The following is a 72,089-nucleotide window of genomic DNA, read 5'->3' as shown; positions in this document are numbered from 1 at the left end:
TAATGCAACTGCTGTAGTGCCTATCCCTGAGGTTGTGGCGATGCTGGTAAAGCCGGATATGTCTATCCCTGAATTTGTGGAACCTGTGGAGCAGGTAAAGGTACCAGTGCCCTCTATCCCTACTGCACATGCTATCCATGTCCCTATCCTACTTTAGGACACTGCCTGGAAGTATGACCATACTCTCCACAAGTGTAGCAACTACCCTGGAAAGTGCCCAATGGCCTCCTCTATTGGTTAGCCAGTGACTAACCCTGTCATGCCTGTAGTCCCCTATTCTGCTGCCACTGAATATGTGCCCCATCCCTGTGAGCATCTGAACCACCCTTGTACTTCTTCCAAGACTGTTGTCCCTGGAATTTGCCCTTGTCATTCTATCGGTGTCCATTGCCATTTCCTTTCTCAGCTGACTAATTAGCAGAGTCTCTGTCACCTCACTTCTCACCCTTAGCCTGTCTGAAGTCCACGGTCAACTGATACTGTTGTAAAGCAGCATCTACCACCTGAGCATAAGTAGTGTAGGCTGGACTACCTATAATAGCTCGCTTAATAGACCACATCAGTCCCTTAACGAAACTATTACATTTCTTTTTCTCTGTATCCACCTCCTCTAGTGCAAAAAGAGACAAATGCGTGAACTGCTACTCATACTCTGCCACTATAATGTTCCCCTGCTGTAGATTAAGGAACTTAATCTTCATAGCTGTCCTAACTGCATAAGGAAAGTAATTCTCATTGAAGCGAGCACTAAACTGATTATAAGTCAATAAATTCCTCTCCTCTGTGGTGGTAATTGACTCCTACCACTATAGTGCATGTCCGACCAGCTTGAATGTAGCAAGCATTTGCTTCTGAACCTCTATGCACTGAACCATTCGAAAAAGTCGCTCGATATCCTTCTTCCACTGATGAGCTGCTTTCGCATCGATAGAGCCTGTGAACTCAAGTGGGCTCCCCTTTGTGAAAGAACTCCTAACCTTTTCCCAAAGATCAGTTGAAGCAACCGGTTCTAGTATAGGTACCTGCTAAACCTATGGCTGATTTCGAAGTGCAGTTGTTACTCCTGCCTCTATAGCCTGAGCAATAAGGTCATTGAGATAAGGAGGATACTCTGGATCTCTTCCCTGATCCTGAGTCTACTGAACCTCCTCCTACTCTGCATGAAACTGACCCTCATCATCCTGAAACCCAGGCATTTGCTGCTCTCCTTCCATTAGCTGACGCTGTAGGCGATCTTGCTGCCTACATGCTACTCTCCTTTACCGACTGTTTCCTTGCATGTTCTGTCCTCTTCTAGCGTTAACCATTCTATTAACACAGAAAGACAGACATCAATACGATTTAAACGAACCGTAAAGGAATACAACGAATCCTAAACTTAAGCTCTAAACAAGAGAATACACTATGCGAAAGTCTTAATACGAAATACCCTAGAGACACTAAACCTGGAGTGCTCTGATACCAACTGTGATACCCCTCGATTCTAAAGCCATAGGTGATCAAGTCCGAGCACAGATCCGATGGATACTAGACAATTAATATGTAAATGAACACAGATTACAAAAACAAATTAAGAAATAAATAATAAAGGTTGAAAAGAATTTTAATGATTAAAACCTCAAAAGTTATAGATTAATATAATCCAAACTTCCCAAAACCTTCAATACGTATAACTCGGGAATCCATCTAATGGACCCCTAATAAAATCCCAATATAAAGTAAAGTACGGAAATAAAATCCAAAACTAAAACATGAAAGGAAATTCTACGTCGTCGGAAGAGTAAATGGCCGTCTCTGCTCAGCCCGAACAAGTTCTAAGACTGGAACCGTTCGATACCTAAAAAATAATAGTAGGTCAAACTTACGAACAAGTTCTATTCTAACTACAATCCAAACAGAGACCTGATACGCAGATATATCCTAGATAACTCAACAATATCTATCTAGTCCATACATATATATATCCATACTAAGGGACTCTCACTGGACTACAAAGGGGTCTCAACTTGAATAGAAGGCAACATGCAAAAACGCACCAGAGGTGGACATGAGTACCTAGACCTAACAGGGTACACCTCAACCATCATAGCCAGTTATGCATCTCAATGCATATACGCTTCCTAACCATCGATTCTGAGACTCAAGCTTAAATTGTGGTACCATAATCATATATTTAAAATCCATCCAAAAATCAGAGTATGTCATTTAATTGTTCATTGATCTGACATAAAATACAAGTAACAACTAATCTAGTTAGTCACTCAACTTATTCAGTTGATCTGACTTAAATACAAATAACAAATAATCCAGTTAGTCACTCAACTTACTCAGTTGATCTGACTTAAATATCAGTAGGACTTAATTTTATAATCCATTCCCTTATTCTAGAGCAGGTAAGACTTAGCATTTTGAGCTAAACCATCCCTAATATGCCAACGTCCCATACCGGTGCATACAATCCATAACATCCATGTAATTGATAGAACATAATTTAATGGTTCATCAATTAACATCCAGAATAACATCCATGTAATTGACAATTTAAATAGTTTAATTTAAACTTCAATTAATCCATAAGACAGTCCAATAACTGACAAAGTAGCAATCAATAGAGCGTCAATTAAAATCCAGGGAATGATATAATATAAATCATATAACCAACTGAGCATATTATATTCAATTATACTTAGGCATAATCATACAAATCCAATTAACTTGCTAGAACAATAACAAGTAAGTAAATATTTCACATCCACTGACAGCATGCAAATAAATAATTGAATTTCATGATGTCTAGTAATATTAGCATATTAGCATATACTAACTATTTTATGATTTTAACAAGTTGATTTAAATCATTTAAAACCCCCCTTTAAAACCCAGAATTCCATCTCAACCCCTAAAGTTCCAAAAACCACCAAAAATACACTTACTGGTGTATTTAAACAAGAGAGCAGGCTCTCCTAAAGAGGGAGCCGGCTCTCCCCCTCATGGAGCAGGCTCTCCTTCATGGAGAGCCAGCTCCTCACTTAGGGAGCCGGCTCCCTCATTTAGGGAGCCGGCTCTCTCTCCCATAGAGAGCCATAAACTGATCCGGTTGTCTCATTCGCTTCCGACGACGTTGCAGAACCCTCTATAATGCCTAATACAGTTCCTAGGGTTCAATTTATGTCCCAAAATTACTCAAAAAACATCTAAACTCTAGTATGCATCATTAACAGAAATTTAGAACACATATGAGAAAATAATTGATACTAAGAAACAGATTAAATTTACAACACATATACAGATTAATTCTGATTTATTGAGCATATAAGATTAATTTAATGTCCGATTAAAATCCTAGAGATCATCTAGGCATACATAGAACACAGGTCAAGGGGAGAGAGTTAAAATAAAACTTGCCTTGGAGATTTCAGTTTTGAAACCTTAACGTCATCTTCCTAAGTTTTCCGATGACTTCCGTTCACTGTCAACCTCCAACTGCTCTGGTTCAAATCCACAAGCGATACCTTCCCTCCTCCTTGGTCCGTCCTTTAATCTATGGCTGAAACCCCAACTTAATCTCTCTGTTTTTTTTTCACAACTCTCTGTTACTTCTCTTTGCCTCCACTGTGCCGTGAATAAGGTTCTAAAACCCTAGGCAGACATACTACATATATTTATAGGCAAATCTAATTTTTAACCTAAATCTATTTACCTAAGGAAAAACAAAGACGTTATAATATACCCCAACTATATGTATGCAAGTCGGCACCCTAATCCCACATGATACTATAAGTATAAATAAAACCCTAGAATTATATTATACATTAAATAATGACTAAAATTAAAAATTCAATTATTAATAATTAATAATAATTAAACTAATCCACATATACATATATATCCATATATACATGTATACACATCCATGGGTATTGACCATACCCATTTAATCCAACCCTTCCAATCACATCATTAGTAAAATTAAACACTTTAATTTAAACAATTAATTTTAAACATTTAATTCAAGTCACCTATCATAAAATTTCAATTACACAAATAATGCCAGTTAAAGAAATAAATTAGTTTAAACCATTAATGAACATCCACCTAAGCATATAATGTAACTAACACAAAGAAATCAATTTAAACAATTAACAATTAAACAAATAGACAAATAATCAAGTAAAGAATTTAAAAATGCATAAAAACCATAAAAGAAAATACCGAGACTATCCTTTTAAAATTAGGGGTATTACAGAAATTCACGGTCAACTGATACTGCTGGAGGGCGACGTCTACCACCTGAGCATAAGTAGTGTATGCTGAACTACCTGTAATAGATCATTTAATAGACCATATAAGTCCCTTAACGAAGCTATTATGTTTTTTCTCCTCTGTATCCACCTCCTCTGGAGCAAATAGAGATAAACACGTGAACTGTTGCTCATACTCTACCACTGTCATGTTCCCCTGCTCTTGATTAAGGAACTCTGTCTTTATAGCTGTATTGACTATATATGGAAAGTACTTCTCATCAAAGCGAGCACTGAATTGATCATAAATCAATGAAGTCCTCTCCTCCACGGTGGTAACTAACTCCCACCACTATAATACATCTCTGACAAGCTTGAAGGTAGTAAGCATTTGCTTCTGAACCTTTGTGCACGTAACCATGCGAAGATGTCACTCGATGTCCTTCTTTTACTGGTGAGCTACTTTTGTATCAGTGGAGCCTGAGAACTCAGGTGGGCTCCCCTTTGTGAAAGAACTCCTAGCATTTTCCTAAGGATTAGTCTGAACCATTGGTGCTCGTATAAGTGCATGCTGAACCTGTAGCTGATTCTGAAGTGTAGCTGCTACACTTGCTTCTATAACCCGAGCAATGAGGTCATTGATATGAGGAGGATACTCTGGATCCCTACCCTGATTGTAACCCTGATCCTGAGACTCCTGAGTCTACTGTTCCTCCTCCTCAAACAAGGGTGCCTGTAACTCTTCCCTAGTTTGTTGGCGTTGTAAACGACTCTAACGCTTACATTTCGCCTTCCTTTGTTGCCTTCCCCTACGAAGTTGCTCCCTTTCCCATCTTCTTTCAGCGTTAACCATATTGTTAACATGGAATGATAGATGTTAGTACAATGCAAGCGGACCGTAAAGGAATACAATGAATCCTAAACTCATGCTCTAAACCAAAAGAATATGTTACGCGGAAGTCTTATACGAAAGAATCCTAGAGACACTTGAACCTGGAGTACTTTGATACCAACTGTGATACCCCTCGATTCTAGAGCCACGGATGATCAAGTTCGAGCACAGATCCGAGGGATACCAAACAATTAAGTATATAAACAAGCATTGAGTACAAAAGAAATAAAGAATAAATAATAATTAAGCTGGAAGAAACTAAATGATAAATCCTCAACTAATATTGAAATAATCATCTAAATAGAAAAACTAATAAAATAATCCAAAACCATCAGATATCATTACAACTCGGGAATCCATCCATTGGACCCCTAATAATATCCAAACAGAAATAACTAAAATGAAACAAATTCAATAACTAAAACATGAGGAAGAGTCATATGCAAATACGGAAGAGTGAATGACTATATCTGCTTAGCACGAACAGACTCTATCCCTAGAGCTGACGAACACCTGAAAAATAATGGTGGGTCAGGTCCACAAACAAATTCTACTCTACTATAATCCAAGCAGAGACTCGATACCCGTATACATCCTAGTTAACTCAACAATAATTAGTAATCCATAAATATATATATAGATCCACACTAACGGGTTACCGTTGGAGTATAGGACGGACTCCACCTAAATAGAAGGTAACATGCAAAATGCACAAGTAATAGGCATAAGTAACTCAACCTACCAGGGTTCTCAACACTCCTATGACTAACGAAACTTCCCAGGGCAGTATACACTCCCTAATCATAGATTCTGAGTCTTAAGCTCATATCATGGCAACATAATCATATATATAAAGTCCGTAAGCACAAAAATAAAAATGTCATCCATCTGATAAGTGGCCTGACATAAATAAGGAGGACTTAACTCTATGGTTAATCCATTCCCTTATATCCAAGTAGGTAGGACTTAACTTTTATTAGTTAATCCATCCCCTAAGATGCCACCATCCCATACTGGTGCATCACATCCATACAGGCCAATAATTAATGAAATAATTAAAATAAAACATCAATTAATTCCAGAGATAAACATAATTACAGTCAGACAACTAACTGAATTTATTACTACTAATACATGATAAACATTATATAAAATCCATAAAATTTCTTAGAACAATTTCAATAATGAATTAATCATTTATCAACATGTAAATTTAACTAAAATTTCATATTGATCACTTTCGTAACATATAGACATACAATAGGCATTCTGGGATTTTAATTAGTTCATTGAAGCCATTTGAAACCTCCATAACAGTCTAAGCAACTTCCAAAAACTCCAAACCTTCAATACAGTGGCCTAAAACCCTTCCCGTAGGGTTCCAGCAAGGGAGCCACCTCCATTCTGAATGGAGCCATCTCCACTCCTGTTATTCTCCATCTTTTTCGTCTTCGGCGAGTTCTAATCCCTCTGTACTCCATTGCTAATGGTCCCAAGGGTCTAAACTTGTCCTACATCATCCCAGTAATATATATAAAGTTGATATGCATCATAAACAAAAATTACAACAAGATTTTAGGCGAGAATTATCAAGATCAAGAAAAATATAGAACATACATATAACATTGATTTAAATCTGTTTAAGCATGCATACAAGATCAATTAATTGTCTATTTAAACCCTGGAATTATCCTAGGTATGTATAAAACACAAGTCTAAGGGAAGGAGTAAGAGAAAAACTTGCCTTCAAGGTTTCAAAATGAAAACCTTAAACTCCCTTCTTCTCTGATTGTTCCCGCGACCCTTGGTGGCCTTCAAACCTCTCTGCTACACACCCTAGTCCGCGCATAACCCTCTCTTTCTCCCCTTGGGTTCGACCTTGAATTCTCTTGGTCGAATCTCCTTCTTCCTCACCAAACTCTCGGCTCTTACTTTCTATGCCTCTCTGTTTCTCACATCCTTTCTCTATGTCTGCTTAATGGATTTATAACAACCCTATGCAGACTCATAATATGTATATATATAGGCATAAAATAAAACCTTAATCTCATTCCTTCCCTAACTCTAATATAACGGAAAATAAATTTAAAAGAAAATAAAATACATATCTATATAACTTCGAAGTTTGTAACGTGAATACACACACAAACACACACATATATATATAATTTACTTATATCTATTTATATAAACTAACTATATTCATTAATATTAATTATTTAGAATACTAATAAATATAATATCCTAGGATACATATATACCCATATATATATGTACCACTATTCATGGGTAATTATCTGTACCCACTGATAACACTGTCCAAGTAGTCCATGTGACCCATGTGTTTGGTCCATTACTTCTATCCATATCCATTTAAAATAAAAGAGAATAAAATAAAACAAACATTTAAGTCCTAACAAATAATTACAAGTAAACACCTAACATAAGCCAACAAATACTAATCATTTACCATACAATATAAAAAAAACAACTTATTTCAAATAACCACATAAACAATTAATTCAAATAAGTAATTAAACAAATAGCTAAGAAATCAAATAAATAATATAAAAATGTAAATAAAATAATTAAATAAATACCGAGACTATCCTTTTAAAATTAGGGGTATTACATGGTAGGTTTGTCTTGGGTTCGGCTTGGTGGTGTGTGTGTGTGTGTGCGCGCGGCGGTGGTGGTTATGGTGGTGTGTGTGCGCGGCGATGGTTGTGGTGGTGGTGGTTCGATTGTTGGTGGTGATGGCGGTGGTAATGGTGGGTTTATCTGGTTCGCGATGGTGGGTGGTGTATAGTGACAGAAAAGGTATGGGATGAAGGGGGTGGCGATGGGGGATTGTGTAGTGTGATACCTCTCGACTTCGAGACATGGGTTGATCAGACTCAAGCCCAACCCGAGAAAATATCAAATTGTTAAAGTATTTAATAAGCATGGAATACAAAACAAATTAAGAATAAAGAATAAAGTTGAAAGATAACTAAATAATAAATTCTTAAATAATTAATCCAATAATAATCTTCCAATGAACTCAATCCTCTGATACCAGTAATTGATTAAAATTACAACTTGGGAATCCATCATGTGGACTCCTAATTCAAAGTCCAACTGAAATAATTAAAATCCAAAACTAAAACATAAATAAGGAAAATCCATGTAGAGTCGGAAGAGTGAATAGACCGTCTCTGCTCAGCACGAACAATCCCTAAGCCTGGAACTGACGAACATCTAATAAATAATGGTGGGTCAGGCCCACAAACAAGTTCTAATCTACTACATCCCAAACAGAGAGTTAGAACTCATATACATCATAATTAATTCAACAATAACTAATAGTCCATAAATATATATATACACACTAAAGGAGCTTCACTGGACTATAGGGTTACCTCAACCTGAATAATAGGCAACATACAAAACACACATATAGTGAGCATGAGTACGTAGACCTACCAGGGCACATAACTACATTATATCTAATTATACATCCCTGGCAATATACGCACCCTAACCACTGATCCTGAGACTCACGCTCATATCATGACATTTATTATAGATATATATAATGTCCATCCTATTCAAATAAAAAAAAAACTATTCAAGAATTATTTTAATAATATGTCATCCAACTATTCCATTAACTGGCACAAATAAGTATGACTTAACTATATAGTTAATCCATTCACTTATAAATATAAATAGGTTGGACTTAACTATTCCATGAATTCATCCTTAATATGCCCCTATCATATAATGGTGCACTAACCCAAATAATAACCAAACAAGGTTTCCATATCCATATACAGATGCAAATAATATTTTTACATCTACTCATCCAAACAAATATTATACAAATCATATATACATCATTTACATTTTAATAGCGAAAATAACAATTCTACGTAGCATGCATTTAATTTATATCATAAGAAATTAACATGCATCTCAATTAAATTGTATACCTCCATACTCTGATTAAATTCATTTAAATCTAAACAATTTATCATCCAGCCATATTCAACCATTAATTTAATCTTTTAAATTAATTAAATTCCATACCTAGCATATAAACTTTAAATCATGCATTTAAATCCTCCATGAATCTAATTAAATAATTTAAAACATGTAATAACAGATTCAAAGCTTCCATTCTACATCCCAGAATGTCCCAACAATGACAATACAGTATATAAACACGATCTTAACATTGTCAAAGACAATTCATGCATCAATTCATTAAATCATGCAAAAATTATACAAACCCATTAACATATAATCATACTTTATAAATATGATTTTTACGTGTAATTAGATTTATTAATTAAATTTTAAAAATCCTGAAATTAATCTAGACATGTATAGAACACGAATCAAAGAAGAATAGTTAGAAAAGAACTTGCCTTATGATTTTCAGATTGAAAATCTAAGTCTCATTCTTCCTTGTTTTAGCCATCTTCTTTGCCAAAACTTTCTTCTTTCTCTCTCTAAAACTCTCTTTAATATTTTATATGTGAATAGAGTTTTCTAACCTTTTTATGAGCCCCCAATACTCATATATATAGATAACTATAAAATCCTCTTCCCATTTCAACTTATAAAATATAAAATCTTATTTCCAATCCAACTTTCCTTAATTAAAATAAAGGAAAAAGGAAAATATAAAATATAAAATCATATTCCCAATCCAACTTACCTTAATTAAAATAAAGGAAAAGAAAAATAGAAAATATAAATATAAATATAAATATACAAAATCTGTTACATATATGTATATAATATATTTAATTATAATACATATAATTCTAACTTTTCATAAAAATAATAATAACAATACATATAATTTTAACTTTCCATAAAAATAATAATAACAATAGTAATTATTAAAACTATCCCTATATATATATTATCATAAATATATAAATACAACTATTCATGGGTAAATATCCATACACATTAAATCTCCTATCCAAGTAGTCCATAGGACCCAAATGATTGATCCATTACTACTATCCATATCCAACTCCTTTTAAAATAAAATAAAATAAAACAAACAATTTAAATACAAATAAACACATAACATGTAAATAAATAAATACACATTATCACTTAGCATTTAAATAAATCAATTCATACCAATAATTAATTAAAATAACATTTAAGCACATAAATTAATTTAAACAAATAATTTAATTAAAAACATATACACAAATAGCCACGTAATCAAATAAATCATTAAATCAATTAAAAATGCAATAAAAAAAAGTTAAATACCAAGACTATCCTTTTAAAATTAGGAGTATTACATGTAGTGACAGGGAGTACATGCTTAGAGAAAGATTGAAAATTGAAGGTTATTTTGGTCCTTCGAAACTTAGTTTTTAGGGTTGTATTAGTAATTTACTATTTGTTGACCAAGTTAAAGGTTTAAATGGTCATTTTCTTAGATAAAGGGGTGTGTATGTAAACTTTTGAAACCTCAGGGGGTGTCATTATAAACGAGTGCGTTGACCGTCCATTGAGTAGCGTGACCCAAACTTAAGGGGGTGTGAGTGCAATTTACCCTAAATTTTATATTGATAAACCCACTACATTTTTCAATTAGTATAAAGAAGAAAAATTCTTTAATTTGGTCAAATTGAACAATGAAATGAATAAACAACCATTACGATTATATATATATATATATATATATATATATATATATATAAAACATAAAATATATAGGAGGAAATGCCACATCATTAAAACTTGTGGGCATTAATTTCAAAACTATATCTTTCCCATCTTCTTCTGCGTCATGTTTCGGTATGTTTAATCCGGTCGTCGCCCTCTCAATCCTTGCCCCTTGCATTTCGCATTATCTCGTATTGTCTGCTTCAGCAATAACGGGTTGGCTAGCATCCATGTATTATTTTAAAGTCGAAACTATCATCACCGCCAACAACATGCGTATTATTTTTTCTTTTATATTTTTTATAATATATTTAATTATATATATTTTTGGGTTAATTCCACCTACACCCCCTGACCTTTGCTAATATTTCACTTATCTACGTTTCATAATTTCACTTACACCCCTCGTCAGTGACGGCCGTCCACTCTACTAACGGAAATATATGATTTTACTATATTGCCCATGAATTATATATTAATATTTATAATAAAATGTATTTAAAACTAAAAAGTCTGAACTACCCTTTAATTACCGTCATCCTGGTGGTGTCTTTATGTTCATCTTCTTCTTTCGAATCAAGCACTGGACTAGTGACACATATGGCCTTCTTCTCCATCTACATCCGCAACTTCTCCGTCAATGGTGTCGGCATGCTCGTCGGCATTGGCGCCTCCATGCGCCGTCCATATATATGTTGGGAAACGTGCTAGTTTTAAAAACTTTTCGAGGGATTTTAATTCATAGATCTTGATTCATTACATAGAGACAAGTTTTATGCAAAAATAAAACATGATGTATCATTTAATTAAAAGATTGAATACTTACATCAAGATTTGAGTAAACTTTAGATCTCTCCTCTAAAGTGAATGTTCTCACCTATTGTAGATCCCTTTTGTTAGACACCTTTTCCATGGATCTCCATCTTCTTGGTAATGGTCTTGCCTTTAGGAATCACTCATAAGCCTCCATGAATGACCTTGAAAAACTAGGCTTGTGGGAGCCTCCATTAGATGAAAACACTAACCCTAATTTTCTAGAGAGAGAAAATTTATTCCTTTTTTTCCTTCTCATAAAAAATCACCCCTAAAATATACATAGACCATGTATATTTATAGGCAACAAAAAAAATAAAGAAAAGGAAACAACAAATCCTTCTCAATCTCTAATTCACATGTCTCAAATCTAATATGATTCCAATATCAAGTTGGGCTATGAGTGAGAATCCATTGGGCCTATTATTTTATTGGCTACAATGAATTAATTGAATTGGGTCCATGGACCGGGCCAATTATTAATTCATTGTAGCCAATAAAATAATAGGCCCAATGGATTCTCACTCATAGCCCAACTTGATATTGGAATCATATTAGATTTGAGACATGTGAATTAGAAATTGAGAAGGATTTGTTGTTTCCTTTTCTTTATTTTTTTTGTTGCCTATAAATATACATGGTCTATGTATATTTTGGGGGTGATTTTTTATGAGAAGGAAAAAAAGGAATAAATTTTCTCTCTCTAGAAAATTAGGGTTAGTGTTCTCATCTAATGGAGGCTCCCACAAGTCTAATTTTTCAAGGTCATTCATGGAGGCTTATGAGTGATTCCTAAAGGCAAGACCATTACCAAGAAGATGGAGATCCATGAAAAAGGTGTTTAGCAAAAGGGATCTACAATAAGTGAGAACATTCACTTTAGAGGAGAGATCTAAGGTTTACTCAAATCTTGATGTAAGTTTCAATCTTTTAATTGAATGATACATCATGTTTTATTTTTGCATAAAACTTGTCTCTATGTAATGAATCAAAATCTATGAATTAAAATCCCTCGAAAAGTTTTTAAAACTAGCACGTTTCCCAACAGTGGTATCAGAGCATGGTTTGATTCATTACTAGAGATCATATTTTTATCAAAATTCATCATTCATGGATCCAGAATTATATTCATATATATTTTGAATGATGTATGTTGATGTATGATTTAATATGTTGATATATATTGATACATGATGATGTATGTATAATTGTGAATGAATGATGATGTATGTTTGGGCCATGGATGAAGCTTATAGGTTATTTGAATGTAATTTTATCATTGGATGAATGTAATTAAGGCTTTGATTTAGCCGTTTGAAAGTTCAATGATGTAATTTAATTTTTTCCATTGTATTTCAAATTGTAAATATTTTTAAAGCCATGCAATCTTCGTCAAAGGATGCTATGAAGCTTCAAGAATGTCCAAGAGGGTTAAATTAGGCTTAAGGAATTTTCTGGAATTTTTTCGGAATTTTTCAGAATTTTTCTGAAATTTTTTGGGCTTAAATTTAATTTCTGAAATTTTTTTATAAATTTTTATTATTTTTCGGGGATTTTCTGGCGACCGGAGAGTCGTCGGCGGCAAGGGAAGCGTCGGAGTAAGTGGCAGCTGCTCCAGCGCAACAAGGTCTTCATGCACCCGCAACAGGAGCCGTAGGATCAAAGTCAACAAGGGTAGGATGATCTAATGCTTCGCAGGAGAGTGAGCATACATGGAGCACAAGTGTCGGCGCTCGGGGACCACGCGCCAGCAAAGACTAGCGCCACATGGCGCGTTGCAGCCCGTGCAACGCCTTGCAAGCTTTCCCAATCGCATCCAGGCGCGTGAGTAACACGCGCTGGTCATTCCAGCACCCTTCAGGCGCGTGGCAACGCGTGAAGGCACGTGCCACGCGCTGCTAGACTTCCCCAGCGCGTGCCAGCGCGTGGGTACATGCTGAGCACTCTCCGGGCACGTTCTATGCACTGTTCTACCTCTTCAGGCGCATACCAACCTCCTTCAGGTGTTTGCAAGCCGACGAAGGACCCTCGCGCAATACTTAGAGCAATAGAATATTAAAAGCTGATTCCATTGGCCATTTTTATTTGCTTTATCTGTTATTTATTGATGTATGTAATGCATGGAATAGATAATTGTGTATTAATTATTATTCATGCATTGGATCCATGATATTTAATTAAATGACTTGATTTATATTAATTAAATTATGAAAATTAAGTGGATCTGTTTACTAATTAATTTGAGGGCACTTATTGGGAAACGAAAAATTATTTTTGTAAATTATTTTTAAAGTGTGCTTCAAATTAAATATTAGTTAATCATTTAAAGTCCAAATATTTTCTAAATTTAATTGGATTAAAATCAAGACGTTTTGCATGCATCATATCATGTATTTGAATAAAATGAAAACCCTAATTATGAATGATTAAAAATTGAGTGGAAGCGGGAATTTTTATACATTACCCCATTGCCTTCGTTATTAATACCATTGTAATTAGATTTTCAAAAATAAGGCCCCACGCATGATTTGAAGAGTCTTAATATTACAAGAATGGTTGTCTCATGAAAACAATAATATTAAATGTTCATTGTAATTAGATCTTTAAAAATAAGGCCCTACGCATGATTTAAAGAGTATAGATTATAATGACAAGATATTTAATATTTTTATTTTTCATTAGAGTTTTAATAATGTTATACACTCAATCTAAAATCAATAGTGTTAGCTCCCCAACGGAGTGGTCTACACTAGGTAATTTTAGAAAGGCTAAACATAATTGGGAATCATTTCATATAGATAGACAAGGCATTGTCTTAAAAGATATGGAGATGATGGAATTTGCCCGCCAATAGCAATAATGAACTTCGCTAACCGAATAAGTTATTGGCGTATTGGTTATCCGATTTTCATGCAGTTATTAAGGGACCCACATATTATTATTTTAATGGAAGTGCTCACCTAATAGCAAATGAATCCCAACAATAGTAATAATGAACTCCTCCATCAGGATAAGTTATTGACGTATTGATTGGATGATTTATTATGGTACGAAGTTGAGGTACCCACATTAATTAAAATGGATTGTTTACCAATAATGATAATGATCTCTTATTCTATTTGAGATTTGTTATATTATGTGGCTAACAAACTCATTTTAATTTTAAATATGCATGATAGTATTAATAATTCACCTTACATATTGTATGAATGCATTTATATTCAGATTAATTATGTATAATCCAGTTTATCTACTTGCTTACATATTCAATGTATGTGGACCTCTTTTATAATGACTGGAAAAGGAACTTAGATATTTTATTCACAATGTAAGAGTACAAAATGTATTTAATACTCCTATACCTAATTCCTTTATTTTAAGATACTTAATGAAATGTTTTAGTGAGATTAGATAGGGCATATGCCTAAGTACTGTGTCAAATTTAAATACCATCAAGATAGCCTGAGGATCTCCAGTTTGATATCGGATTTTGAAAAATGATTGTTTATTATTTAAAAATTGAACTGGAGGTCAATAGGGCTGACTTGAATGGTAAGTTTCAAATTGACATGATTATTGCCTTGTTACCAAATTCGTTCGGCTCTTTCAGAGTAGACTAAATAAGGAATCAGTTTGAGTTCACACTCGTTGATATTCTTATAGAATTGGTAACAGATAAAGGGATAATCAAAAGTATAGGTGTTCCTATTAATCTAACCTAGTCTATACCATCTTCTTCTAGGCCCAAGTGGAAGGGCAAAGTAAAGAAGAGGGATGATAATAGGACTAGGCTAGCACAAAACATGGGTATTCAAAAAAGGTTAAAAGGAATAAGGCAGTGCATGTTGAGGGCGAAGGAAATTGTTTCTTTTGCCGTTAACTAAAACACTCAAAGACGAACTGTCTAAGCAATGACGTGGCATAGGAAAATATATATTTAATCATTGAGCCATGTTATGTGGTTGCATCTATTAATTCCTGATGGATAGATTCTGGAGCCACTAAACATATTTGCAATTCGTTGCAAGGATTTCAAGAATCCAGAAGTCTCGATGATGTGGATATATATTTGTCTTTTAACCTGATGCTAAGGTTGTAGCAAAGTCAGTGGGAGTATTACATCTGAAATAAGATAGTATGATGATATTAGTATTAGAGAACTATCTTTATGCACAGAAGTTAGACGCTATCTAATTCTTGTTTCACTTATGGTTTATAAAAACTGGATTGTTATTTTGTAAAACTGGTTTTATAAGATTGAATAGATATGCGATTGCTTCTGGTGCATTGAAAGATGGTTAATATACTATAATCACAAGCTCTTATGATTTGCAGGATGTAGAAACTAATGTTGCATCTTCTAGATTAAATGTTAAGAGAAAATTTGTTATTCCTGACTCATTGTATTTTTTGGTGTCTATTTTTGGGTTGTAATCAATCAAAATGAGATTCAAAGATTGGTCAAAGAATGTTTATTACCTAGTGAGGCAGAGGAGCCTAAACCAAACTTGTGAATCATGTTTTGAAGGATAAATAACTCTAAGGGCTTAATCAGCCAAATGAAATAGACATAAAGAACAATTGGAGTCAGTACACACGGACACGTGTGGTCTTATGAACATCCAATCAAGATTACTCACGTTTTGGATAAATTTACTTGTTGCGACGCAAGTCTTATACTTTTGGTATATTCCGAGAGGGTCAAGACTGATGTGGAACACAGATTAGGTAAACTTATCAAGACACTTCGATCTGATCGAGGATATGAGTATTTCTTGGGATAGTACAAAGACTATATGGTCAATGAAGGTGTTGTGTACCAGTTTTTCGCAATTGATGCTAAATTAATTTAGGTGTCAAATAGGAATAACAGAATTCCACTTAACATGGTTAGATCTATGATTAATTATGTCACATTATCTCTTTCATTTAAGAGTTTAGCGTTAATGACATCGATGCGCATTATGAACTGCATTCCATATTAGTCTGTCTCAAGGATACCGTTGAGCTATGTTTTTGACTAAATCTTAGTTTGAATCACATGCACATATGGGGTAGTTTTGCACATGTGCGCTTGATATGGACAAGTAAGTTGGAAACAAATCATACGCATGATAGATTTGATAGCTACTCTAAAATGTCACTAGGATGGATTATTTTATGATCTCAATGATAAAATTTGATTGTTTACACTCACTGTTTATCTATAGGAGAATCATATTATGAATCACATACCTACTAGCATAGTGTTAGAGAATATGGTAAGAGTACCAGATGTACCACATATGAACATACTAAGTATAGAGATTTAGAATTATAGATGAATTCCCGTTTGATGCGTCAGCATCATCTAGTACACAGATTCCTTCATCGGTACATTGATGTAGTGGGAGGATAATTATCCAATTCGACAGAATCATATTTTTAGGTGAGACCGTTATGGACATTCCTGTTAAACATGAGTTGGACCCAGTAAGCTACACGGAAGCGTGAACCGATATGGATACAGATCGTTTTGGCGAGTTACTATGAAATCAGAGTTGGAATCTATGTATTCTAATAAATTTTGGGATCTTGTAGAACTTTCTAGTAGGGTGATACCTATGGAAGGCAAGTTAATCTACAAAAAGATACCAGAAGATTTCTTAGTGCATAAATCATGAGTGTACAAGGGAATGTCATTATTTTTCTAATTCTATATATATTGATGACATCCTACTCATTTATAATGACGTGGAACTTTTGTCATCAATAAAAAGGTAGTTGTTCAGTTACTTTTAAATGAAGGATTCTCAAAATGTAAGCTATATTCCTAAGATCAAGCTTTTGCAAGATTAGGTTAAAAGGAAAATAGGCTTATCTTAATAATCCTACATGATAAAGTTTTGACTAGGTTTGGTATGCATAACTTAAAGAATGAGTTCTTACTTAATTGATATGGATTGCTCTCTCTATTAAGTAGTTTTCCAAGACTAGCAGAGGAGATTGAGCAAATGAGACTGAAACTATATGCTTTGGCATATGAGAGTCTCATATATGCCATGGTCTATACTAAATAGGACATCCACTACATTGTAGGGATAGTCAGATGATATCAGTCCAATCCTGGACTTGATAACTGGTCTGTTGTGAAAAATATCATTAAGTATCTAAGGAGGACTAAGGATATCATACTCAGTTATGGATGTGATGATATGGTCCTAGTTAGGTATGCTAGTTCTGATTTTCAATCAGAAGTAGATACTATGAGGTTCATGACTCAGTGTATGTTCATTTAATGGAAGGGAAATCAGTTGGTAAATTGTTAAGCAGATTTTAACTGCTGACTCAAACCTGCAGGTGGAATACATTGCAGCCTTAAAGGTGGCAAAAGAAGCCTATTGGTTTGATCTCACTGATTTAGAGGTTGTGGAGTATACTAGCCTGCCTATTAAGCTATGTTGCGATAATAGTGCAGAATTAGTCCAAACCAATGACCTTAGGTTCTATAGAGGAACAAGATACACTGAGAGGAAGTATCATGTTCTACATGATATTGTCCGGCAAGAAAATGTACTTGTAGCCAGAACATTGCATTGGAACACAACTTTGTTGATCCATTATCAAAGGTGTCATTGATCAATAATTTTGATCATCATCTGGATAACATTGGTGTAAGGTGCAATTTGAATTGGCTATGAGGGTAAGTGGGAGCTGTTGGGATTTATATGCCCTGGCATAGCAAATTCCTATTTGGATTAAAGTGACATAAGTTCATGACGTTTCTGAAATATTTATGTTTTTATACAATTGGTGAATTTAATGTATTATGTTTCGATTCATTATAGAATTGATAGTGTCCACTTGATTACAAGAGATATTTATATATGTATGTGATGGCGATCAATACATGAATATAAATAGTAATCATAAATGGTTCATAGTCGGTAATTATGGATGGACTCATAATTAATTAAGACTTGAACTGGATCCATGTTAGGTTGAGATATATTGCGAGAGCTGTCGTATGCAATTGCTCCCTATCACCGTCATGGCATTTGACTCTTAAGCATGAGAAAATTATAGACTCTTTTTCCATGGACCCAATTCAATTAATTCATAAATTAATTTCTACTCCACTAAAAGAAATTAATTGAACTCCAATTAAATAATAAATAACCACTAAGTCAATATTGCACTTTGACCCCTCTATGCATAATTAGTTATCGGATAAATAAAGCCATCAATCCGACTACTTAATTAATATATTTATTTTCATACCATTGATTATTTCTGACTCGATCACAATAAAAACATTTGTTTGACAAAAATAATAATCTAAATAAATAAATATATAATAAATCATTTTGTCTAAAAACATACGAAGGCCTTCGAATTTACTTTGTGATCAACCATAATCAATACAAAATAAATACAAGTAGCAATGATGCAAATATTGAAAATATAACCCTCTAACTATTAATTACATAACTACCCAAAGTGTCGGTCTAAGGATCCCGAAGAATCCGCCGAATAAATCAAAGTAATTATTAATTAATAAAAGAGTCTATAATTTTCTCATACTTAAGAGTCAAATGCCATGACGGTGATAGGGAGTAATTGCATACGACGGCTCTCGCAATATATCTCAACCTAACGCGGATCCAGTTTAAGTCTTAATTAATTATGAGTCCATCCATAATTACCGACTATGAACCATTTATGATTACTATTTATATTCATGTATTGATCGCCATCACATACATATATAAATATCTCTTGTAATCAAGCGGACACTGTCAATTCTATAATGAATCGAAACATAATACATTGAATTCACCAATTGTATAAAAACATAAATATTTCAGAAACGTCATGAACTTATGTCACTTTAATCCAAATAGGAATTTGCTATGCCAGGATATATAAATCCCAACAATACACAGTCCGACTACCCTCCACGTCGTCGATCAACACTTCGGCTCGCCTTTGTAGTACCCATCACCAGCGAAGCAGAGACAATTAAGGCTTGAAGACGCTGTTGGAGACTCCTGATTGAAGTGCGAAACGGATGGTCGATTGGTGATTGATTTATGATTTTAGAAAGATCAGGAGTGTTGGTGAGCGTTAAAATAGAGGAAGATTAAGGAGGAGGAGGCTAAAACTACGTATGATTGATGGTAGTGATATGGTGTTGCCGCCACTCCGCTGCCGTCTGTGATGGTGGTGATGCGGCGACCTTTGCCGTTGCTTCTCCTCCTTTGCATCCTTATGTATTGTGTTTGAGAGATACCCATTAGAATTTTCTTCAGATTGGGATGGATTGGACGGTGGTGGTGACCGTCATCAGTGAGATTTGCCGAGGTTTGTGGATACAAGGGTTAGAGATATCTCGTGTGATGTTAGCGAGAACATGTAATTTTTGTGGTGATGTAAGGCTAGTTTTGTTATTCTGCATTAGTTAATGGGGCTAAAGATGTCATTTTAGTCATTGGAAGGGCAAAACTGACTCTGTACTTATTTTTTCCTGTTGACATAATGACAAACCGTCAATGGCTTAACGATAAGGAGTAACTTGATACGTAAATCAAAAGTTCAGGGGAGGTAGGTAGAATATTGAAACGTAGATAGCGTGTAAATGAAATATTGGCAAAAGTCAAGGGGTGTAGGTAGAATTAACGCTATATTTTTTCTTACTTACATCAGCAAGGGCATTTTGAGATTTTTATAAAAAACAAAATTGGTCAAAATTAACAATTAGGAGCCAATTTGTTCCAATTTAAAAATAGGATTTATATACAAATACTTCTTCTGTTTTAAAAAGAATATCTCTTTTAATTGTGAGTCACAGTTCTCAAAAGAAACATTTACTTTGAGACAAAGATATCATTAAATAATAAGGGTGCTTTCTTGCACATTTTGTATATGATTAATGAATTTTTCGCATCTAATCCATATTTATATATTATCTAATACTATTGATAAAATCATAAAGAAAAATATTTTTTCTCTACTTTACAAACAAATATAAACTGTAGAAGAAAAAGAATATATGGTTAGATAAGGATCATAGCCTCCAACTCAATCATACTAACGGATTGCAAAATCATAAAGAACAATATTTTTTCTCTACTTTACAAACAAATATAAACTGTAGAAGAAAAAGAATATATGGTTAGATAGGGATCATAGCCTCCAACTCAATCATACTAACGGATTGCAAATGACTTTCGCATAAAAAAAAAAAAAAACAACCAGCTAACTAACTATTGATTTTAAGTTTTTAAACATTTAAATTAATTAGGTTGGCAGTTGAATATTTAATAGTTTTTAATCAATTTGCGATGTGAAACGTCTATAATTACAAATTTTATGTATGACCCTGAAGATTATAATTCATTATACATATATAATTTATAAAACTCAAACGTCAAAGGGTATTTGGTCTAGTGGTATGATTCTCGCTTAGGGAGGTCCCGAGTTCAATTATCGGAATGCCTCTTTATCCTGTTTTCCACTCTCTAATACCTAGAGAGGTATGCTAAAGTAACGGTGCACTCTATACTATTTCAGTCAAATATTAAAAAAAAAAAGGTGAAAAACCTCGAGAGGTATATGCTAAAGTGACGGTACTATTTCAGTCAAATTTTTTAAAAAAGGTTGAAAAGAAATAGAAAGAAAAGGGGCATTCCGAGAATCGAACTCGGGACCTCTCGCACCCAAAGCGAGAATCATACCACTAGACCAAATGCCCACCTTGGAAATAAGTTAACATAATTATTATATATAATCATTTCATGCGGTTTCATACATACAAAATCATTCTAACCACAATTTAAAACCCATTCTTGTTTCAAACTCCACTGAGATTTAAAACCCATTCTTGTTTCTTACAGCTAATTTCTTTGAGTTCTTTCTCTACTTTGACAAGTTCTAAAGTTATCAATAAAGGGAAATTTAACCCTAAAGGGATACAAGTTTCATAATGGGATAATGACCATCCTAACCCTAAAGGGAAATTTAAGAGTACACTTGGATTAAATTTTAAAACAAATATTTACCTTATATAAAGATACTCAACTTTCAAATATTAATTCTCTCTAGTAAAATTCGAACCCTTTTAAAGTGAAATTTTTCTTTTTCAAAATTCTTCCATCCCCACAAAAATAGAGCATGGGTTTCTCATTTCATATTCGAGGCACTGAAGTACTGGACATAACTCTTCCAGGTCTTGATGTGAATGCCTCCCAGACACAAAAGCCATCACCTTGTTTCTCACTTCAATCCAACTACAACCAGGCAGCTTCTTCACCCCTTCATCTGCCATTGCCTTCCTAACTACCTCTGCTTCCTTCCACTGCCCACTGGCGCAATACAAGTTCGACAACAGCACGAAATTCATCTCATTCCGAGGCTCCAAAACCTTCAAATCCACCCCTAACCTCGCCCCCATTTTCACTTCTCCGTGTGCTGTACATGCTCCGAAAAGAGCTTCAAGTGAGCTGATCTTCGCTGTACCTGTTCCCAAGTAGTTATTAGCGAATTCTCTTGCTTCTTCCAAGTACCCTCCTCGGCCAAGCATATCAACCATACATGTGACATGATCCATGTTGGGGGAAAGCCCATGCACTGAACTCATTGATTCAAAAAGAGCTCGACCTTTCTCTATAAGACCTGAATGGCTACAAGTAATCAGCAAACCAATGAAGGTCATTTCATCTGGTTTGATACCGGATAAAACCATTTCTTCGTAAAGCTGTAGAGCTTGGCCAGCCCATCCATGCAACCCATATGCAAACAACATTGTATTCCAGGAGATGATATCCTTGTAAAGAATATCATTGAAGGCTCGGCTCGAACCTTCTATGTCCCCACACTTAGCATACACATTAACTAAGCCATTGCCAACATAAACATAAGAATGGAAACCATGGTGAATTACACAACCATGGACCATTTTACCGTGTCCTAATGTTGCCAAATCAGAACATGCAAGCAGAACAGCCCCAAATGTAAAACTGTCCGGTTGGAAACCATTTCTCATCATATTAACGAAGAAGCTTATGGCTTCCTCTCCATGCCCATTTCTTGCATACCCAGCTATCATAGATGTCCATGAAACAGCATTCTTCTCGGGCGCCTGCTGAAAAACAAGGCATGCTTCATGCGTGTCTCCTGTTTTCATATGGGCATCGATAATTGCATTCCACGACACCTGAGTTAGAGTTTCAATGGACTCAAACACCTTCACAGCATCATCCTGGCAACTTAATTTGGCATAAAAACTAAGAATTGAATTGTTTGCCTCTGCTGCAGAGCCCCAACCACTCTTGAAAACAAATGCATGCACCATGCGACCGTAACAACATTCTCCTGATTCAGCACACGCATTCATGAGGGCACTGAATGTCCACTGATCCGGCTCACAGGAAACATATAGCATTCTTTTGAATAAATCCAAACACACTTCAATTTTCCCAAATCTAGCATAAGCGGCAATCATAGTGTTCCAAGCAATACACACCCTTTTTGGCATAGCATCTAAAACTTCACGAGCAACATCAAATAGACTAGCATTCGTATACGCAAACAAGAGCGAACACCACGACACTTCATTCCAAAAGCCCATCTCCTCAAAGACTATATTGGCACTATGAGGACTCAAACACTTCCCATACATATCAATAAGCGAATTGTTCACGGGCAATGAAGAGTAATACCCAAAAACAATAACCAAGGCATGAACTTTTTGTCCATAATGGAGCTCACAAGCACCAGAGCACGCACTCAGAGTGGCGGTGAAAGAGAAGTGGTCGGGCTTCGCGTTGGTGATTCTCATGTGGTGGAACAGAGAGAGTGCTTCGGGGTACAGACCCAGTTGAGAATATCCACTGAGCATTGCATTCCAAGCAACTGAGTCTCGGTGCGGCATTTCATCGAACAGTTTACGTGCCAATGCAATGCGACCTGATCTTGCTAGAGCTGTGATCTTAGATGTAATGTGGACCAAATGGGAATGCATGTAACTGTGGCAATAGATTCAAACAAACCCATCAACGTATTGCACAGGGAAAATGAACACCACAAAGGGGACTCTAAAGAAGAGAAGGAGAAGAGGAAAGAGGAGGAATGAATAGTTTGGGCTTTAAACAAGAGAGGAAAAGGAAAGAAAAAAAAAAGGAAATTATGAACTATTTTGTTTTCTTTTTTCTGAGATGGAGGGTGTTCGGCTTGTATCTCTTCTCATACTTACGCAATCGCACCAGATTATGAAAGAGGTTCAAGACTCTTTGGTTCTGTTTTATGACAATAGTTTTCTATTTTATTTTATAATTAAAAATTATATAAAAATATGTTTGGTTAATGGTGAGAATAACGGCCTTTTCTGTTTTAACTTTTAATTAAACAGTTATTATTTCTCGAGCTCTAAGGCATTACCCTATTTGATATGGGTGCGAATCCTCTTAGGTTACTTTGCCCTGCTGTCCCATGGTGCATATTATTTGGTTTATATTTGATCACGCCCTTATTTATTTAAGTGTCATTGAAATCGCGTTTGGATGCGATAATTACACAATATAGCTTACTCCCTCACCACCTTCATCTTCAGAATAAAGTATTCACATAATGTTGAATAATTGATGTCACACATAAATCTAATCCAAAAAATTAGAGATACCGGTCGACGCCTAAGGACCAGATATTGACCGAAAGCCACCAATTGGTCAATGTGTTGCCATTTTACGTCGACCGAGTCATGTAAAAAAAATAAAAATAAAAACCACACTCACCACTTTCGCCATCAAAAGAAAGTATTTACGTGTTCAATAACTAATGTCACACATTAATCTAATACAAAAAATTGGATATACCACTCAACGCCTAAGGACCAGATGTCGACCGAAAGCCCCCAACTGGTCAACATATATATAGCCACTTCACGTCAATCGAGTCTTGTATACATGGAAAAAAATAAGAAGCTATGACTCTTTTCATTATTTTGCTAAACATCAAGTATTTTTTATTGATTTGTGACATTAGTTATTGAACATTATGTAAATTCCCTATTTTTAGGGTGAATGTAGTACCAAATAAGTCAACATTCTTCACTTTTGTAATTGTGGCATCCAACCAAACGCGGTCTCAAGTTGAAGCAAAGACCCGTGTGATCAAATGTTAGTCAAGTAAAACAAACACGAGGGAACTTCATTGCAATGGCACATCAGATAATTTGCTCCCATTTGATAGAACAACATCCAACTTTTGGAGCTCGCGCCTTATTCAAGCTCCCTAATTTGTCAAGTAAGGAAAAAAAAAAAAAAAAAAATTCTTAGTTATTAGTTATTGAAAATTATTTTAATAAAAATAAACCAAACAGGTTTTAAAGGAGTTACAATAAAATGTTTCAAAGTTTTAAAGGCTAATAAAAAATTATTTATTTACATATTTATTATTTGCACACATACAAAGGGTAACTGGCTTTATAATCCAAACCATGACAGTGATTCAATCCCTTCTCTTATTGATTCCTCCGCCTCCACCTCCACCTCCACCTCTACCTCCACCTCCACCTGCCATGTTTGATACACGCGCGTATATATAAAGGAGATGTATTGTCTATGATTTCACACTGCAAATGTTTCCTCTACTCCATTCCTCCATATTCTTGTAAATTGGTGAATCCTGCATATTGCAGCTTCCAAACGAACCACACTTGCCAAAAATGTTACATTCATTTTTTTGAGCCAATCGTACGTCTTTCCAATTCTTCTCTCCAACATCGAAGTACTTTGCCACAAAAATTCCATCAGAAATTCAAGAAAGAGTAAAAAAGTTACATTTGTAGTCGTGTAAGTTACATACACAGTTCCTTCTTTATCATCTACCTACAACATTAACAGTGTAATAGTATACTGTTGGGATTATATGCCCTACAAGCCAATTATTTATTATTAATTCGATATTTTATTAATAAATATGATATTCATGTATTGGGCTTTACATATATTTGCATGAGATGCATTATTATCCTCAGGTTGCATTATAGGTGACTTAAGTGTGTAAATGAGATTTACAGGCAGGAGATTTTGGCTCACCGGTTTCTTGCACCTTGGCATTGTTCGCAGTCAGTGATAAAAGTTGGGTACTTTTATCTATAAGACTGTAACACATTTGACCTCTATAAGATAGAATGGTTTGTCTTGATCATTGGGGTAGTTGACTCTAAGGCAGTGTGTTGGTGTACTTGGGGTACACTGAACTGGATCACCGTAAGATCATACCATACAAATTACTGTTATTATTTTGGTGTGATTCTTAACTATTAGACATATTAAGCTTTAAATCCTCAGAGGTTTAGTGGACTCAAGTTTCAGTATTGGTCACTTTGACTTACCAACATGTGAGATCCTTTAAGATAAATACCATAGTATCTTGGGTGGCTAATGTTGGAGCTCTGGGAACACAAATGCTCAACATGGAATCCACACTCTTTATAAGAGTTAGAATATCCCCTTGGTACAATTTAATAAGTTTGATCACTAGAACCTGGAAAGGACATTTTAGTAAAATGTTTACTAAATTATTTTTCTATTATTTATTTAGAAAAATATTTATTTTGAAATTTTTTTTTATAAAAGAAATTCAGTGATTATAAGGATTAAATTGGTTACTCAAGGAATATAAGAAGGAAGCATGCCTTAGGTGGGACAGTATTTATTTTCCTTGGGGTTACTTATGGATATTCGGTAGTGAAGGGACTTATATGTAGTTATTTAGTATAACAGGGTCTTGTTGTAATTTCTAAATCCGAGAGTGCAATTACAATATGATTGCGGTGCTTATTGTAATTAATTAGATAGGATACAGTTATGAGATAACTCTATCTCTATCTAATTAGATAGAATAGAGTTATGAGATAACTCTATCTCTATTTAATTGAAGTTAGGATAAGAATCCCTTTTGATCCTCATCTCTAACCCCATCTATATACATGATATATCTCTCTTATTCGAGAATATACAATCTGATAGAAAACAGAATAACGAGAGTGAGAGATATAGGGTTTCTACAAACTTGTGTATTCTGGGGATATAGAGGTGAAGGTTTACTGGTGTTCAAGGCCAAAGGAGAACCAATTTAATTCACTGTTATTGTTATACCCCTAATTTTAAAAGGATAGTCTGGGTATTTATTTAATTGTTTAATTGCGATTTAATTTATTTAATTGAGAATTTGGTGATTTAATTGTGAATTGGTTGTAAATTATTTAATGACTTGGTTTTCTGTTGTTCTATTTAATTGTTTTGCTTTAATTGTTGTTGAATTGGATTTATTTTATTTTATTTGACTTAATTATAAATTACGTTAGATGTGTTTTATTAAATTAGGTTTTTAGAGGTCATGTAGGTAGCCGACATAACTAAACATTAACTAGGTTTTCCATGGACCGAGTTTTCAGTTTAGGGTTTAGTTAAGCTAGGGTTTTGGTGTAAACCTATAAATATATGTCGTACGTTCGGTTTAGGGTTTTAGAACCCTATTCACGACATAAAGAGAACAGAGAGAAGCATAAAGGAGTCTGGGAGAGAATAGAGAGGGAAAACAAAGGATCGCCGAAAAAGCTTAGGAGAAAGACGTTGAGATTTTTGAACCAAGTTTCACAGGCAAGTTTTACACTAACTCTATCCCTTTGACTTGTATTCTTTGCATCTCTAACTCAATTCCAGGAACAGATAAAGGTTTAAAATCAATTTGGTTCACATGCTTGCATTGTTTAATAAACATATGTTCATGAATTGTTTAATTGTTCGTTGTACAGTTTTGGTTGTTTTACAGTTTTGTTTTACATAATTCATGATTTAAAGGAAGTCAATTGATGGATTAAGAATTTTATTAGTTCTAAAACATATTAGGAAATCTTAAAATTAATCTGGAGCACAGGGTTAGATACTTGAACAGAATGTGTTCTTGTATGAGTTTTAATCCACTTAGAAACTGTTTTTGCTAAATTCTTGTTCCAATTGACTTTGGTTAATAAGTAATGAATTAAATTAACTCTGGATCACCCTAGGACTTAGTTTAATCAGTTAAAACATAATTAAAAGCGTTAGAGGCTGTAACAGAGAGGAACGGAAACAATGGAGATCACCGGAGACGAAACAAGCAACCAGGGAGAGAGGGGAAAGAAGAGGCGGCTCCATGGAATCATGGAACCAGCTCAAAGAAGGTTGGAGGTGGCTCCAACATGTTTGGAGCCGGCTTCATCATTTTGGAGGCTGTAATACCCCTAATTTTAAAAGGATAGTCCTGGTATTTTTAATTAATTATTTAGGTGCATTTTTGTTTGTTAATTGTTTATTTTTGTTTTAATTTTGTTTTAGTTGCCTTAGATGATTTATTTGACATTATTTGTATTAATTGAATTAATTGCATTATATTGATTTAATTGAAATTGTTTGTTTGCATTTATTGACTTTTTTGGATTTCTTTTGTGAATTAAACTACGTGAGTTTTAAATATATTAAGTTTTTATTTATAGTTTTTGGGACGTTGTCTGGTGTAGCCGACATAGAATTTAATCATAGGTTTTGTTATGAGCCGACTAGGATTAAGTTTAGGGCTCTATCTCTTTTATGACAAGGATTAGGGTTTTAGTATTAAGCCTATAAATACACCATTATGCTATAAGCCTAGGGTTTACGTTATATCGCATAGCATATACACGTAGAGTTGTTCTGTAAAAACAGAGGGCAGAGGAACAGAGCATTATAAGGATTGGCAAGGAGGAAATCGGAGAGGACCAAGGAAGGATTGTGGTGAATTATCTTAGAGTACTAGGAGGCTTGACAGTAGTTCGGTGTTGCCAGAACAGTGGACACGATGCCGGGATTTCATAACTGAAATCACAGGCAAGTTCTTATCTTCCTCTTTCCCTTTGGCTCGTGTTCTGTGCACCTAGATAGCCTCTAGGGTTTAAATAATTAGTAATTGAAACTTATGTGTTTAATATGCTTTGTTGATGATCTGTTTGCCTTAAATTCAAATCTGTTTACAGTTCGTTTATGGTTGCTCCCAGTTCTGTTCATTAAAGCATGTTAAAATCTGTTGTGATTTTAGTTACTATTCTTGCTTTTATCTTCTGTAAAGGAACCATGGGGATGTTAATGGGATGATATAAGACTCCTAAGACCATTTTGTGAAGAGGAACAGAGGGGTTGGAATAGAACTATAGTTTCATTTTTGTTCCTAACGCGTGTTAGTTCGGTAGAAAATTTAATCTCTGTAATTGATTTTAATTGTTGTTATCAAGCCATTGGGATGCTACTAGGTATTAATATGACACCTAAGATTAGTTTTAGAAACCAACGGAATGGTAGAAATAGGCCGGAGTTGAAGCAGAGGTCAGAAACGGAGCAAACGAAGCTGGAACAGAGAGATAGCTCAAGGGGGGGAAGAGAGTCGGCTCTGGAATGTCAAGAGCCGGCTCCCACCTGGTTAGAGCCGGCTCCAAGGTGGTTTAGAGCCGGCTCTATGCTGCATTGAGCCTGCTCAATTTTTCTAGAGCAATCTCTTTCATTATTTTGTGCGTACAGTGACTTTTCAGTTACTGTTTGGGCACTTGGGGTTCTTGAACAGTTTTAGAAATTTAATGGGCGTTTAAATAATTAGTTTAAAATGTAACTAAGGTCTTAAATTGCATAAATTTACCCCTTAGTTATAATAGAATTAACAGTACGCTATTTGACAACTTTGCGTGCGGTTAACGGCTGGAAGGAGATTTACTGACTAGTTTTAATCTAACAGTTTAGGGTGCTATAAAATGATTCAAAATTTATTTTAAATGCATGGTGAAGTCTTTTAATTAATAAATTGGACTTGTGGCCTAGTGTGTGGCTCTGTGCTAAAAGATAAAACAGAAGATAAGTATACAACTTAGTACGCTGTTACCGAATGGAAGGAACTAAATTGCTTAAATTAATTTAGCGATTTATTAGACTATAATATTATTATAGAAATTATTTTAAATACATGATAGGGTCATTGTTATATTAAATTTGAACTATGTATGTTTTGGATGTTAATTGTTAGAATATTAAATTCTTTGATGCAATTACATGGATTAATACTGGATTTTAATTGCTAGATTGTTAATCTTCTTTATGCAATTATTTGGATATTAGTTTTGGATTGTAAATTACTAAACTGTTATATATATGATGTAATTTACAAGGATATGGAGGATTGTATGCACCGGTATGGGACGGTGACATACTATGGACGGTTTAGCTCAAAACAACTAAATCTAACCTAACGGATTAAAGGAATGGATTTATAAATATTGAATCCTAATTGTGTTTAAGTCAAATCAACTACAACTAAGTTGAGTGGCTTCCTGGATTAATGGATGATGGTTAAGTCATATCAACTGAATAAGTTGAGTGACTAACTACTTTGTTATTGTATGTCAGTTCGATAAATAATTGAACTACATACCCTGGTTTTGGATGGACTTTATATATATGTTTATGGTACCACGAGATGAGCTTGAGTCTTAGACTCGTTGGTTAGGGTGCGTATATACAGTGGATGCGTAGCTGGTTATAATAGGTTGAGGTGTACCCTGTTAGGTCTAGGTACTCATGCCCACCTTTGAGTGCGTTTTCGTATGTTGCCTTCTATTCAGGTTGAGACCCCTATTATAGACTAGTGAATGTCCCTTAGTGTGGATATATTTATATGTATGGATTAGATAGATATTGTGAGGTGTCTACGGTGTATCTACGTATTGAGTCACTGTATGGATTGCAGTTAAATTAGAACTTGCTCGTGGGCCTGACCCACTCCTTTATTATTCTTTTCAGGTATCGAACGGTTCCAGTCTCAAACTTAATCGTGCTAAGTAGAGACTCTCATTCATTCTACCGACGACGTAGGATTTCACTTTATGATTTAGTTTTGGAATATCTTTACTTTCAGTTACTCAATTTCAGTTGGAGTTTGGTTTAAGGGTCTACTAGTTGGATTCCCAAGTCGTAACCCTGAAGATTTTGGAGGATTAATTTATTATTTATCATTGGAGGATTTTATATTTAAATTCTTTATTTTTCTATTCTGTGTTCGATTTAAAATACTTTAATTATTTGATATTCCCTCAGGTTTGGGCCTGGGCCTGATCAACCCGTGTCTCGGATCCGAGGGGTATCACTGAGGCGGCTCCAACTTGGTTGGAGGTGGGTCCTTCAACAGTTTTCAGTTTTGCGCCTTTTCAGTGATGGTTTTGGCTACAAGATTCAGAATTTGGTGTTTCTAGATGCTATTAGGAGCTATGCAGGGATGGTTCAGTAGCATCTAAGTCCTATTAAAAATTTCGAGGGTGTGATAATACGTAATAAATTACAAAGAAATCGGTAGATTTAAACCGTTATAGTTTCAAGTGAACTTGTGGACTGTTTTTGGAGGCAGAGGATTTTAAGTGTATAACCCTATGGGTTGCAATTTATCTAGGAATGGAATTATTGTTTAATTATGTTTTTGTAATTTAAAGTAAGCATATTAGATTGCAGAATGATTATATATTTATAAGGGACAGTAAAACACTTTTAAAGAAGTTTACATGGTTGAAATTTTGCAGACGATTCAAGTTGATTAATTTTAAATTAGCAATTGAAATAGGAGTTTGACTTGAAGGTCATATAACAGTGGTATGACATTAGGCCTGTTAACTAATATAAATTGAGTTAATGCTTAATAAGAAACTAGTTGATATTTACCAAGAACTGTTTATATTAACTTAAGAACTGTTTATATCAACTTATGGAATGTTGTGGAGTAATTACAAGTAAGCATGGATATACTGTTATTGTTACAATTATGCTTATTGTGAGTTACAAAATGATTATATTTATTTCTCTGCATTTAAAATTTGTTAGAGAATCAGGTACTGGATGTATTGGACAAGCATGCTAGTTAGACATTCTTGTTATGCTTATGATTGGATATGTTGATATTAATATGTTATGTTGTCATAAATATATTATCAATACTGGATAGATGGTTTGTATGCACCGGTATGGGACGGTGACATACTAGGGGGATTAGCTCAAAAAGAGCGCTAAGTCCTACCTACTCTATATTAAGGGATGGATTAACTACAAAAGTTAAGTCCTACCTATATTTTGTGTTAGATCACTAAAAAGTTGAGTGGCACTTTGGTTTGGAATGGAATTTAAATATATTTTTATGGTGTCACGATATGAGCCTGAGTCTCAGAGTCGTTGGCTAGGGAGCGTATATACATTGGGATGCATAGCTGGCTATGATGGTTAGATGTGTACCCTACTAGGTCTAGGTAGTCATGCCCACCTCAGGTGCATTTTGCATGGTGCCTACTAGTCAGGTTAAGACGGGCCTGTAATCCAGTGAGAGTCCTGTAGTGTAATTATATATATATATATATTTATCTACGGACTATTAGTTATTATTGGATTGGTTAGGATGTACATGCGTATCGGGTCTCTGCTTAGGTAGTAGTAGTATAAAACTTACTAGTGGGCTTGACCCACTTATCATTTTTCAGGTGACGGGCGTTTCCAGTCTAGGGCTTGTTCGGGCTGAGCAGAGACTATCTTCTATTCTACCGACGATGTAGGACTTTATTCTTTATGTTAGATTTGGATTTTATCTTCAATTATTTAATTACACTCAGTTTGGGATTGTTATTAGGGGTCCACTAGAGATGGATTCCCGAGTTATAAAATTATTGAAGAATTCTTTTTAAAAAGGTTTTGGATAATTTGATCTCAAATATTTTAATTTCAAGGATTATGTTTAGTATTCTTTTCAACTTTTAAACTTTTATTTATTAAATTTATTTTGTATTTTGTGTTCGGTTAAATATTAATTGTTTGGTATCTCTCGGATCTGTGCTCGGACTTGATCACCCGCGGCTCTAGAATCGAGGGGTATCGCAGTTGGTATCAGAGCACTCCAGGTTCAACTGTCTCTAGGATTCTATTATATAAGACTTCCGCATAGCGTTCTCTCTTGTTTAGAGCTTTAAGATTATGATTCGTTGAATTCCTTTACGGTCTGTTTACAATCGTACTGATGTCTGTCTTTCTATGTTAACAGTTTGGTTAATGCTTGAAGAGGACAGAACATGAACAGTCGACTGAGGAGACTGGCACGTAGGCAACAAGAACGCCTGCGGCATCGACAAATGGGGGAAGAGCAGCAAGTGCCTAGGTTTTAGGAGGAAGATGGCCAGTTGCAGATAGAGCATGAGGAAGTTTAGCATACTCAGGAGTCTCAGCATCAGACCTACAATCAGGGCAGGGATTTAGAGCAACCCACATGCTTTTCATTAAATCATTGTGAATTATGATTTGATTTATTAATAAATATCTATGTTAGATTATTTTTATTCATAATCATGAAATTTATTTTGATAGCATGAATAAATCTAGCATGATTAAATCGATGTGTTCGTAAAAGATCTTACCCATCTGATTATTGTGTACCTACCATTACGGCTTGTAGTGGGACGGAGTGATTTCCTAGAAAAGCCGCTGGTAACAGAAAGGAGGATTCCGGTATTCTCCTATTGTTACTACTATATATATATATATATATATATATATATATATATATATATTTAATAAGGCTTTTGTTAAAATAGAATATCATGCCCATGTGATGGGGTGTTCGTACACAATAATGATTACTTTTATTAGAGTGAGTTTTGTAATTCTTCAATCTATTGCTTAAATCACATGCCATGAACAACAATGAATATATATATATATATATATATATATATATATATTCATTGTTGACATCAATTAGTGATTTAGGCAAAGTCTTTGCCAATTACGAATTAGGCAGAGTCTTTGACCCAATTCAGTATTGTTGTTTGTTAATGTTCATTCCCAAGTGATGGATTTTCTGTTACAATGGGATTATATAGATCCATGGATGCATAGTGTTGCTGAGGGAAAGAAAAGAAAATGCCCTGTTAATGTTCTCAGTTTTAGTAACAATAATAAAAAATAAATATATTATTTTGATTGAACATTGTGATTGGCCAAAGGCTGTTCTCTTGTTTCATTTAAATATATATTATTATATTAAGTGAATGGAATGGAGTATTGGAATGAACTACTGGGTTTTATTTGTCCTTTCTGTATTACTATTTAATTATCAATTTGAACTTTTAGTATTTGAGTTTCTTATGAAAAAGTAAGTTTTCCCAAATTAAAAAATACATAAATAAATGACATGGTGTGGGTAGCCCTTTTTTGGTCTCTATGGTGATCAGTGCACACTCATGTGATGGGTGTAATGCAACAATTGGTAATTAAAAGATTACCAAAATAAAATTATTTTTGACCATGGTTGGACGTGTCCTTATTAGTTTGAGGTTTAATTGGAAACTCATACTTTATTTAAGGTTATTTTTAAATAATGAATAGAGTAACACATTACTCTTGCTTAATACAAAATTACCTATTTATAGAATTACCCCATGTGATGGGCTGTACATAAAGGGATATATATATAATATAAAAACTAAGTGGGCCACAATATATGCATGGGTTTATAATTAATGAATATAATATTTTGTTATTATATTTGTTTGGAGTTGAAATTATGCACTGTTTTAACTTATTTACGGTACTGTTCATACCAGTTTTTAAAATGCAATTAGTTTTCATTTTCAATTTTTCATGGAAATATGCATGTATTTCTGTGCATATCAGTTTGATTGCAGGTGAAAATTAATTAAATTAATCTCTCTCATGGCCCAGTTGAGTTTTAATTTATTATTTAATTGCATGTGATGTAATTAATTAATTAGAGGCGGCGTTTTTAAAGGGCTGACCCAATAAAGGTTGGTTTTCCCTTGCCGAATAGGACATTTATTTTATCTTGTTTAGAATTTTTTGTAAGCCCTAAATTGGGTATAGGATAAAGCCTTGTACTACATTCTCAAAATCTAGGGTTGAAGTTCTTGAAGAGTTCAAGAAAAGATTCAAACAAGATAAGAGTCAAGGCTTCCAATGGAGCAATTTGGAAGCACAAGGTGATCATGAGATGATATTTAACCGGCCATGAGAGGGGATTAGCACTATTTGTGGTGCAACATGATTTTTATTTGCATGCTTATATTCATGTGATGATTATATGCTTGAATGTCATGCTTAATACATGAATTGCTTTAATTATGTTTTATTTAATTTTAAACTAGATAAAATTGGAATTTCTTATTTGGGTAGTTTTGGAAAAATTAGCACTTTCCAAAATATTTTTGAAAATTTGATTTTCTGAAAATGAAAAATTTTATTTTTAATTAAATTTTGTGGAAAGTGTAGGATTATCCCATTGTTAAGCTCAAGAAATTGAGCTAAGTTGACCCAAATGGATTAGGCTCATTGAGCCTAAAAGAAATTTTAAAATAGATTCCAATATTATTTAGATTAAAATTAATATTGTAATATGTTGATATTATCCATATAGGATGTATGAAATTTAAAACTCTCTAATTTTAAAAATGAAGTGGGAGCGGGATTTAATTTTAAATTCCACAGCCTTCCATTGTCGATCTATTGTAAGGTGTAACAAGTACATCGCCACCAATCTTGGGTGCTCCTCCAGAGGGTATTTGTTTCACTGGTTACTAGATATAAATCTCATAATGATAGAACTAGCGGCAGGCGGATGGGGACGATCACCATTAGGATACGAACCGCATTCAATTGCACTACTTCTAGACAATGGTATACACTTGACTAAGTGGGAGTACGCTCTACCTCAGGGGGTATTTTCACTTAAAGGCCAAGGTTAATTGGTTGCCATATTTCATTTGGCATGAGATGCCTAAATAGTGGGATATGGTGGAAATTGTTTCCGTCTAATTAAGGTAGTGACATGATCTCTTGGTAGTGGCATGCTCTAATTGCCCCCTGAAAGAAATGAGTTAATACCTACAGGGATTATGATTACCGTTGTTTTCATTATATCAGTGGTTTAGAGAGACCCATGGAATGGCTATATGAGAACTAAAGTTCATTTTTATTTTTGCATGTATGCTATTTTATTTATGCGTGAATGTTTATATATATTTCAGAGGTCGAATGTCTTCAGTTCACTTGCTGCTATACTTAAGGACAACAAATTAACCGGGTCAAACTATGTTGATTGGAAGAGAAATCTTCACATTGTACTTACTGCACAGGAGTACAAATTTGTGCTCACTCAAGAGTGCCCTCCTATGTCTGCCCTGATGACAGCCAGGAGCTAAAAGAAATGTATGAGAAGTGGCAAAAGGCTGATGAAATGGCCAAGTGCTATATTTTAGCTTCAATGTCAAACGTTTTACAACATCAGCATCAGTCTTTTGTCACTACTCGTGACATTTTGCTGAACCTTCAAGAAATGTTTGGGGAACAAAGTAGAGCAGCACGACAAGTCACAATGAAATAGTTTATGAACGCTCGTATGCCCGAAGGAACTCCAGTTGGTGAACACCTTTTAAAAATGATTTCTTATTTCAATGAATTGGAGGTTCTTGGGGCAGACATAGATGGTGAGACCCAGGTTGATATTGATGAGCACTGAAAAGTGCGTATTTAAACCCCTTAAGCTTAGGCATTCTAGTACCTTTATCTATCTTACTTTACCATTTTAGATTGATTTCGTATTATTTCCATTTTCAGGCACATATCCCGAAAATAAGCTAACTCAGCCAAATAAGAGCTTAATTGAAGCAATTCTGAGATTAAACAAAGAAAGGAGCAAAGTGGAGGAAGAAAGAAGCAAAATGAAGCAAAGCAATAAGTTCGATCGATCCAAGTCTAAGGTTCGATCGATCGAACAATGATCGATCTCAGCACTTCAAGATAGATCCAAGCCTTGACCCAAAAGCACTTAAGTCCAAAAGTTCGATCGATCCAACATCATTCTTCAATCGATCTAACACCTTTGTCCTTATCCAAATGATTGATCTTATCCATAGATGTCCACCTACTAACCACTTTTTGTCTTTTTCCCAAAAATATCTCCCAAAATATCTCGGATTTGTCTTTTCCCAAAAAGCTCAATTAGTTCGATCAATCCAAGTCCAAGGTTCGATCGATCGAACTTCCTCCAAGTGCAAAAAGTTAAAATTCCAGCTCATTGAAAGTTGTCCTTTATCTAATCATTGGAGAATATTGTGCGCACGACCCCAACTTATTTGGGGAGTGATTTTAACCTACCTATATAAGGATAAGGATTGCTTTTAGTGAGGATATAGATAGATAGATAGATAGATAGATAGAGAGGGGAGCCAACATTTATTTTCATATCATCTCTTGGAGAGGAAGCTTAGAGGAGGAAGAGGCTAGAGACACCATTAGAGACTCTTTATCAACAAGGAGCAGATTTCAACCATGGAATTAGCCCTTGAGGGTTGGAGCATCATCACCATGAGTGGCTAGACATCCTCTTGGGGTTAGAGTTAGCCCCAAGCATGCTTTCTATATCTCAATCTTGGGTATTATTGAGGAATTAGTGTTGTAATTGATGTTTTGACACTTTGATATATATAGATTTTGTTTATTCAATGACTTATGTGGTTTAATACTTCCAATTGGTTATTTCATTCTATCTATATGTCTATGTATGCTAGAATAGATGTTCATGTGCTTATCTCTAGACATGTGTATTGATGTTATAGATTTAGAGATTGTCAAAACATTGTGCTTAAAAGAATGTTTTTGTGATTCTCTTGATGGTTCATGCTTATCTCTTGATGGGTTCTGCCTCTCCCCTAGTTTATTTTCATGCTAGTAGTGTAGATGTAGTGTAGTTGTAGTGTAGTGTTAAATGGGAGGACAGTCTATGCTTGTTGTTTGATGATCCAAGCTTTTGAATGCAATTAGCATATGTCTTTATTCTTGTGTTGTATTTGGATTGTGAGTTTAATGAAATGATTAATAACTTGTTTTGATTTATTGTGCCTGTCACATGTTATTTAGACAATATATGCTTCATAGCTTAGATATATTGTGCCTTTCACATGATGTTTAGACAATACATGCTTAACTAGTCATCCTTGCTTGTTGAATCAACCAAATACACACACACCAATATTGCAACCCACTATTTGCCCTAATTAATCACTTGTCAATGATATAGAAATGCATTGCTTGGTGGTGATCTCTAAACCCCAAGATCTCTCTCTCTCTTTCTCTTTCTCTTGCTTACTCTTAATTGCACTCTTTTGCTATTACTTAGTTTAATTTAGTTGCTCTTTAATCAACCAACCAACCAATTGTTTGATCACTCGACCTATTAGCCCTAATTGTGATTCCACGACATTGCTCGATCCTCACAGTCCCTTGGGACGATCCCTACTCGCCCTAGCTATATTTTTAGTGAAAGGTAGTAGTTGCTTCTATAAATGTAAAACTCTTGGCCCTCGCCTTAATGCACACTCTTAAATTTATGGTAGGATGACGACCACCAGTTTTTGGCGCCGTTGCCTGGGACTTGTTGATTAGATTTGGCAACGTCGGATTTGTTGAATTGATTAGGATTAGTACTCTTTTGATCGTGTTTTTACTTTATTTTTATTTTTCTTTTTGGTTACTTATTGTGTTGTTCTTACTTAACTAGGTGCATTGTTAGAGAGGAAGCAAGCAAAGGAACCGTTGAGCAATCAATTCAAGCAAGCAAAGAAAGGAAAAATGCTAAAAACTTAAAAAAAAAATTTGCTAAGCTAAGCTTTAAAATTTGGAGTTGAAGTGCTAAAGGACCTTTGTAAGATTTTCTTTACTCAATCCCTTAGTTAAATCGTCGGCCCGCGTGGAGGCTTATTTTTTATTGTCTTGCATCATTGAGTTAAAGTATGGGAGTATGAATTTAATGTTTGTGGAAGAAGTCTAATTGCATTGTTGTGAAGGCATAGTGTTTGTCATTCTTTGTGTTTGTTGTGTTTTGTATTGTGCATGCATGGGCGTCGTTCATTGAGACCAACTCTTGTCCTTCTTGATTTACATCTTGAATCCATCATTAGAAATCCTAGGGGAAGAGGAAGTTCAAATAGAACCAATTTATCAATGGGTGACCATAATGATGACCATATTGAGGACCTTGGTTACATAGACCAACAAGGTATCCTTCATCCCAATGTGCACAGTAAGAACATACAAGTACCATTAGGCATGCCTAGACCATTCATCCAACCACCATAACAACCAGGCCAAGTTCCATATGGAATGCCAAGGCCAATGTATGCTCCACAACCTCCCATCAACAATCAAGGAATTCAAAACCAAGGTGTTCATGTTGCACCTCAAGTAGCTAATCCACCTCTTACTTTAAGAGATCACTATGTGCCTAATGAATACAATGCACCTACATGCATCCAATTGCCTCCATTTAGAGCACATCATTGTGAAATTAAGCCACAAACCATTCAAATACTTCCTAACTATCATGGACTTTCAAGTGAAGAACCTTACAAGCATTTGGATAAGTTTCTTGAAGTATGTTCCACCGTAAAATATACGGACATGCCGGAAGAGGTTTTAAGACTCAAACTTTTTCCATTCACCTTAAAAGACAAGGCAAAGTATTGGTTTAACAATCTTAGGCCTTTCAATCACTTCTTGGGTAGAAATGTAACAAGAGTTCTTGAAGAAGTACTATCCGGTTTCTAAGACTAATGCAATGAGGACCTCAATTCGAGAATTTTCACATGGGAATGGAGAAACGTTTCATGAGGCATGGGAATGCTTCAATGAATTGCTTAGGAAGTGTCCACATCATGACATGCCCAAATGGCAATTAGTTCAATACTTCTTTGAGAGCTTATCGTATAACTATAAGGGTATGGTTGATGCTTCCATGGGTGGCTCATACATTGATAGGCATGAGGATGACGTGTGGCGTCTCTATGAAAGCATGAGTGAAAATTCTTTGCATAGAACACTATCATCCAAGAATGGTAGAAATTCACAAGGTAGGAAGAGTGTTGGCTTACATCAAGTCAAACATTCAAATGAAATAGCCGCCGAAATAAAGTCTTTGTCTCAAAGGTTTGATCAATTTTTGATTAACCAAAACTTGGCGAACCAAGTATCTTCCTTTCCTAACCATTCTCATCGTGCATCAAATGAAACATGTATGACTTGTTCTAGTGTTCTTCATTCTACTTCTTATTGTCCTCACGGATAAGTGCATAGTGAACCTAATGAACAAGTCAATGCGACTTTTGTGAACCAAGGAAACAATCCTTATGGTACTCATTACAATCCAAGTTGGAGGAATCATCCGAATTTCTCTTGGAAAAACCAAAGAGAAGGCTTAAACCCTTCCCAAGGCAGTTTCCAAGGGAAATACATTCCACCTCCACTTCAAAACCAAGGATCCCAAGGTTATAAACCTTATCAATCACAAGGGAATGAATTTGCTAATTCTCATTTTCCCAACCAATCTTATTCCCAAGGAAACACTAGAAGTCCCGCCTTTGAAGAAAAAGTTTTAAATGCTTTAGGGACTCTTGAGGCTAACACACAATTACTTCATTCTCACTCTCAATCCATTGCTAAGCTAGAAACCCAAGTAGGGCAAAAAACAAGCACTCTTAATGCAAGAGAGAAGGGAAAGATGCCCATTAATGCCCCACTTAAGCAACAATGTGTTGTGGAAACCCATTCCTCATCAGAAGGCCACGCCATTGAACATGTTAATGCGGTGACTACCTTGCGGAGTGGTAGAATTGTGAACAATCAAGTTAGAGTATCTAATGAAGAGAGTGAACCGGTGCAACCTCAAGTTGTCACCCGTCCCGTTTCACATCCCATTCCTCCTTCATTGCATATACATGACCTTGTAGATGAGAAAGTCTTAGAAGATGTGTTTGAAAAAGAAGTTTTGAAAAAGGATGTTGAAAATGTTTTATTGAAAAATGATTTGAAAACTTCTTGTGTTGAAGAGAGTTCAAAAGAAAATTTTGAAAAAGTGTTTGAACCAAAGGTTCCATTTCCGGATGCCTTAAAAGGATCCATTTCAAAAGACAAGCAAAAGGCGAAAACCAATGAAACTATGGAAATGTTTAGGCAAGTGAAAGTTAATCTTCCACTATTGGATGCAATCAAGCAAATTCTGGCTTATGCCAAATTCTTGAAAGACTTGTGCACCCAAAAGCGGAAGAACAAGAGCCAAGCTCCAAGAAAAGTGGTTTTGACTGAGCAAGTAAGCTCAATTTTGTAACATAACACTCTTCCAAAGTTTAAGGACCCCGGTTCACCCACTACATCATGCATTATTGGTGATTATATCATTAATCGGGCACTTCTTAACTTAGGAGCAAGTGTTAATCTTCTTCTATACTCGATTTATGTCAAATTGGGCTTAGGTGAATTGAAACCGACGTCGGTAGTTTTGCAACTTGCCAACCGATCCATTAAGAAGCCTAGGGGTATAATTGAGGATGTTTTGATAAGGATTGACAAATTCTTCTTCCCAGTTGATTTCGTTGTCATAGACACGGAACTGGTTCCCAATCCTAAGAGCCAAATTCCCATTATCCTTGACCGTCCTTTCTTGGCAACCGCTAATGCCAATATCAATTGTAGGACGGGGATAATGAAGATTTCATTTGGCCACATGAAGGTGAAGTTGAATATCTTTAATCCTACACCCAATTCATTTGACAAATATGAAGGAGAAGTCAATGTTGTAGATAAATGTCATGATCTTCATTGCCAAGGAAATGAGCTTTTGTGTAAAACCAAAACTTCCAAAGGATCATCTTCAACCTTACATTCTAAAAGTCTTTTTTCAAACTCTTGCTTTGAAAGGGCATGAAAGCCCAAAAGTTGTAATTGCACAGACAAGGGACCAAAGACTTCCTTTGAGCTTAGTCCAACAAGTTCTTTAAAGAACCATTTGTTTGGTGGAGTTCAAAGCATCTATCACCCCAACAAGGAGGGGATGCATTATAAGATCTTTGATCCGGGCTAAAAGAGCCCAATGTCTTGCTAGAGACGTTAAAGACTAGCAAAAGCATTCGTAGGGTGTCAAAACCCTATTCCTCCCTTATTTCTATCTTTCATTTCATTTCTTGCAAAGTCTAGATACTTATTTTTGGTTCATATGCATTTCAAAGAACTTTGGTGAGGATTGCATAAGCTTTTATGTCATAATTGAGTATTTGGCAAAGTTCGATCAATCTCACATTGGAGTTCGATCGATCGAACTGTAGATTGCACTCAACATTTAGAAAAATTTTAAGCTTGCATCCACCTGCATCCAAATCACCTCTCTGTCCCATCGTTCGAACCAACTCCAAGATCGATCAAGAGACCTTTGATCGATTCAACTTCCAAGTTCGATCGATCTCATGACTTAACACTTAGAAAAATTTTGAGCCTGCATCCACCTGCATCCAAATCACCTCTTTGTCCCATCGTTCGAACCAACTTCAAGATCGATCAAGAGGTTCTTCGATCGATCCAACTTCCCAGTTCGATCAATCTCATCTTCCAACACTTAGCCAAATTTTTAAACTAAAAACCTGCATATTCTTCCCTCTGTCTGATTGATCGAAAGCTTGTTTCAATCGATCACAAATCTTCATTTCATTATTTTAACTTTAGTTTGACTTTTTAACTTTTCAAAAATCCAAAAGTATTTTCATTTTTATTTTATTCTATTTTCTCTCTCATTTTATTTTGTTTTAATTTTCAACAAGTTTTCAAAAATTCAAAAATATTTTAATTTATTTAGTATTTAATTAATTAAATTCAAAAAAAAAAAAAATTCAAAGCAAATCAAAAATATTTTGTTTTACGTTATTTTCCAATTTTTAATTTTATTTTTGCAAATTTCAAAAAAACCAAAAATCCAAAAATACTTTGAAAGGAGTTCATCAAAGTTCGATCGATCACAACTCCTCTTCGATCGATCGAACTAGTCGGGAAATGTTTTTAAAAACAGAACCAAGGGTCCTGAGATCGATCATTTGGATCGATTTCACTCACCAAACCCTAGCCTCTCGTCCCTCTTCACTGTGAATCATTTCTCCAAGCTTCGGCAACTCCTCCGGCGAGATCCAAATATCTCGAATCTCAGTTCATCTCCATCCTCTTCATCTCAGATCATCTCAGTTCATTCTCCATTCTCTTGCTCTCTTGAGGTAAGATCCAAGACATCCTTCCCTAGATTTGAACTCTCATGCATCAATACTTGTTTCAAATGTCATAATCATGTTGCTCTCATGTTGAATCTTTCATTCTCAAAGCTTTAACATCCATGTCTATATATATATGTGTGTGTGTGTGTGTGTGTGTGTGTATATGTGTGCATAGATTTTGAAGATTTTGTTAGATTTGGATGTTTGGGCTACGTTTGGAGTGCATTTAGGCTTGATTTGTGTTGTTGGAGGGCTTACGAACTCATTCGTGTGGGCCCCATGCTTCAAAAGTCACAGATCTGTGACTGTTAGGTTTTATCGTCGCACTATTCGATCGATCAAACAAATTTTTGATCGATCGAATATTTGCGATCGATCCAACCTAACCTTCAATCGATTTAACTTTTGTGATCGATCTCAATTCTTTTTTTGATCGATCGAATTTCACAGTTCTCATATACACACTTCATTTATCTTATCTTATGTTCATGCTACCTTATATATGCCCAATGCCTGTAACATTCCACATTTGATGCATTTCATACTCACATTGTTTAGCATGTTTTATATTCTGCCACTTGCATAGAATCATGCGATATTTTGTTTTGTCTATCTTACTTGACATACATGTTTCTATATTGTGCTTTATATTCTATATGTGCTGACACTAACTTTTGAATTTCTATTTGCAGACTATAGCTCACGTTAAGACGGTAGCACGTAGACACCGTCACGGCTCCAGACGCAGACTTGACGACGGGGCCGGTCCATCTCATGTCCGGGATCCTAGCCCCGAGCACACACAGAGGAGAGTCCGACAGCGGACTGGGGAGACTGCGCAGCCCTCTCATACAAAGGATCCATTACACTCTACTCCACCCCAGTCGCCAGCTCGTCCAGCATTCATTCCATCACCATCTCCATCGCATAGAAGCGCTGAGCAACCAGCTCAGCCGGCTCCACCTATTCAGCCAGCTTATCTACAGCGTGACAGACTCACACCTCGATATGCACACATGACTATCGACCACGAGTCAGCATTCGACACCTCATTCTTCTCCAGATCGGTGCTGACTCGATCTGCCTATCAGGACATCATTCAGCGGGGCCTCTCAGCTATTCTTGCCCTAGTCACAGAATCGATCTACCCGCGACTGGTACGGTTGTTCTACCAGAACCTCCGACCATCGCCGCGCACTACAGCCGAGCTTATCACCTCTATCGATGGCAATGAGATCACCATTACAGTAAATACTCTGGCCCGTTCTACTCGCTGTCCACATCGGTGCCCGCCCGAGCTACAGGAGACATATCCCAGGTTTCACAGGCCTTCTTACGTCGATATGGTGATTTTTCTCACAGGTCAACATGCCGGTGGCGAGACCTTCGCCACCCGGACATTCTTGCCGAATGACCTATGGTTTACAAATTCGGTGCTCTACCAAAACATATACATGGCGGGACACAAGATTCAGAGGTGGGGCGAACATCTAGCAGCCCTGTACGCCTTCTATACCGGCCACTGGGTGTCTATTCTTGTGCTTATCTGGAGCGTGACGAGGAAGCTCTACGATGAGTACGTCAGTAAGAAGGCACCCAGAAGGGCCAAGTCTCTTCCATTCAGTCACCTCATCACCAAGATTCTCATTGACCAGCGCTATCCCATCCACCCGTAGGAGCACCCCGAGAAAAGTTCCTGTCACTTTCTCAAGAAGGACTGGGACAAGAGCTATAGAGCTATTATCATTCGCCTGCAGGTCCATGCCGTACTGGCGGCTGCAGAGCTGGAGTTAGAGGAGGAAGAGGCAGCACAGGCCTAGGCAAAGGCAGCAGCAGCACATCCGGCAGCGGACGATGCACCAGTCGATCCAACTACCGAGCATGATGACATTGATATAGACATTGACTTGGAGCACTCAGCGGATGATGCAACTCAGTATTCTCTAGCCGGGTCACCTATCCACGAGCAGGAGTAGACCTAGGAGCTGTCTTCTGACTCATCCATACCAGACTTGACCCCCGGCTTCGGAGTGCGTCTGCAGATGCTCGAGGATGCTGTTGTTACCATCAGAGCTGACCTCATGGCCCACAGAGCAGAGTTCGCTACCTTCCGCACGGATGTCGCGACCATGTTCAGAAATTTATCCAAAGATATCCATGGAGCCAGACCTGCCTGTCCTACCTCATCTTCCTGAGCTCCCACTCATTTTTATCTTATGACCCTTCTCTTCTTTTGATACTTTATTATTATCACTGTATTATTTTTGCAGCCGGTCTATCGGTTTTGCTATTTTTGTTGTACTTGCACTTTCTCTATTTTATATATCTATTTTTGCTATGGATGTCATATGATTGTATTCTCATATCTATATGTTTGACTCTATCAGGTGCATTACAGTGACTTCAGTGAGAGAATGCTACCCAATTTCCAGGACCACCCTTATACCTCTCTCATTTCGTTATCTGTTTATCTCATTTACACTTGCATGACCACTGTGCACTGATTATCTTATTTTGTTATCTGATAAGTTTATCCAAGTGCCAATTTTCAGGACCACAGTTCATCCCAAGTTTGGGGGGGGCTACACCACCCACTTCGGATACTTCAGTCCTGATCATTCTTGCTTAGTTGCACTGGTATACTCTTTCCTTTGTTCTCTTTGCACATTGGGGACATTGTGCAATTTAAGTTTGGGGGGGAATGGTGCTCTATAGTGTTAGTTTTGAATTCAAATTTTTAGCATGACTTGTGTATTTGAGGGATATTTCTATGATTGGTCCATATCTAGCTATGATTTTGATCTTTGAGGACTATATTGCTTAAAATTTAAAAATTGCTTGACTTGAGAGGCCAATACTCCTTGTATGCCTTGTGGAAGCCATTTAGGAGTAAATTTTTCGAAAGATTGATATCTTGCTTGCATTTGTGGTCCACATCATCTTGATTTTGTGATTATTTTGAGATTCACTCTAGTATTCTACACTAGCACAGGCGCACACTAGCATTCATTTGTGGGGTACATGCTTTGTTGATTATTGAATTGGTTATATCCCAATTGGGCTAGTAGTGCATTGAAAACTTTCATTCTTGATAAAGGTGGATAACAACCCCTTTTCACTAAGTAGCCGGGATTCTAGCCTCATCAAGCACTGAATTTCTCGCTCCGAAAGGTGGAAGGCCCAAACTCTAGGTTAATAATTGAACTTGTTTATTCAAAAAAAAAAAAAGCAATAAAAAATGAGGATTTGTCCCAAAAGGTGAGAAGTGGGAAATGATTAGATGGTTGTTGTCTTGATTTGTAGCCTAGTTGATTTGAGCTTATAAGTCCGTAGGGGTGTTTGAACACCTAGTGCCCTAAAGCCGTCTGGTTTGGGAGTCATTAACCTAACGCTCGACCTCATGAATCGCTAGAAAGCTTAAGAGATCAACACATTGCATTATGCTTCCATCTTTGATCCTTTAAAAAAAAAAAAAAAAAAATCAAGTGAAAAGAATAAGCGCACCTAGAACAATAAGCTTTAATAAAAGGTCCACTTTTTGTCTTGATGATCGGTACTAGATTTGTGTGCTAGTTTGAGGGTAAGGATGTGACTAATTCTTTAGTTGGCTAAGATAATAACACATTTGATGCCGGTCCACTCAAAAGGATTCTAAAGTTGTTTTGATTTGCATGATCATTTTCTTGATGTGTGGAGGACCATACTTGCTTGCTTGGTGTTGAAATTTTAGGAGATTGCTTAGAAAGGGTTGAAAAATTGCATACTTGAGGTAGTTTTCTCCCAATGCTTGTTTGCAATATTGGTACCTCTTTTGAAAGAATGAGCTTAATGTTTTTGAGTATCATTTCTGGAAACCCTCACGAGACTTCACTCGTCCACTAGGGGTAACCTAGGGGTTTAAAAGGCTTGTTGTATATGCTAAATGCAATCGTGTTCCCTACGAAAGTGGCGTTATCCATTTATTATTTTCTAGTTTATAGTTGTTCATTTCATTCTTTTACTTTCTAGTTCATTGCTAGGGACTAGCAATATTTAAGTTTGGAGGTGTGATAAGCACTGAAAAGTGCGTATTTAAACCCCTTAAGCTTAGGCATTCTAGTATCTTTATCTTTCTTACTTTACCGTTTTAGATTGATTTTGTATTATTTCCATTTTCAGGCACTTATCCTGAAAATAAGCTAACTCAGCCAAATAAGAGCTTAATTGAAGCAATTCTGAGATTAAACAAAGAAAGGAGTAAAGTGGAGGAAGAAAGAAGCAAAATGAAGCAAAGCAGCAAGTTCGATCGATCCAAGTCCAAGGTTCGATCGATCGAACAATGATTGATCTCAGCACTTCAAGATAGATCCAAGCCTTGACCCAAAAGTTTTATCGATCCAACATTAGTCTTCGATCAATCGAACATCTTTGTCCTTATCCAAATGATTGATCTTATCCATAGCTGTCCACCCATTAACCACCTTTTGTCCCTTTTCCAAAAATATCTCCCAAAATATCTCGGATTTGTCTTTTCCCAAAAAGCTCAACCAGTTGGATCGATCCAGCCTCAGTTTGATCGATCTCAGCCAGTTCGATCAATCCAAGTCCAAGGTTCGATCGATCGAACTTCCTCCAAGTGCAAAAAGTTAAAATTCTAGCTCATTGAAAGTTATCCTTTATCCAATCATTGGAGAATATTGTGTGCACGACCCTAGCTCATTTGGGGAGTGATTTTAACCTACCTATATAAGGATAAGGATTGTTTTTTAGTAAGGATATAGATAGATAGATAGATAGAGAGGGGAGCCAACATTTATTTTCATATCATCTCTTGGAGAGGAAGCTTAGAGGAGGAAGAGGCTAGAGACACTATTGGAGACTCTTTATCAACAAGGAACAGATTTCAACCATGGAATTAGCCCTTGAGGGTTGGAGCATCATCACCATGAGTGGCTACACATCCTCTTGGGGCTAGAGTTAGCCCCAAGCATGCTTTCTATATCTCAATCTTGTGTATTATTGAGGGACTAGTGTTGTAATTGATGTTTTGACACTTTGATATATATAGATCTTGTTTATTCAATGATTTATGTGGTTTAATGCTTCCAATTGGTCATTTCATTCTATCTATATGTCTATGTATGCTAGAATAGATGTTCATGTGCTTATCTCTAGATTTTGTGTTATTGATGCATGTCTATGTGTATTGATGCTATAGATTTAGAGATTGTCAAAACATTGTGCTTAAAAGAATGCTTTTGTGATTCTCTTGATGGTTCATGCTTATCTCTTGATGGGTTGTGCCTCTCCCCTAGTTTATTTTCATGCTAGTAGTGTAGATGTAGTGTAGTTGTAGTGTAGTGTTAAATGGGAGGACAATCTATGCTTGTTGTTTGATAATCCAAGCTTTTGAATGCAATTAGCATATGTCTGTATCCTTGTGTTGTATTTGGATTGTGAGTTTAATAAAAAGATTAATGACTTGTTTTGATTTATTGTGCCTTTCACATATTGTTTAGATAATATATGCTTCATAGCTTAGATATATTGTGCCTTTCACATGATGTTTAGACAATACATGTTTAACTAGTCATCCTTACTTGTTGAATTAACTAAATACACACACACCAATATTGCAACCCACTATTTGCCCTCATTAATCACTTGTCAATGATATAGAAATGCATTACTTGGTGGTGATCTCTAAACCCCAAGATCTCTCCTCTCTCTCTCTCTCTCTCTCTCTTACTTACTCTTAATTGCACTCTTTTGCTATTACTTAGTTTAATTTAGTTGCTCTTTAATCAACCAACCAACCAATTATTTGATCACTCGACCTACTAGCCCTAATTGTGATTCCACAACATTGCTCGATCCTCACAGTCCCTTGGGACGATCCCTACTCGCCCTAGCTATATTTTTAGTGTAAGGTAGTAGTGGCTTCTATAAATGTAAAACTCTTGGCCCTCGCCTTAATACACACTCTTAAGCTTATGGTAGGACGACGACCACCAGCTATAATTCTGCAATCATTGCCAGAGTCATTCAATCAGTTCAAACTAAATTATTCTACGAATAGTATGGTTTATTCTTTATCAGAACTGATGAATGCTCTGCACGCTGCAGAAGGAATTTTTAAGGGTCAAGGGAGTGTTTATACAGTGGAAAAGGGTTCTTCTTCTCATGGAAAGCCGATAGGCAAGAACCATAATAAGAAGCAAGGTTCCACTGTCCCCAAAAAGGTTGGTACTAGTGGTGGAATTGTCAAGGCTAAGGGCAAGGCTAAAATCAAGGGAAATTGTTTCCATTGTGGTAAGGAAGGACACTGGAAAAGGAATTGTTAGGTGTATCTAGCAAAGAAGCACACTGAAGGTATGCTTCAATCACTCATTATTCAGACATGATATGTGGTTAGATCTATGGATACCTGGTTTATAGATTCTGGAGCCACTAACCATGTTTGCAATTTATTGCAAGGGTTCCAGGAAACCAGAAGACTGAGTGAAGGGGAGATATCTATCTTCATCTTGCTTCACAAGCAAGGGTAGCAGCAGTATCAGTAGGAGCAGTTATTTTGAAATAAATAATAGGAGTTTATTATTAAAGATTGTCTTTATATACCAGAGAGTAGAAAATACTTGATTTCTATTTCAGTTTTTTCAAAATCTAGGTTTTTCAATATCTTTTGATTTAGAAGTTTTAAAAATAATAAAAATAAAAGGTTTATTTATTCTGGTACATTGATGGATGGTCTTTATTTAATTACTCCTACACCTTATTCCTTATATGATATTAAAATAATTGATATGATGATCAGTTATTCAAGTCTACCAATATTCTTTTAGGGTTCTTTCTTAAGCAGTTCCAAACACTACCAAGGAATTGTAAACCAGGTGAAAGCCTTGTTTACAAAATTTATGTAAGTGGGAGTGTCCTGCACTTGTGTGGAAAGGAAAGCTTGAGAAGATAAGACCGAGATTAGATGTTTGTCTATTTGTGGGCTACCAAAATGGTACAAATAGTTATTCATTTTATAATCCTAAGGAGCAGAAAGTGTTCATTAGCACGAATACTACATTTCTCGAGGAAGATTATATAATGAATCACTATCCTCAAAGTAAGATTGTTTTAGAGGAGATGAAAGATACACCAATCAATCCAAGAGTGGATATGACAGTTATAGATTATGGGACATCAGAAACTATGAGTCCAGAATCTCTTATTATATCAAAACCTTAATGTAGTGGGAGGGTTATCAGGCTATCTGATAGGTTAATGCTCTTGGGAAAGTTTGACGAGGCGATCCCAGAAGAGCAAGATCCCTCCATACTTATGAAAAGGTTACAAATGATTATGACACAGAACATTCGGTTTGATTAGAATCAGAATGGGCTTTGTGTATACAAGAAGAGTAATGGAAGTGTGGTGGTGTTTTAAAGAGATAGTTCAGCATGGGGATATTGTTGTCACTAAGATTGCATCTGCAAATAACCTTGCAAATCTTTTCACTAAGACTCTACCTACTAGGGTTTTTGAGTCTCGTATTGAAGGGTTGGGTGTTAAATGTAATGGTAATTGGCTTTGAGTGTAAGTGGGAGATTGTTGGGATTATATGCCCTACAAGCCAATTATTTATTATTAATTCGATATTTTATTAATAAATATGATATTCATGCATTAAGCTTTACATATATTTGCATGAGATGCATTATTATCCTCAAGTTGCATTATAGGTGACTTAAGTGTGTAAATGAGATTTACACGCAGGAGATTTGGGCTCATCGGTTTCTTGCACCTTGGCATTGTTCGCAATTAGTGATAAAAGTTGGGTACTTTTATCTGTAAGACTGCAACACATTTGACCTCTATAAGATAGGATGGTTTGTCTCGATCATTGGGGTAGTTGACTCTAAGGCAGTGTGTTAGTGTGCTTGGAGTATACTGAACTGGATAACCGTAAGATCATACCATACAAATTACTGTTATTATTTTGGTGTGATTCTTAACTACTAGATATATTAAGCTCTAAATCCTCAGAGGTTTAGTGGACTCAAGTTTCAGTATTGGTCACTTTGACTTACCAACATGTGAGATCTTTTAAGGTCAATACCATGGTATCTTGGGTGGCTAATGTTGGAGCTCTGGGAACGCAAATGCTCAACATGGAATCCACACTCTTTATAAGAGTTAGAATATCCCCTTGGTGCAATTTAATAAGTTTGATCACCGGAATCTGGCCAGGGCATTTTAGTAAAATGTTTACTAAATTATTTTTCTATTATTTATTTAGAAAAAATATTTATTTTGAAAAATTCTTTTATGAAAGAAATTCAGTGATTATAAGGATTAAATTGGTTACTTAAGGAATATAAGAAGTAAGCATGCCTTAGGTGGGACAGTATTTATTTTCCTTGGGGCTACTTATGGATATTCGATAGTGGAGGGACTTATATGTAGTTATTTAGTATGATAGGGCATTGTTGTAATTTTAAAATCCTAGAGTGCAATTACAATATTATTGTGGTGCTTATTGTAATTAATTAGATAGGATAGAGTTATGAGACAACTCTATCTTTATCTAATTAGATATAATAGAGTTATGAGATAACTTTATCTCTATCTAATTGGAGCTAGGATAAGAATCCCTTTTGATCCTCATCTCTAGCCCCATCTATATACACGATATATCTCTCTTATTTGGGAATATACAATCTGACAGAAAACAGAATAACGAGAGTGAGAGATATAGGGTTTCCACAAACCTGTGTATTCTGAGGATATAGAAGTGAAGGTTTACTGGTATTCAAGGATAAAGGAGGACCAATTTAATTCACTGTTATTCTCGGAGTGTTGACAATTAATCAATCGTCCAAAGGTATAAGATTCCTTTACAGTATTAATTGATTTGATGAAATATCATGTGGATACGATCTAGAAAATTTATTAAATGCTTCCGTTGTGCTTTCATATACAACATTAACAATCTATTTAATTCTATCCATCCATGACCACAAGGTTACCATCTTCAGATATAGCCAGACTCCCAGAAGAATCATGAAGAGGTTTGTCTCTGTTTGCGACCCACACCACACCGGTAAATGAGATGTCATTATATACTATCAAGGACCATTAATGGGGTGAATGGATGTAATTTTGTCCGTGGCTATGCAAAACTCTAAATAGAAATAGTAGAGTACAAGAACAAGGTTTTGAAGAAGATCTATTTATGCTAAGTTGTTGTTGCCTATAGACTTAAAATTTTTAACACAGTTGGCTAATCAAAGACAAAGAATACAAGATTTGAGTGAATAATACATAGAGGATTTTCTCAAAAGAAACAATGTGGAAGGATAAAGGCAAACACTTTGTTCTGAATAGGGTGGATGAAAACATTACGTAAAACAGAACTAGATTATTTATATTCAATTAGAGAGTAATTAAGGGTCTATATAGTAAGAGAAAAAAAAAATACAAGAATTTGCATGCTAATGACTGTCAATAATTGTAACAGTTACATCACTCACAGAATATTTCCTTTGGCTTTGTCGAGAAGACTGTACATTTGAGAGACCCTGTGTTTCAGTAAATGCAGGTTGCTTTGGAGTTGGAAGTTCTGGAACTTCACTACTAAAGCATGAGAAGAGCAGTATTTATAGTAGGCCTATCAGTGTCGAAATCTTGCATGCACAAAAGTCCTACATGTATATATCTCAAGATCTCCACTTGGAAGCATGGGTCAGAAATTACGTAAAACAGAACTAGATTATTTATATTCAATTAGAGAGTAATTAAGGGTCTATATAGTAAGAGAAAAAAAAAAATACAAGAATTTGCATGCTAATGACTGTCAATAATTGTAACAGTTACATCACTCACAGAATATTTCCTTTGGCTTTGTCGAGAAGACTGTACATTTGAGAGACCCTGTGTTTCAGTAAATGCAGGTTGCTTTGGAGTTGGAAGTTCTGGAACTTCACTACTAAAGCATGAGAAGAGCAGTATTTATAGTAGGCCTATCAGTGTCGAAATCTTGCATGCACAAAAGTCCTACATGTATATATCTCAAGATCTCCACTTGGAAGCATGGGTCAGAAATTGTTAGATCTATTAGCATTGCAATCCTATCTTCATTCCACAACTTCCATGCCTGGACACAGTATAGAGTAACAAAGACACACATTCGACAACCATGAAATGTTGAAATTAAAAAGATTAAAAGGAACTACATGGAGTAACTCAGGCAATAGTTCAAGTGAACTTACAAATCCCAAGAGGCTTAAAGAGTGCTCATGATGACAAAAGCTAATGTTCTTTCACCCACTTAAAATCTCTAACAACAATACTCTGAAGCTAAACACATCAGATTTTTCCGAGAATCTCACTTCCATTGCATATTCAGGGCCCATATAGCCGTTGCACTGTGTCATTACTGCCCAAATGGTAAAAATATTTGAGTTAAACTATCCTATGAGAAAAAAGGATTATAACATGAATGATTAACCATTTTGGACAAAGCAGAGACTACTTACTAAGTTCCAACAACCCTTCTAGTGTTTGCTTGGTCCTGGTTCCCTCCAAATATCTTTGTTGTGCCGAAATCTGAAATTTTTAGATTTAAGTCTGCATCCAATAGAACATTACTAGCCTTTAAATCTCTATGAATAATCCTTAATCTGTAATCCATGTGAAGGTAAATTAGTCCTTAGCGTTGGGATTCGGCGAGGTTGTGGTACTTGAGGGGTTGACCGGTGAGGTTGTGGTAATTGAAGGGTTATTTTAGGGTGTGGTAGAGGAAGAAGGAGGTGGAAGGATGTAGCGGCGCGCGGCAGGTGGCGGTGAAGGAAACTGGACATGGCTCTGCGTTGGCTTTGTGTGAAATTATTGTAACGCATGTGTGTGTAATGTATATGTGTGTGTTGATATGCATGATGGAAGAGAAAAGAAGAGTTGGTGATGTTAACTGCTAACTGCTGGGGAGATAAGAGCGAGTCTCTACAAAATGTATACATGTATATTACTTAGGGTAGTTTGGTCATTTTAGATGAGATGAAAATACATGGTAGGGCATGTTAAACATTTCATGTCACTTAAAGTTGTATTTGGTTCTTTATTTATAAAATGGGGTGTCATTGTTTAAGTTTTTAAATCCGAAGACAAATGGATCACTCTTAACTTGTATCTACCTGTCTTTTTGAACAAGCCCGAATATCACCGAATTTAAGCCTTTTTTTTTTTTTTTAAGCCCACAACACCAGTGGTAAGTTGAGCTTTTGAGATTTGCCATTACCAACACACCAACCAATTCCTTTGATGAGAATGCGCCAAGTGGACTAGATACTACGCCAAGCCTACAATAGAGTAGCTCTTAACTAGGCATTCAAAAATGAGCAAGACGATAAGTATTGGACATTAAACCATTTAGATTTGTATCATGAAATAAATTTCTAGATTTGCATTACAACAACATTGTTGTTTTTTTTTTGCTGTCAAAGCCAACTCTTCTAGGCCTCACCGAGGCCTTACCCATTACATCGCTTTATCTTCCATCCAACTTACCTATTTTATATTTTTCTAAATAATCTAGTTACCTTTTCATTTTTTTTTTCCCCTTCCTAAATCATCCAACTTAGTTTTCTTTCTCTCTTTTTTTTTTTCAAAAAAATTATGAATAGAAGTTCTGGAGTTTTTTTTTATTATTTTTATTTTTAATCATGGCATTACACAATAATATGTGGTTAGACACTTGCTCAACCTGATCTTTACTATACCACAACTCACAAGTTGGGGGTGCTCAAAAAATCCAGTAAATCGAAAAATCGGAATGGATCATGTGATTTGGTCTAATTGTACAGGTCTAGTTGTACAGCGGTTTGATCCGGTCACGAACCCAAAATTATGAAACACTAATTTTTCGATTCAGTCTTGGGTTAGGATCCTGGACCGGCCCGGCCCGGACCGAACCATTACTATGTTATTATACATATATATATATATATATATATATATATTATACCGTAAAATAAATCCTAAAGTAAATTTCTCACCTCAAGTCTTCAACTTCACTTCTCATTCTCAGCCGCGGTGACACAACCCCAATTCCTTAATCCTCAGCACTATTATTACGAAAATCTGAGTTCTATGAGCACAATTGCAATTAACATTCAAAGGGGTACAATTTCAGTTCTCTAAGTCATACTTTGATAATTAACTACATGTCCCTCTCTCTCACAGTCTCACTCTAGTAGTCTACCATTCGCTTCCACGAAATCTTAAAACCCTTGAAACCCTCTATTCTCACGATCTCCTCAAAATCCTTCATACCCTTTGTCGTCCATCACCACAAACCCTTCAAAAGATCCATAATCATCTAAAGCATCCAAAAGTATGTCTTTGGTTATTTTTAGTGTTTCTATTTAATTTCTTCTTGTTGTGAGTAGAAATTTCTTTTATACACCAATTTTTTTCAATTTCTTAACAAATTTTAGTTTCAGGTTTGAGGCCTGAGCAAGTCAACGAAGGAATCATTGGCTAGCAATATATATATATATATATGCTCCAATTATTCCATAATTTTTAAAAATTCTTTTCTTTTTTAAGTGTTGATTTTATCTTCTCTAATATAATTTCTTTGCTTAATATAATCGATATGATTTGATTTTTTTTTCTTTTCTATTTTCTTAAATGTCATGATAGGCATAGTGCCAAAACATGTATTTCATAATTATTTTGATGCATTAGCAGGGGAGGCACATTTATGGGTTAAGTGAATCCCAGTTGATGTATTATAACAGGGAAAATAATAAGTTTTTTTTAAAAAAAATAAAAAAAATAAAAAAATAAAGAAATCAATTGAAACTTTAGAACAGAACTGGACCAAACCGGTCTTTCGCGGTTTTGTTTGGTTTGGCCCTATGTACATTATGATTTGATCTGGTTTCAAAAATAGTAGAACCGTTATAAATAATTTGGTTCCAAAAATTTCTCAATCCGGTCCAAACCGACCCTTTGCACCCCTGTTCCTTAACTCCCTCCGTCCCTATATATGACTGCCCTGAACAACAACCTCCCAAGCCTGTTAAACTAATGGTAGAACTGCCACTTGTGAACACCAAAATTTCAGCATTTTAAAAGGTTTAGGTCCACTAGCAAATTGATTAAAAACATGAACCAATACACCATAAAGATCTGAGCAAAGTGCATTAGAGTAAGATACCTTAGTCCCAGGGAATTTATCTAACCAATTTTCAACGATGAATACCCTATCCAGTTTACACCAATTCTTTTAGACCTGCTCTGTCTATTACACCAGCTCCATTCAACAACCTTTGAGGCACCCTCCACTCTTATCATCATGAAATCTTGTGGCATTCCAATCACCCAAAGTGATCCAAGGCCCACTTATCAACCTAGCATAGTGAAGAATGCAATCCTTCAACTTCAACCTCTCACCGTGAGTGTTAGCAGCATACACAGAAGAGCAAGAACATATATTTCCATTTTTGAAGGTTTTTGATTCTGGGCAACATACACTGATCATATTCTTCTATCACATCAACAGCAAATAGTAAGGGGATCCATCCCACCCACAGTCTGCCCATTGGGTGAGAAGAGTAGTTATGAATCCAAGACCAAGTTCTATTTATTTTCTTGTGAAAACCATTTTTGTGCCTTCATATATGTAAAACAGAACAAAACAAATTTTAAAGGACTGGAGCTGAAATAATTGAGAATTCATTATCGACTTCTGTCGTAAATTTTTTAAAAAAGATTTATGCTAATGCTATCACAATAGATTAATGGATTACGGATTTCAAAACTTGATTATGAATTTCAGGTGGCTACCATGGGTTACTGTTGTGATGAATCATATCCATTCTTAATAAACAAGTAAAAAAACCATAGAAACAAACGAGGATTATAAAGTAGAGGCAGATGCATATTACCATTGGAGAATTCTTGTATGTCAATTAAATTTCCACTCCATTGCATACAACCAATGTCACTATAATATTATTCAAGCACTCGCCTTCTGCAGTTATCCTCCGTGCAGTTGACCACTCTACGAAGGCCGGCACTCACAGTTATTCTTTGCCCTTTTCCTTTGGATCATGTCCTTGTAAACAGGTGCAAATTGGTGAATCCTGCATAATGCAGCTTCCAGACAGACCACACTTGCCATACAATTTTTTGAGCCAATTCTTCTCTGCAATATCGAAGTACTTTGACACAAAAATTCCATCAGAAACTCAACATCCAATTACAACAAAGTTACATTTGTAGTCGTGTAAGTTACATACACAGTTCCTTCTTTATCATCTACAACATTAACAGGGTAAATAGTATACAACACTAACAATCTGTTTCTATCCATCCATGACCACAAGGTTACCACCTTCAGATCAGACTCCCAGAAGAATCATGGAGAGGTTTATCTCTCCTTGCGACACACACCACACCGGTAAATGAGACGTCGTTATACCAGATTACTACATATTCTGTGAACCAGTGGAGACTGTACTATAAAGGGCCATTAATGGGGTGAATGGATGTACTTTTGTCCGTGGCTGTGCAGAATTCTAAACAGAAACAGTAAAGTACGAGAACAAGGTTTTAAAGAAGATCCAATTATAATAAGTTGTAGCTGCCTTGTGACTTAAAATTTGCAACACAGTTAGCTAATTAAAAACAAAGAATACAAGATTTGAGTGAATCATACATAGAGGATTTTCTCAAAAGAGAAACAATGTGGAAGGATAAAGGCAAACACTTAGTTCTGAATAGGGTGGATGAAAACATTATGTAAAACAAAACTATATTATTTGTATTCAATTAGAGAGCAATTAAGGGTCTACATAGTAAGAGAAAAAAAAAAAAAATACAAGAATCTGCATGCTAACGACCGTCAATGATTGTAACAGTTACATCGTTCACAGAATATTTCCTCTGGCTTTGTTGAAAAGACCGTAAATTTGAGAGACCCAATGTTTCAGTAAATGCAGGTTGCTTTGGAGTTGGAACATGAAAAGAGCAGTATTTATAGTAGGCCTATTAGTGGCGAAATCTTGCACGCGCAAAAGTCCAACTTGTATATATCTCAAGATCTCCACTAGGAAGCATGGATCAGAAATTGTTGGATCTATTAGCATTGCAATCCTATCTTCATTCCATAACTTCCATGCCTAGACACAATATAGAGTAACTCAGACACACATTCCACAGCCATGAAATGTTGAAATTAGAAAGATTAAAAGGAACTACATGGAGTAACTCAGGCAATAGTTCAAGTGAACTTACAAATCCCAGAAGGCTTAAAGAATGCTCATCATGATAAAAGCTAGTATTCTTTCGCCCACTTAAAATCTCCAACAACAACACTCTAAAGCTAAACACATCAGGTTTTTCCGAGAATCTCCCTTTCATTGCATATTCAGGCGCCATATAACCGCTGCATTGTGTCATTACAGCCCAAATGGTAAAAATATTTGAGTTGAACTATATCCCATGAGAAAAAAGGATTATAACATGAATGATTAACCATTTTGGACAAAGCAAAGACTACTTACTAAGTTCCAACAACCCTTTTAGTGTTTGCTTGATCCTGGTTCCCTCCAAAAATCTTTGCTATGCCGAAATCTGAAATTTTTGGATTTAGATCTGAATCCAATAGAATATTACTAGCCTTCAAATCTCTATGAATAATCCTTAATCTGGAATCCCTGTGAAGGTAAAGTAATCCTCGACCAATCCCTTCAATAATGTTGGCACGTTTTCTCCAATCTAGGAGTTTTTGCTTGATTGGATCTGAGAGAATATTGAAGAAAGAAAAAAGAAAAAAAAAAAAAGGGGGGGGGGGGGGGAGGGGGTTAAATTGATGTTAAGACGGAATTTAAAGTTTTAGTAGATCAGTATGTTCACAAACAATTCTACCTTCTCAACACAACGAAGTTTCTACTCATGTTAAGGTTATGAAATTGAAATAACTAGAAAATAATTCTGTCTTCTCAAGACAATAAGGTTTCTACTGATGTTAAGGTTATAAACTGAAATAACTAAAATAACATCAAGAGCTTTTATCATGAACCAACCAAACAGAAATGCATCCAAGCTTTTATTTAGCATGTATTCATAGATCAACATCTTTTCTTCTCCTTCCACACAACAGCCAAGAAGCCTAACAAGATTGCGATGCTGGAGTTGGGAAATTACCACAACCTCATTCATAAACTCCTCATGCCCTTGTCCAGAGGATCTCGAAAGCCGTTTGACAGCTATATCTTGTCCACTTGCCAATTTTCTCTGAAATTAAAGATGAAAATGATTTTTTTTTTTTTTTTTTTTTAGGGTTGGTACATCGTAAAGTTCCAAATGAACAAGCACTACCTTGTACACTGGACCAAAACCACCCTGCCCGAGCTTATTAGCCCTATCAAAATCATCTGTTGCAATTGCCAGCTTCTCGAAACTGAATAGAGGTAGCTCTTCAAGTTTAATTTGGCTCTGATCATCTCCAAGCATGCTTTTATTTGAACAATCTGCATCGACTTCCCCTCTTTTAAATAACTTCCCACTTTTTTTTTTCCTTCCTGATTCAGAATTTAGTAATCGGTAATTCATATAATAACTAGAAATATGTGCTAATAATATATTGAGCTAATTTTAACGGGCATATACCTCGCGGTCTAGCCATCCACCTCAAGGAAAGATAGATACAAATTGCAATGGTTACTGATCCTATGAGAACTGCAACTGCAATAACTAGTTTTGTGCTTCTCTTTTTTCTTGTAAAACACAACAAACATTGAGAAAGTACTTGAGTTAATATGGATTTAATTCAAAGAGCTGAGAATTTAGACAATTTCCATTGCTCTCCTTTTCTGTGGGCAAATGGGAAAAAAGGATTTAACCCTTTTCTAAACCAGTTCACGGATATCAGGGGGCTAACATTTTAAGTATGTGCATTGGTTTATTTTCAAGTGATATTTGCTTATCTGAATCAACAAGTAAAATAAACAGAAGCAGAAAAAACAATACCAAGTTCTGAATATGCCACACGTATGTAAAGATCTGCCCCACCATAGGAGAATTCCTGTATGTCAATTAATTGTCCACTCCACTGCAAACAACCAATGCCACTATAATATCCATAAGCTATACAAGAACAATTATTGAAGCACTGGGTTTTGCAGTTGTCTTCTGAAGCAAATACCGACACAGCAAAGGCTGGCACTTTCACTGTCTTGAGCTTTAAAAACCGATCTTGTTTACCTTTTCCACCACCACTATTGTTTCTCTCACACTGCAATTGCAGCCTCCTTGTACATCCACTAGCCTAATTCCCTCTACTCCATTCCTCCATATCCTTCGGATCAAACCCTTGCAAACATGTGCAAATTGGCAAACCCTTCGCATTGCAGCTTCCAAATGGACCACACTTGCCATATGCTTCACATTCAGTATTTTGAACCACCCACGTAGTTTCCCAAGTCTCCTTTCCTTTTTCCCGGTACCTCTGCATTAGAGTTCCATTAGAACTTAAGGTATAGTATAACTGAGAGGACTTATTTGTATCAGTGTAACCAATACATACATTTCCCCTTTCATCATTTGCAACTTCAGATCTGCTATAGTATGTAGACGACATGTAAGGCGTGCCAATAAAAATCTGCCGATTCCATGGACCACTCCGCCAATATGGAAGACTACCATTCCAAACATATACTTCTGGAATATTCGTAGGATTGACGCCAAAAGTGTACCTTCCACTGGATGGAACTGAAGGGCTTTTCCATGAGGTCAACTGAGTCTTCTTACCTGTAAACTTGTTAGTACTAATTTTCATCCCCTGCAACAAAGAATCAGAAGGGTGTTTAAAACTCTCCCATATTATGTTTCCATTGGAGTCATCTCGCAGCATAAGGTTCCCAGAATCTGAAAGCTGAGCACTTGAATTCACCGAAGCATTTGGAACATCTGATGACCAAACAATCTGTTTCTGTCCATTCAGGACCACAAGATTGCCATCCTTGGATATTGTCACTATCCCGGAGGAGTCATTCAGAGGTGTATCTCTATTCGCAACCCAAACCACAGCCTTGGCAGAGATGTCGTTGTACCAGATACCAACATACCGGTTAGTAGAATTAACACTAGGGCTACAAAATCCCAATTTGAAGGTGGCACCACTAGAGGCTATAGTTTGAGGGTCATGGATGGGTTGAGTAGATGTAATTGTGTCTATGGCGGTGCAAAATTCGATACTACAAGAACAGTAAAATATGAGAAGAAGAGTGATTAAACTTGGGCGTACCATGGCTGTGTTGAGTGCTTCTTGTTTGGTGAAGATGATGGAATGTGTGATCTCTTCTCAAATGGGGAGGCGGCCACTGGATGGAGGACGCACAGCTGAAAATTCATTGGTTTTTTTCAAAGCGTAGTGCTTATCAGCTAAAACGAGATGATATACTTACACATGTATACAATTTTTAAATCATGAGGTCAACTGAGTCTTCTTATCAGCTTTGAATTTTTAAAGCTAAAAGATGCTTCAAAACCTGTCTGTCTACGGCTTTCTTGGAAGATTCATGTGAAAGAAAGCAAATTAAGGAAAGAAACCAAACAAAAGAATGAAGTCATCAATGACACCCAAAGACAACCCAATCATGATATTTTTTACCACCTAAAATGACCAAACTAGCCTAAGTGAAATATACATACACAAGTATACAATATTCTATCAACCCAACTCCAACACCACCATCGCCAACATCACCCACCACCGGCCACAACCTCTTTCTTTCTCTCCACTCACCGGCCACAACCACCGCAACCTCCACAACCTCCACAACCACCCCAACTTAGGCCCACCACCACCCACCTCCACCTCCACCACCACCACCACCACGAATCAGCCAATACCAGATCCGAACCCGAGACCACCTCCACCTTCGCCTTTGCCTTCGCCCTTATCATCCACCATATACCCAACCTCTCATTCCTCAGCAAACTTGACGACAGGTGGCGCAAAGCCCGAGGACACGACCATGGAGCCCGATCTTGATCCGATCATGGAGCCCTGTCACACCTCAAGCACAGAAACGCCGAGGACAGGACCTCCACAATACGAACTCGTCACTGACTCATTCGAACTCAAACACAGTTGCAGCTGTTGAACGCATCATCTCCTTCTCACTTCATTTCTCATCACAGGAGAGCGAAACATGTGTGTATATATGTATGGGGTTTCGGATTGGGGGTTTAAGAGATACTATGTGTCTGTGAATTGGGTTTGATTTACGATTCCTCTTGGTTCAATTAGGCTCGTCGGGGGTCGGATTGGGTGGTGATGATGGTGGTAGAAGTGGTGGTCGTGGGTCAGATTGGGTGACGGCGATGAAGTGGATTGGGAGGTGATGATGGTTGTAGAAGTGATATTCATCGCCGGATCCCGGTGAGTTTGTGGTAATCGAAGGATTATTTGGGGGTGTGGTAGAGGAGGAGGGAGGTGGAGGGACGCGGCGGCGCGTGGCTGGTCGCGGTGAAGGAAACTGAACATGGCCCTGTGTTGGGTTTGTGTGAAAATGATGTGTGTGTATACGCGTGATTGAAGAGAAAAGAAGAGTTGGTGGTGCTAACTGCTGGGAGTATACAAGTATATTACTTAGGTTAATTTGGTCATTTTAGATGAGAATGAAAATAGATGGCAGGCATATTAAACATTTTATGTCATTTAGTTCCTTATTGCATGCAATAGATTGAGGGACACTTCAGTTTTTTCCTTTTTCTTTTAAGGGAAATAATGAGAAGGTTATTGAATCCATTAATAGATTATTTTAATATTATAATTATTCTTCATATAATTTTAATATTTTTGTATTTATTTATTTATTTGTATAATGGGATAAATATATTATTTCTTAGTTTAGAATATCATAATTACCCTTCATACAATTTTAATATTTTTGTATTTTTTTATTTTTTTATATAATGGGATATTATTTAATAAAGTTAATTTTTTTTAGTCAAAAAAAGATAATTTAATTTTTTTTTTAAATATTAGAGACAAGGAGAAGAAATCTATAAAGGCAATTTTGTTATTTAAAAAATAATTATTATTTACTTGTAAAGTTAGAGTTAAGAAAATGAAATGGGATTTCACCTTCCAAGATGATTAATGGATTCACCTTCCAAGATTAATGGATTATGGATTTCAAAACTTGATCATGAATTTCACGTGGCTAGTTGTGATGGGTCATATCCATTCTTAATAAAAAGTTCCCATAGAAACAAGAGAGGATTATCTGAAGCACTTATTAAATTACAAGATCATAAAGCAGAGGCAGATGCATATTACCAAGCTCCAAGTATGCAACATGAACGTAAAGATCAGCCCCACCATTGGAGAATTTTTGTTCGTCAATTAAATTCCACCCCATTGAATACAACCAATGCCACAATAATAACCATAGGCTATATTCAACCAATGCCACAATAATAACCATAGGCTATATTCAAGCAGTACTCGCTTTTGCAGTAATCCTCCAATGCACCTGACCACTCTGCAAAGGCCGGCATTTTCACCGTCTTTAACTTCAAAAACCCATATTCTTTGCCCTTTTCACCACCAGTGCTGTTTCGCTCGAGAAATCTTTTCATCAGTCGCAACATTTTAACAAGTGGAAAACCAAATAGAAACATATACATAGGTGAAAAAAAAGATCAAATGTAATTTTTAGATAGATTCAAACTCATGTCCCCAGATACAAAACTTCATTATCTTCAGTACTCAATTCAAACTAAAGTTTAGTGAAACAAGCCAAACTAGAAACAAAACTACATGAGCTTCAGTATTCCACTCAATTAAATTAGGGCACTGAGGGAACACTGGTAAGTTCATAACATTGACAAAAGCTGGAAGCTCCATGAGCAGCAGGCAAATGAGTAACTTGATGAATTTTCCACTCGCAGCATTTTATGCCTTCTTCTCAATGAGCTTCTCGATCAGATCAGCTGCATCCTGGACGGTGGTAATAGACTGGGCGCTTTCTTCTTCCACACTGATTCCGAATTCCTCCTCGAGTCCCATCACAATCTCAACCTGCGCAAGGAAGGCCGGTATACTAATCAGTTTATGTCATTGTGTTGGGGATCAGTTTATGTCATTGTGTTAGGAAAAAAGAAAAAGATACCGAGAAGGCACCCCTTTTGCATGTACTTCCTTGATGGAAAAAAACACAAGCAATTAAGAAGAGACAGAAAGTACTAACTACACTCAGTTCTCAATCATACTCTAAAACAAAATTATAAATGGGACTAGAAAACAACATTCTAAGCCAAAAATGAAAATAAAAAATAGTAAAGGGACAGAAGCCTTAATCCGAATAAAAGAAAAAGGGATATCAGACATACTTCATCACTACATGTTGATGCGCGCTTCTTCCTACCTTTTCTTTTTCTTTTTCCTCTTACTTCTCTTCTTCCCTCTTTGGGTTAAAAAATAAAAACTAAAAAATTGAATGAATTTTAAATTTTGGGCTTTTAAGACTGAAAGATTTTTATTTTTAAAGAGGGGCGTGTTTATTATTGGAGGAAACTTTGGCTATAAGATTTGCTGGAAAAAAAATGGTTGGATTACCAAGTTTATGAGTGAGCATGTCTATCAATTTTGGATTGAGTATAAACCAATCAAATTGCAAACAAAAAGGACAGAAGCAGTTGAAATGTTAACGATCTATATATACATACATACATCTATATATATATATAGTTATTTATTTATTTATTATAAGTAGATAACAAATCATTAAAGGCCAGAAAACTAATTCGAATATTTCAAAACAATATATGACATGGTAAGTTGCACATATAGATAGTTCATGGGCAAGAATTGTTTACCGTGTCAAGAGAATCAGCCCCAAGGGAAACAAACTTTGACTCTCCGGTTACTGCAGAATCAGCTGGTAGTGCAAGCTGTTTCCTCACTATTTCACACACTTTGTTCACCGTCTCTGGTTTTGCCTGCTCAAAGACATTAGCTTCCTTAGGGCAAGTTGAATTCATCAAATATGATGACAAAATAATATGCCGCACTAATACGAAGTAGAATGCACTAGGGCTGGTAAACCCCATAAGCAACATATAATATAATACAGTACATTTTATCATCTCCCTTTGCAGTCCCAACATTTTGAGGACCACCCCCAACCGAAAAACACTCGCACAATTGCAAAAAGGAGGACATATGAGGTTGAAAACCACAGAATTGTGGTTCATATAACAAGCTGCCTGATTGATCCATTGCAAAGTCACAACAATAAGATGTGCAGAACAATAAACCAATATTCCAAACGTAGTATGCAATCAAAGACGAAGCAAGTTTTTAATGGTGGAGATTGAGGAACAGGCCCCCATGTTCTTCACATGGGCTGCCTCGGAGGATTTTGATAAATAATGTTGTGCTCTAAGAAAATGAATGAATGCAAATAAGCATCAGAGTTAAGATGGAGATGGTTGAAGTTAAGAGCCATTCACCTTGTAGCTGAATGCTATCACATGTTACTATTTTAAAGTTAGATACCACGGATCATGTTCTGATCTTAATATATTAATTAAGAATTTGGTACAGTTGCATGTCTGTTAACAAGAGGTGAATGCTCTGAACCAATGAAATGTCTAGAATGCAGAGAGCAATTAATGATTCTTAACCTGGACAACAAAAGCAGAAAAAAGAATACAATACCATAACTACAGAAAACATACCGCACAACAAACCCGGAAGCGTGACAGCCTCAGCGATGGGAAGCATTTCTCTTTAACAGAAAGGGAAACCGAATTGAAATTGGAAATTCGGGTAAGTGCCTGCTCAATTTGTGAACAAAGACTCAGTAAATATAGGTAGCAGAATAACCACAACAAAAAAGGAAATTACAAAATTAACCGTTTAACTTGAGAACTTCAAAATCTTTTAGTAGTATAGAAAGAGGATAAAAGAATATATGCATATTTCAAATAATTCTGGTTTAAACTTTTTCTTAGAAATTTAAAAATAACAAAGGAGACAATAGAAAAAAATTGTAAAAATTCATAGTTCACCAAATACTGTAATGTAAAAAAATTGAAAACACAAACAGAAACCTGAAAATCCAAAAATTTGGATAACGAGCTCAATAAAAGGAATTACACACCTATGATTTATCAAGTGTATTTGGTCATGCTGTTTGCAAAAAGTAGTTTAGGTCAAAAGGCAAAAAAGCCCCTGAATTATCTCAGATTTACAAATAACCTCCTGCACTTCAAAAGAAATCCATGAACTATAAAAGATTACAAATAAACCCCTTTTCTCTATCTGTTAGCATAGCAATAAAATTATGTAATTGCCCTTACGAACTAGAAATTAAAATTTTGAGTTGACAAGGATTGTGATAAAGTCAAATAATGTAATCCCAAGATGTACAGTCAAATGTAATCCAAACTATTTTCCCCAATTCGATTCCCAAAATGGATCTGTCCATATATTTATGATAAAAAGTAATTTAGTCCACTCAAAGAACAAATTGGTTTAACATAGCATTAATATGTCATGCGAGGGACTTGGGACTTTTTTCATCCATTTCCTACGGAAGAATTGGCGGCAAGGGGTAAATTTCTGATTTTCATACTTTTAGAGGGTTTATTTGCCAAATTGAAAGTTCAGCATAATTATTTGCAAATCTTAGAAAGTTCAAGGGTTTTTTTGCATTTTGCCCAATAATTCACCATAAATGAAAAATTAAAATTAATCTAATAAGTTGCTAAGAAGCAGAAGACCAAGAGATTCAGAAACAAATGCACAAGATCGATTTATCATAATCCACGATCAAATCCCAAAATTACACAAGATTTGAATAACAACTAAAACACATATAATACATGATAAGCTTAACAAGCATTTTATATATACATACATATATATATATATATATATATATATATATATATATATAGAAAAATATTCAACAACAAAACAAGATCTGAAAGTTTATACCTGATTTTGTTTGAGCGAGTATGAGAGAGTGGTCATGGACATGGACGATCCAGTAACAGAAGCCATTGAGGGACCGGAAGAGAAATAGATATATAACAGTTTAGAGAGAGAAAGTGAGAGATCTCACTCAATCTGAGATCGCAGAAAATGGAAGAGAGGGAAAGAGGCGGAGAGCACGAAGATTGTGACAAGTATCGAACTTACACTCAGAGATACAGATTAGAATGTGATACTACTACCTACCACTCTTTACATACTACTGTGGTTGGCTTTGCTTTGTTTTTATCGAAATTGGGAGTGTTTGGTTTTCAGACTTAAAAATGAAGATTCGGAGTGTTTGGTTTCAAAGGTCTGATCAGTAGTACAATGTCAATAGTCTGGCCGAAATGCTAAGCTTGGATCATTTCGGCCCTCAGGAGGGACCCACATGAGTAACTCTCGAATGCATATGGCACTTGGGTTAGAATGTAGGTTTAAGTATCATTTTTCTGTTATATTGTAATATGACTTAAATACATCTACTAAAATTTTAAAAAATCTTACATTGACCTCCCTCGTAACTGTTTTGACTTATGAATGACAAAAATAAAATGAAATTATTCTTTTACCTTGATTATTTTGATAATAAAATACTTAGTATTGTGAATTGATATTTTTGCCCACTGATTATTAAAATCATTTCCCCTTCTATCTAACTCTCTATGTTACTTTCTTGTGTGACGACCCTAGATTTTTCAACCCAGCGTGTCCTGTAATGACCTGAACCAGATCCAAGTTGCGGAAGCAAAAGAATTGGAATGGCCTCAATAGATGTACGTCATCCCTAAGACACTGAAGTGACTCTCCATAAAGCCACTAAACTCATATGAGCCAAACAAATGAAGCAAGAATGCCTAATCCGAAAAGAAATGAACCAAGGGCAAAATGGTCATTTTTAAATTGAAATGGGTGTCACTGAGCACACCATTGGAAAAACAACGAAAAATGAACAAGGTTGGACTCAAGAATCACCTGATTCTGAGTTCGAACGGACAAGATATGAATTTAAAACAAGGTGGCCTTCGCCGTTTAAGAATTACCATGAACCTATCTTACTAAAACTGGAATAACTCTCATCATAGATGGAGTTATGATGTGTGGTTGGTACCATTGGAAAGCTAACTTCATGCTCTTGAAGTTAGGCTCAAGAATGAGCTGATTTGGATCAGAGATGAAGGAGTTATGACCTTCTGAAGTTGAAGTCACAAAGCTGATCAAGAAAACTAGAAGGAGAAGGTCCCAAGGAGGATCGGTCGACCGAAGACAATGGTCAGCCGGCCGAAACTCAACCGTCAGCCGCCCGAAGCCCATAGTCAGCCGACCGAAACACCCTTTTTCACCAAAAAGGCTATTGGAATGGTCTCGAGACAATCGTCAGCCGACCGATGGAGCTCCATCCGCCGACCGACACCTCTGCTGCTGCTATGAAAGCTGCTGCAATCCATGGGGAAGGTGCTTGGCTTGGTTCTAAAGCCTTACATGCTTCGCAAATGATTTAAACAAGTTTCAAAACATCTTTAAACCTTAAATGAACACCCATAACATGCTAAACCGAAAGAAAACGTTGAATGATGCCAATGCTTGGATTTTGCATAAAAATTCAATAAATCGCCCACAAATAGGTCAAAAGTTGAAACTTAAGAGTTTTGTGAAATGTGAACATGCACGCAAACGTAAAAAGACATTTAAGACACGTTCCAATGGTCCACGACTTTAGGATGTCAAGAATGCAAAATATGACCTCTTAACGGCCAAAAATGCCTAAAAATGGAATAAATGGAACCTCAATGCAAAACCTAGAATGAAATGGTGTTTAGCCCTTGGCCACACCTCATGCATGATCATAGAAACCCTATAAAAAAGAAAGAATGGAATTCCCACACCCAATGCAAAAGTTACGAAGAAAAGACTTATGAATTTTCAATATTTTCATAATAACTTTGAGAATAAAAGTACCTAGAATACAAGTTACATGTCATTGACCTCCGGCCTCATCATATATATGTTGAATACAATGAAAATGAGTGTACTTATGTACACTTTACATATTTAGAATCAAATAATACAAGTTACATACATTAGGCTATGAAATGATAGTTCATGCTAACATTTGTAAGAAATGGAAACTGAAAACCTAGAAGCTATCCCACTGAATAGCAAGCATCACGAACCAAGTCTTTGTACCTGATCAAATCCCCCAGTAACTTCAGGGTGAGTAAACAAGTTTACTCATAGAGAATGAGCATGCATCGACTCGATTTCTTTAGAGATTTTTAGGGCTAACATGATATAATTCAAAAGGGATCATGCCACCTAACGTCTATGTCAAAGATCAGACTCAGGGGTCATCCTAAGCTACTATGGAGTAAAAGCAACAAAAATCATGATATATCTACATATATGAAGTAAGTCAAGATTGGGATAATCCAAAAACACGATGAGAAGGATACTTGAATATAGGTTAACATGAATTGCATTATCAATACAATTAAGCAAGGTTTAGAATAATTCCATACAACACGACAAGAAAGTACTAGAATACAAGTATCACATTATTAATGGAATTAAATAAGGTTTAGAACATACCAATTAACACAACAAGAAGTATACTCGAATACAAGTTAACACGAATTACATTATCAATGCAAATAACATTATTGGAGCATTCCAATTAACGCGTAGAAGTAATACACGAAATGAAGAGCAAGACATAATATCTATGCAATTAAACAAGAATGGAACATTCCATGAAACATGAAAAGAGTTATACATGAATCAAGAACAAGCCATAATATCTATGCAAGTAAACAAGATTGGAGCATTTCACATACACGACAAGTTTAAATCTTCAAGGAATAGCAACTTGAAATTTAAGGAGTGAAATCAACCAATATGGAAACTCGGATTTCGCCCGGATTAAAACCGTACTCTTGAGATCACTTTAGAACTACTAACCCATGGGTACCTTTCCCCTAGTGTGCATTATAGTGTAAGAGGACATTCCCCCATACTAGAACCAAGTCCTAGCCATGTCAATTCTTGATTGATATCCCAGGTCCCAAAATCAACAAGTTATGCAAGTCAAGATTGTAACAAAATACAAGAGAATGCATTAACCACATTTCATGCACAACCAAGATTTTGGAACACACAAGTCATGCCCTAAGTTCTCAACTATGATGGCATGTGAAATGTCAAGAAATCAAAGTGTGCATCTATATAAACTAGAACCAAGACATATAGCACGAGAAATCCATCGAAGCAAATATACTACAAGTATGAGTTACATGATTCAATTGTATACAAAACAACACGTGTATATAAACCGTTCCAAGACAAATGAGCATGTTCATTAAGCACATTAATGAAACCAAGACACAAGAAGTTTAGATACATGATATCAAGGCATGATTAACTCGAGGAAGGCATAAAAGAGAATTTAATCTACTTGAGGGATTAAATTATCAAGGTTACATGGCAAGTCCAAATGTTCTACGAATAAGTTATGTCAAGGATCATATCAAGACCAAGTTCAATATCAAGTTTGAAGTTCATTTCATACATGACACAACCATGAGAGCTAAGTTCCATACAAGGGAAATAAATAAATATAAGTTTCAAAACTTATCCGGTTATGCTCAATGTATAACACGTGAAGGAACTTATCAAGGAAATCACGAATACAAGGTTAGAAACTTAATCTAGCTCATGGAACCATTGAATGGATTTTAATTAATTCATTTAATTAAACTCTTTAGATTTTAAAAGTCATCCAAATGACCTCAAATTAAAGTATGCTATACAACATATCAAGACTTGTTTTAAAACCATGATACAAGTAAGTTCTAAGCAAAGTACTACCTTGAATATTAAACTTTAATACTAGAAAAATAATAATTGAAAAGTTTCAAAACCTAATCAAATATTCTAGATTTAATATATATGAAACTACATGTCATGCACATCAAGAATTTCAAGTCAGAATTCCAACGGGATGAATAGTACATTTGGAGCAATTTAATTAATCTAATTAATTAAATATTACTAGATTTCAAATCACTTCCAATTTCTCTCAAATTCACCTATGTTGGAGAGCATACCAAGGCCTAATATAATATGCTAAAACATATTGATTTCAAGCTAGTTAAGACCACATAATTTAATATTTTATTCAAGATAAATATTAAATAAAATCTTCAATACTTGTCCAAATGATCTAGATTTAATATATGTCAATCAACATATCAAGGGGTAATATTCTATCATGCCACATGATTAAACAAAGTTATGAATAACCGAAAAAATTAAATCCTTCACAAGAAAAATAAATAATAAAATCTCTAAATTTTATATCCAAGTATGTAATTAAGTTGTATAAGCATCACAAGCATGTAATATAGCAAGAAAGTAAATTATAACACCCCCTATCTCAATTTGAGATGAAAATCCCAAATCCCCACCGGAAGAAAAGTGTTCCAAATCCGCCGAAACCGAAGAGTTTTGTCAGGGACAACATGATCTACATGAATCTGAAGGAAGCCCCATGAAAATCACAACTTGACTTCAAATCCTAACTCAATAAATGGTTAAAAATGAATTCTAATAAGGGGGAATGGTAGAACATGTCGAGGGGAACAAAAAATGTGAAGGCCGAAGACTTTTCACTTAGGAAAAGTAAATCAAAGGAGGAGAGAGAAGGTGGCAGCTCCATGGACATCCATTGCTTCTTCAGGTCGTGCAAGGGGAGTGGGGAAGATGAAAAATGAAATATCTCATCCCCCTTTTATAGTAATCTCAAAAAGTACCCCGAACGGGCCCCGCCGAATCCGGAAAAGTGGATTTTGAGCAAACACGCTCAAACGAAAAAACTCCTTGAACAAAAAAGATTCAAAATGATAAAATATGAACAACGGAAGAAACAGAGTCGAAAACCAAGTCTCGAGCAGAAAGTTATGCCCCGAACAAGTTCGGCGGCATTCGGGTCCAGAAACTCTGAAACTGGAGAAAAATGACCAGAAGTAATTTTTAAGAGTCCATGACTCGAAAAAATGTGAAAATGAATCTCGTACGAGGCTCTAGGCTCCAGATGAGGCATTTTGCAATAGCTTTCGTTAATTGCATAATAGCTCCTACAAAAAGGGTTAACTGCGAAACTGCCCTAGAATGAAAATATCTTTCAAAGGATATTTTCTTAGATGCCCCTAAAATAAGATATCTTCAAAAGATATTTATGAAAAACACCCCAAGAAAGGAAAAAGA

General features: G+C 35.7%; 3 protein-coding genes, 1 non-coding gene and 2 pseudogenes across 4 annotated transcripts; 1 reads left to right on the top strand and 5 right to left on the bottom strand.

Moving 5' to 3' along the window:
- Positions 1-21,292: 21,292 nt before the first annotated feature.
- TRNAP-UGG (transfer RNA proline (anticodon UGG)) lies at positions 21,293-21,364 on the bottom strand. The gene has a single exon. It is a non-coding gene; the product is annotated as a tRNA-Pro (tRNA).
- Positions 21,365-21,549: 185 nt separating this feature from the next.
- LOC132294964 (pentatricopeptide repeat-containing protein At2g36980, mitochondrial) lies at positions 21,550-24,045 on the bottom strand. The gene has a single exon (XM_059793020.1). The coding sequence runs from the start codon at positions 23,630-23,632 to the stop codon at positions 21,752-21,754; it is 1,881 nt and encodes a 626-aa protein (XP_059649003.1). The 5' UTR covers positions 23,633-24,045; the 3' UTR covers positions 21,550-21,751.
- A 3,704-nt stretch (positions 24,046-27,749) lies between these two features.
- Positions 27,750-52,710, top strand: LOC132270928 (uncharacterized; annotated as a pseudogene).
- On the bottom strand, positions 39,330-39,428 carry LOC132284119 (small nucleolar RNA R71; annotated as a pseudogene).
- Positions 52,711-57,567: 4,857 nt separating the features above from the next.
- On the bottom strand, positions 57,568-61,630 carry LOC132270919 (G-type lectin S-receptor-like serine/threonine-protein kinase At1g11330). The gene is made up of 8 exons (XM_059772139.1): positions 60,105-61,630; positions 59,784-59,885; positions 59,444-59,600; positions 59,153-59,355; positions 58,858-59,068; positions 58,336-58,573; positions 58,067-58,217; positions 57,568-57,951 (listed from the first exon to the last, which is right to left on the bottom strand). The coding sequence occupies exons 1-8, from the start codon at positions 61,080-61,082 to the stop codon at positions 57,700-57,702; spliced, it is 2,292 nt and encodes a 763-aa protein (XP_059628122.1). The 5' UTR covers positions 61,083-61,630; the 3' UTR covers positions 57,568-57,699.
- Positions 61,631-63,471: 1,841 nt separating this feature from the next.
- LOC132294957 (acyl carrier protein 1, chloroplastic-like) lies at positions 63,472-67,050 on the bottom strand. The gene is made up of 4 exons (XM_059793009.1): positions 66,792-67,050; positions 65,528-65,626; positions 64,664-64,786; positions 63,472-63,866 (listed from the first exon to the last, which is right to left on the bottom strand). The coding sequence occupies exons 1-4, from the start codon at positions 66,855-66,857 to the stop codon at positions 63,741-63,743; spliced, it is 414 nt and encodes a 137-aa protein (XP_059648992.1). The 5' UTR covers positions 66,858-67,050; the 3' UTR covers positions 63,472-63,740.
- Positions 67,051-72,089: the final 5,039 nt, after the last annotated feature.

Source organism: Cornus florida, unplaced genomic scaffold, assembly GCF_030987335.1.
Source record: "Cornus florida cultivar Cherokee Brave unplaced genomic scaffold, ASM3098733v1 CherokeeBrave_3.0.0_Hap2_Chr01, whole genome shotgun sequence".
Lineage (NCBI taxonomy): Eukaryota > Viridiplantae > Streptophyta > Magnoliopsida > Cornales > Cornaceae > Cornus > Cornus florida.
The sequence above is the reverse complement of the archived record's forward strand: the minus strand, read 5'-3'. Positions and strand labels throughout refer to the sequence as shown.

What these genes read in the sequence shown, in the direction of transcription:
- LOC132294964 (XM_059793020.1), bottom strand. Translation starts at nt 23,632, where the DNA reads ATGCATTCCCATTTGGTCCACATTACATCTAAGATCACAGCTCTAGCA.
- LOC132270919 (XM_059772139.1), bottom strand. Translation starts at nt 61,082, where the DNA reads ATGGTACGCCCAAGTTTAATCACTCTTCTTCTCATATTTTACTGTTCT. An exon ending in CTTGGATGCATTTCTGTTTG is followed by an intron (nt 58,574 to 58,857) that starts GTTGGTTCATGA and finishes ATATTCTCTCAG; the next exon opens with ATCCAATCAAGCAAAAACTC. An exon ending in CTTTAAGCCTTCTGGGATTT is followed by an intron (nt 57,952 to 58,066) that starts GTAAGTTCACTT and finishes TATTGTGTCTAG; the next exon opens with GCATGGAAGTTATGGAATGA.
- LOC132294957 (XM_059793009.1), bottom strand. Translation starts at nt 66,857, where the DNA reads ATGGCTTCTGTTACTGGATCGTCCATGTCCATGACCACTCTCTCATAC. An exon ending in ACTCGCTCAAACAAAATCAG is followed by an intron (nt 65,627 to 66,791) that starts GTATAAACTTTC and finishes CAAATTGAGCAG; the next exon opens with GCACTTACCCGAATTTCCAA. An exon ending in GGGCTGATTCTCTTGACACG is followed by an intron (nt 63,867 to 64,663) that starts GTAAACAATTCT and finishes TTCCTTGCGCAG; the next exon opens with GTTGAGATTGTGATGGGACT.